Below are 72,089 nucleotides of genomic sequence, written 5' to 3'. Positions count from 1 at the left end.
TGAGCTGAGCCCCAGGCCAGCTGCTGCTGAACTGTTCCCACCCTTCCCAGGTAAAACACCTGAATATGTACAAGGGCTTGAAAGCCTAGAGGAAGGGCCGTGGAGCCACACCAGCGACAGCACGCAGGCCAACTTGGTGCCTGCAGGCCAGCCAGGATGGTCCTGGCCCCGGGCGCTCTTCTGGAAGCTTTCGATTGCCCTGCCTGAGATAGCCCTCCTGTCCCGGCCCCCACTGCTTTTTTCCTTCCTCACCTCTGTCCGGAGAGAAATTCCAGCGGAAGGTATGGGTGACACATCCTCTTCTTTACAGGTGGCAGCCTGGCAACTCCTGCAGAAAGGCCAGCAGAGCCCCACTCACACCGGGCCACCAACAAAGCCTTGGCCCCTCACTCCCTCCCACCAGCACAGCCCCGAGACTGCTGACGGGGCAGAGAATATGGAGTCAGGCACAATTTCAGGGGCTATTGCTGCCTGGAGCGCTGTTTATATTGACCTCAACCAGGCACACCTGGGGAGGGCCGGCCGGCAGGGTAAGGCTGCCCAGGTCAGCTAATCCACAACCCTCAGGGAATCGCATTTTTGAAAATGGACCTCGCTAAGGCAGAATAGAAGCCAAGGAAAAAAAGGACACAATGCCATTTGCAGCCCCGTAGATGAGTCTAGAGGTAATCACGTGACTTGGAGTAAGTCAGAAAGTGAAAGACACATATCGTATCATATCACTTATAGGTGTTACCTAAAAATGGATACCAGGGCCGTTATTTCCACGGAGAAGGGCAATCACAGATTCATTAAACAAACTTATGGTTCACCAATGGAAAGGTGTGAGGATTGGTTTCATTACGATATCGGGGTTAACAGACATAATCAAACACAGGTGACATATATAATCACCAAAGACCTACGGAATACCAAGAGAAGACTACTCAACATTCTGTCCTAACGTACATGGGAAAAGGATCCCAGGAAGAACAGACATCTGTATATGTGTAAAAGAACCACATCTTCCACACCTACAACAAGCCAAACATTGTAATCAAACTTGCTGTAATAGAAAATAAAAAAAAATTAAAAACACGAACAAGAAGTAGTGATACAAACTTGAGGGGCTTTCTCCTGGCACATTCCATTCTAAATTCCAATCTAGAACACGACCTCCATTGAGGCTCTGTTGCTCTAGTAACCAGATTAGGTAAGGGAGAACTGCTGCCACCTTGTGGCCGTTTCACGCAACAGCAGCTTTAATCCCAGCGCTAATGGTCAGTTGATATTCAAAATCATTGCAGGCCTGTAAATGACACCTGCCCTGAAAAGAAATCCTGGGGTCACATATCGACCAAAAAATTCAAAGGACGTAAATATTTCAAAACGACCATTTCAAAAGGCATATTTTACCCACATTAGTGTTCTGCTTCTTTTTCTTTCTTTCCTTTTTTGTTAAAAAAACGGGAATGGAAAAAGGCATCCCTCAGAATGGGCGAAAATCGTTGCAAACGAATCAATGGACAAAGGTTTAATCTCCAATATATATATAAACAGCTCATGCAGCTTAATATTAAAAAAAACAAACAACCCAATACAAAAATGGGCAGAAGATCTAAAGAGACGTTTCTTCAAAGAAGACACAGAGATGGCCAAGACGCACATGAAAAGCTGCTCAACAGCACTAAGTATTAGAGAAATGCAAATCAAAACTACAATGAGGTATCACCTCACACCTGTTAGAATCGGCATCCTCAGAAAATCTACAAACAACAAATTCTGGGGAGGGTGTGGACAAAAGGAGCCCTCTTCCACTATTGGTGGGGATGTAAATTGATACAGTCACTATGGAGAACTGTATGGAGTTTCCTTAAAAAAACTAGAAATAGAATTACCATCTGATCCAGCAATCCCACTTCTGGGCATATACCCAGAGAAAACCATAAATCAAAAAGGCACATTCACCACAATGTTCATTGCAGCACTATTTACAATAGCCAGGTAATGCAAGCAACCTAAATGCCCACAGACAGATGAATGGATAAAGATGTGGTACATATATAAAATGCAATATTACTCAGCCATAAAAAGGAATGAAACTGGGTCATTTGTAGAGACATCGATGGATCTAGAGACTGTCATACAGAATGAAGTCAGTCAGAAAGAGGAAAACAAATATTGTATATTAATGCATATATGTGGAACCTAAAAAATGGTACAGATGAACTGGTTTGCAGGGAAGAAATAGAGACACAGAGGTAGAGAACAAACGTATGGACACCAAGTGTGGGAAGCCGTGGGGTGGTGGTGGTGGGATGAGTTGGGAGATTGGGATTGACCTGTATACATGTATATGCATAAAATACATAACTAATAATAACCTGCTGTATAAAAAAATAAATAAAATTAAATTTCAAAATTTTAAAAAATAAAATTTTAAAATAAAACAGAAAAAAGTTATTCCCTTCACACAGATGTATTTATAGGAATGAATTATTTCCATGCTGATATCTATAAATACATAAAAGAGGAATCAAATCTAACTTGAACCATAAAAGAAAAAAAAACCTGAACCCACCAGTTATACAGAGGGAAACCCTATCAGGGCACTTGCTCCAGCGATAAACAATTCTGAAATTGGTCAGAGGTGGGGAATCACCTCCCATACAGCCAGCAACCCACCCCCCATGCAAGGAGCGACCTCATTGCAAAGCTGGGGGACCGTGCTGAGGCATCTGTGAGTAAACGTGAGCTGAGCCCCAGGCCAGCTGCTGCTGAACTGTTCCCACCCTTCCCAGGTAAAACACCTGAATATGTACAAGGGCTTGAAAGCCTAGAGGAAGGGCCGTGGAGCCACACCAGCGACAGCACGCAGGCCAACTTGGTGCCTGCAGGCCAGCCAGGATGGTCCTGGCCCCGGGCGCTCTTCTGGAAGCTTTCTATTGCCCTGCCTGAGATAGCCCTCCTGTCCCGGCCCCCACTGCTTTTTTCCTTCCTCACCTCTGTCCGGAGAGAAATTCCAGCGGAAGGTATGGGTGACACATCCTCTTCTTTACAGGTGGCAGCCTGGCAACTCCTGCAGAAAGGCCAGCAGAGCCCCACTCACACCGGGCCACCAACAAAGCCTTGGCCCCTCACTCCCTCCCACCAGCACAGCCCCGAGACTGCTGATGGGGCAGAGAATATGGAGTCAGGCACAACTTCAGGGGCTATTGCTGCCTGGAGCGCTGTTTATATTGACCTCAACCAGGCACACCTGGGGAGGGCCGGCCGGCAGGGTAAGGCTGCCCAGGTCAGCTAATCCACAACCCTCAGGGAATCGCATTTTTGAAAATGGACCTCGCTAAGGCAGAATAGAAGCCAAGGAAAAAAAGGACACAATGCCATTTGCAGCCCCGTAGATGAGTCTAGAGGTAATCACGTGACTTGGAGTAAGTCAGAAAGTGAAAGACACATATCGTATCATATCACTTATAGGTGTTACCTAAAAATGGATACCAGGGCAGTTATTTCCACGGAGAAGGGCAATCACAGATTCATTAAACAAACTTATGGTTCACCAATGGAAAGGTGTGAGGATTGGTTTCATTACGATATCGGGGTTAACAGACATAATCAAACACAGGTGACATATATAATCACCAAAGACCTACGGAATACCAAGAGAAGACTACTCAACATTCTGTCCTAACGTACATGGGAAAAGGATCCCAGGAAGAACAGACATTTGTATATGTGTAAAAGAACCACATCTTCCACACCTACAACAAGCCAAACATTGTAATCAAACTTGCTGTAATAGAAAATAAAAAAAAAAAAAATTAAAAACACGAACAAGAAGTAGTGATACAAACTTGAGGGGCTTTCTCCTGGCACATTCCATTCTAAATTCCAATCTAGAACACGACTTCCATTGAGGCTCTGTTGCTCTAGTAACCAGATTAGGTAAGGGAGAACTGCTGCCACCTTGTGGCCGTTTCACGCAACAGCAGCTTTAATCCCAGCGCTAATGGTCAGTTGATATTCAAAATCATTGCAGGCCTGTAAATGACACCTGCCCTGAAAAGAAATCCTGGGGTCACATATCGACCAAAAAATTCAAAGGACGTCCATATTTCAAAACGACCATTTCAAAAGGCATATTTTACCCACATTAGTGTTCTGCTTCTTTTTCTTTCTTTCCTTTTTTGTTAAAAAAACGGGAATGGAAAAAGGCATCCCTCAGAATGGGCGAAAATCGTTGCAAACGAATCAATGGACAAAGGTTTAATCTCCAATATATATATAAACAGCCCATGCAGCTTAATATTAAAAAAAACAAACAACCCAATACAAAAATGGGCAGAAGATCTAAAGAGACGTTTCTTCAAAGAAGACACAGAGATGGCCAAGACGCACATGAAAAGCTGCTCAACAGCACTAAGTATTAGAGAAATGCAAATCAAAACTACAATGAGGTATCACCTCACACCTGTTAGAATCGGCATCCTCAGAAAATCTACAAACAACAAATTCTGGGGAGGGTGTGGACAAAAGGAGCCCTCTTCCACTATTGGTGGGGATGTAAATTGATACAGTCACTATGGAGAACTGTATGGAGTTTCCTTAAAAAAACTAGAAATAGAATTACCATCTGATCCAGCAATCCCACTTCTGGGCATATACCCAGAGAAAACCATAAATCAAAAAGGCACATTCACCACAATGTTCATTGCAGCACTATTTACAATAGCCAGGTAATGCAAGCAACCTAAATGCCCACAGACAGATGAATGGATAAAGATGTGGTACATATATAAAAGACAATATTACTCAGCCATAAAAAGGAATGAAACTGGGTCATTTGTAGAGACATCGATGGATCTAGAGACTGTCATACAGAATGAAGTCAGTCAGAAAGAGGAAAACAAATATTGTATATTAATGCATATATGTGGAACCTAAAAAATGGTACAGATGAACTGGTTTGCAGGGAAGAAATAGAGACACAGAGGTAGAGAACAAACGTATGGACACCAAGTGTGGGAAGCCATGGGGTGGTGGTGGTGGGATGAGTTGGGAGATTGGGATTGACCTGTATACATGTATATGCATAAAATACATAACTAATAATAACCTGCTGTATAAAAAAATAAATAAAATTAAATTTCAAAATTTTAAAAAATAAAATTTTAAAATAAAACAGAAAAAAGTTATTCCCTTCACACAGATGTATTTATAGGAATGAATTATTTCCATGCTGATATCTATAAATACATAAAAGAGGAATCAAATCTAACTTGAACCATAAAAGAAAAAAAAACCTGAACCCACCAGTTATACAGAGGGAAACCCTATCAGGACACTTGCTCCAGCGGTAAACAATTCTGAAATTGGTCAGAGGTGGGGAATCACCTCCCATACAGTCAGCAACCCACCCCCCATGCAAGGAGCGTCCTCATTGCAAAGCTGGGGGACCGTGCTGAGGCATCTGTGAGTAAACGTGAGCTGAGCCCCAGGCCAGCTGCTGCTGAACTGTTCCCACCCTTCCCAGGTAAAACACCTGAATATGTACAAGGGCTTGAAAGCCTAGAGGAAGGGCCGTGGAGCCACACCAGCGACAGCACGCAGGCCAACTTGGTGCCTGCAGGCCAGCCAGGATGGTCCTGGCCCCGGGCGCTCTTCTGGAAGCTTTCGATTGCCCTGCCTGAGATAGCCCTCCTGTCCCGGCCCCCACTGCTTTTTTCCTTCCTCACCTCTGTCCGGAGAGAAATTCCAGCGGAAGGTATGGGTGACACATCCTCTTCTTTACAGGTGGCAGCCTGGCAACTCCTGCAGAAAGGCCAGCAGAGCCCCACTCACACCGGGCCACCAACAAAGCCTTGGCCCCTCACTCCCTCCCACCAGCACAGCCCCGAGACTGCTGACGGGGCAGAGAATATGGAGTCAGGCACAATTTCAGGGGCTATTGCTGCCTGGAGCGCTGTTTATATTGACCTCAACCAGGCACACCTGGGGAGGGCCGGCCGGCAGGGTAAGGCTGCCCAGGTCAGCTAATCCACAACCCTCAGGGAATCGCATTTTTGAAAATGGACCTCGCTAAGGCAGAATAGAAGCCAAGGAAAAAAAGGACACAATGCCATTTGCAGCCCCGTAGATGAGTCTAGAGGTAATCACGTGACTTGGAGTAAGTCAGAAAGTGAAAGACACATATTGTATCATATCACTTATAGGTGTTACCTAAAAATGGATACCAGGGCCGTTATTTCCACGGAGAAGGGCAATCACAGATTCATTAAACAAACTTATGGTTCACCAATGGAAAGGTGTGAGGATTGGTTTCATTACGATATCGGGGTTAACAGACATAATCAAACACAGGTGACATATATAATCACCAAAGACCTACGGAATACCAAGAGAAGACTACTCAACATTCTGTCCTAACGTACATGGGAAAAGGATCCCAGGAAGAACAGACATCTGTATATGTGTAAAAGAACCACATCTTCCACACCTACAACAAGCCAAACATTGTAATCAAACTTGCTGTAATAGAAAATAAAAAAAAATTAAAAACACGAACAAGAAGTAGTGATACAAACTTGAGGGGCTTTCTCCTGGCACATTCCATTCTAAATTCCAATCTAGAACACGACCTCCATTGAGGCTCTGTTGCTCTAGTAACCAGATTAGGTAAGGGAGAACTGCTGCCACCTTGTGGCCGTTTCACGCAACAGCAGCTTTAATCCCAGCGCTAATGGTCAGTTGATATTCAAAATCATTGCAGGCCTGTAAATGACACCTGCCCTGAAAAGAAATCCTGGGGTCACATATCGACCAAAAAATTCAAAGGACGTAAATATTTCAAAACGACCATTTCAAAAGGCATATTTTACCCACATTAGTGTTCTGCTTCTTTTTCTTTCTTTCCTTTTTTGTTAAAAAAACGGGAATGGAAAAAGGCATCCCTCAGAATGGGCGAAAATCGTTGCAAACGAATCAATGGACAAAGGTTTAATCTCCAATATATATATAAACAGCTCATGCAGCTTAATATTAAAAAAAACAAACAACCCAATACAAAAATGGGCAGAAGATCTAAAGAGACGTTTCTTCAAAGAAGACACAGAGATGGCCAAGACGCACATGAAAAGCTGCTCAACAGCACTAAGTATTAGAGAAATGCAAATCAAAACTACAATGAGGTATCACCTCACACCTGTTAGAATCGGCATCCTCAGAAAATCTACAAACAACAAATTCTGGGGAGGGTGTGGACAAAAGGAGCCCTCTTCCACTATTGGTGGGGATGTAAATTGATACAGTCACTATGGAGAACAGTATGGAGTTTCCTTAAAAAAACTAGAAATAGAATTACCATCTGATCCAGCAATCCCACTTCTGGGCATATACCCAGAGAAAACCATAAATCAAAAAGGCACATTCACCACAATGTTCATTGCAGCACTATTTACAATAGCCAGGTAATGCAAGCAACCTAAATGCCCACAGACAGATGAATGGATAAAGATGTGGTACATATATAAAAGGCAATATTACTCAGCCATAAAAAGGAATGAAATTGGGTCATTTGTAGAGACATCGATGGATCTAGAGACTGTCATACAGAATGAAGTCAGTCAGAAAGAGGAAAACAAATATTGTATATTAATGCATATATGTGGAACCTAAAAAATGGTAAAGATGAACTGGTTTGCAGGGAAGAAATAGAGACACAGAGGTAGAGAACAAACGTATGGACACCAAGTGTGGGAAGCCGTGGGGTGGTGGTGGTGGGATGAGTTGGGAGATTGGGATTGACCTGTATACATGTATATGCATAAAATACATAACTAATAATAACCTGCTATATAAAAAAATAAATAAAATTAAATTTCAAAATTTTAAAAAATAAAATTTTAAAATAAAACAGAAAAAAGTTATTCCCTTCACACAGATGTATTTATAGGAATGAATTATTTCCATGCTGATATCTATAAATACATAAAAGAGGAATCAAATCTAACTTGAACCATAAAAGAAAAAAAAAACCTGAACCCACCAGTTATACAGAGGGAAACCCTATCAGGACACTTGCTCCAGCGGTAAACAATTCTGAAATTGGTCAGAGGTGGGGAATCACCTCCCATACAGCCAGCAACCCACCCCCCATGCAAGGAGCGTCCTCATTGCAAAGCTGGGGGACCGTGCTGAGGCATCTGTGAGTAAACGTGAGCTGAGCCCCAGGCCAGCTGCTGCTGAACTGTTCCCACCCTTCCCAGGTAAAACACCTGAATATGTACAAGGGCTTGAAAGCCTAGAGGAAGGGCCGTGGAGCCACACCAGCGACAGCACGCAGGCCAACTTGGTGCCTGCAGGCCAGCCAGGATGGTCCTGGCCCCGGGCGCTCTTCTGGAAGCTTTCTATTGCCCTGCCTGAGATAGCCCTCCTGTCCCGGCCCCCACTGCTTTTTTCCTTCCTCACCTCTGTCCGGAGAGAAATTCCAGCGGAAGGTATGGGTGACACATCCTCTTCTTTACAGGTGGCAGCCTGGCAACTCCTGCAGAAAGGCCAGCAGAGCCCCACTCACACCGGGCCACCAACAAAGCCTTGGCCCCTCACTCCCTCCCACCAGCACAGCCCCGAGACTGCTGACGGGGCAGAGAATATGGAGTCAGGCACAACTTCAGGGGCTATTGCTGCCTGGAGCGCTGTTTATATTGACCTCAACCAGGCACACCTGGGGAGGGCCGGCCGGCAGGGTAAGGCTGCCCAGGTCAGCTAATCCACAACCCTCAGGGAATCGCATTGTTGAAAATGGACCTCGCTAAGGCAGAATAGAAGCCAAGGAAAAAAAGGACACAATGCCATTTGCAGCCCCGTAGATGAGTCTAGAGGTAATCACGTGACTTGGAGTAAGTCAGAAAGTGAAAGACACATATCGTATCATATCACTTATCGGTGTTACCTAAAAATGGATACCAGGGCAGTTATTTCCACGGAGAAGGGCAATCACAGATTCATTAAACAAACTTATGGTTCACCAATGGAAAGGTGTGAGGATTGGTTTCATTACGATATCGGGGTTAACAGACATAATCAAACACAGGTGACATATATAATCACCAAAGACCTACGGAATACCAAGAGAAGACTACTCAACATTCTGTCCTAACGTATATGGGAAAAGGATCCCAGGAAGAACAGACATCTGTATATGTGTAAAAGAACCACATCTTCCACACCTACAACAAGCCAAACATTGTAATCAAACTTGCTGTAATAGAAAATAAAAAAAAAATTAAAAACACGAACAAGAAGTAGTGAGACAAACTTGAGGGGCTTTCTCCTGGCACATTCCATTCTAAATTCCAATCTAGAACACGACCTCCATTGAGGCTCTGTTGCTCTAGTAACCAGATTAGGTAAGGGAGAACTGCTGCCACCTTGTGGCCGTTTCACGCAACAGCAGCTTTAATCCCAGCGCTAATGGTCAGTTGATATTCAAAATCATTGCAGGCCTGTAAATGACACCTGCCCTGAAAAGGAATCCTGGAGTCACATATCGACCAAAAAATTCAAAGGACGTCCATATTTCAAAACGACCATTTCAAAAGGCATATTTTACCCACATTAGTGTTCTGCTTCTTTTTCTTTCTTTCCTTTTTGTTAAAAAAACGGGAATGGAAAAAGGCATCCCTCAGAATGGGCGAAAATCGTTGCAAACGAATCAATGGACAAAGGTTTAATCTCCAATATATATATAAACAGCTCATGCAGCTTAATATTAAAAAAACAAACAACCCAATGCAAAAATGGGCAGAAGATCTAAAGAGACGTTTCTTCAAAGAAGACACAGAGATGGCCAAGACGCACATGAAAAGCTGCTCAACAGCACTAAGTATTAGAGAAATGCAAATCAAAACTACAATGAGGTATCACCTCACACCTGTTAGAATCGGCATCCTCAGAAAATCTACAAACAACAAATTCTGGGGAGGGTGTGGACAAAAGGAGCCCTCTTCCACTATTGGTGGGGATGTAAATTGATACAGTCACTATGGAGAACAGTATGGAGTTTCCTTAAAAAAACTAGAAATAGAATTACCATCTGATCCAGCAATCCCACTTCTGGGCATATACCCAGAGAAAACCATAAATCAAAAAGGCACATTCACCACAATGTTCATTGCAGCACTATTTACAATAGCCAGGTAATGCAAGCAACCTAAATGCCCACAGACAGATGAATGGATAAAGATGTGGTACATATATAAAATGCAATATTACTCAGCCATAAAAAGGAATGAAACTGGGTCATTTGTAGAGACATCGATGGATCTAGAGACTGTCATACCGAATGAAGTCAGTCAGAAAGAGGAAAACAAATATTGTATATTAATGCATATATGTGGAACCTAAAAAATGGTACAGATGAACTGGTTTGCAGGGAAGAAATAGAGACACAGAGGTAGAGAACACACGTATGGACACCAAGTGTGGGAATCCATGGGGTGGTGGTGGTGGGATGAGTTGGGAGATTGGGATTGACCTGTATACATGTATATGCATAAAATACATAACTAATAATAACCTGCTGTATAAAAAAATAAATAAAATTAAATTTCAAAATTTTAAAAAATAAAATTTTAAAATAAAAGAGAAAAAAGTTATTCCCTTCACACAGATGTATTTAGAGGAATGAATTATTTCCATGCTGATATCTATAAATACATAAAAGAGGAATCAAATCTAACTTGAACCATAAAAGAAAAAAAAACCTGAACCCACCAGTTATACAGAGGGAAACCCTATCAGGGCACTTGCTCCAGCGGTAAACAATTCTGAAATTGGTCAGAGGTGGGGAATCACCTCCCATACAGCCAGCAACCCACACCCCATGCAAGGAGCGTCCTCATTGCAAAGCTGGGGGACCGTGCTGAGACATCTGTGAGTAAACGTGAGCTGAGCCCCAGGCCAGCTGCTGCTGAACTGTTCCCACCCTTCCCAGGTAAAACACCTGAATATGTACAAAGGCTTGAAAGCCTAGAGGAAGGGCCGTGGAGCCACACCAGCGACAGCACGCAGGCCCACTTGGTGCCTGCAGGCCAGCCAGGATGGTCCTGGCCCCAGGCGCTCTTCTGGAAGCTTTCTATTGCCCTGCCTGAGATACCCCTCCTGTCCCGGCCCCCACTGCTTTTTTCCTTCCTCACCTCTGTCCGGAGAGAAATTCCATCGGAAGGTATGGGTGACACATCCTCTTCTTTACAGGTGGCAGCCTGGCAACTCCTGCAGAATGGCCAGCAGAGCCCCACTCACACCGGGCCACCAACAAAGCCTTGGCCCCTCACTCCCTCCCACCAGTACAGCCCCGAGACTGCTGACGGGGCAGAGAATATGGAGTCAGGCACAATTTCAGGGGCTATTGCTGCCTGGAGCGCTGTTTATATTGACCTCAAACAGGCACACCTGGGGAGGGCTGGCCGGCAGGGTAAGGCTGCCCAGGTCAGCTAATCCACAACCCTCAGGGAATCACATTGTTGAAAATGGACCTCGCTAAAGCAGAATAGAAGCCAAGGAAAAAAGGACACAATGCCATTGCAGCCCCGTAGATGTGTCTAGAGGTAATCACGTGACTTGGAGTAAGTCAGAAAGTGAAAGACACATATCGTATCATATCACTTATAGGTGTTACCTAAAAATGGATACCAGGGCAGATATTTCCACGGAGAAGGGCAATCACAGATTCATTAAACAAACTTATGGTTCACCAATGGAAAGGTGTGAGGATTGGTTTCATTACGATATCGGGGTTAACAGACATAATCAAACACAGGTGACATATATAATCACCAAAGACCTACGGAATACCAAGAGAAGACTACTCAACATTCTGTCCTAACGTACATGGGAAAAGGATCCCAGGAAGAACAGACATCTGTATATGTGTAAAAGCACCACATCTTCCACACCTACAACAAGCCAAACATTGTAATCAAACTTGCTGTAATAGAAAATAAAAAAAAAATTAAAAACACGAACAAGAAGTAGTGAGACAAACTTGAGGGGCTTTCTCCTGGCACATTCCATTCTAAATTCCAATCTAGAACACGACCTCCATTGAGGCTCTGTTGTTCTAGAAACCAGATTAGGTAAGGGAGAACTGCTGCCACCTTGTGGCCGTTTCACGCAACAGCAACTTTAATCCCAGCGCTAAGGGTCAGTTGATATTCAAAATCATTGCAGGCCTGTAAATGACACCTGCCCTGAAAAGAAATCCTGGGGTCACATATCGACCAAAAAATTCAAAGGACGTCCATATTTCAAAACGACCATTTCAAAAGGCATATTTTACCCACATTAGTGTTCTGCTTCTTTTTCTTCCTTTCCTTTTTTGTTAAAAAAACGGGAATGGAAAAAGGCATCCCTCAGAATGGGCGAAAATCGTTGCAAACGAATCAATGGACAAAGGTTTAATCTCCAATATATATATAAACAGCTCATGCAGCTTAATATTAAAAAAACAAACAACCCAATACAAAAATGGGCAGAAGATCTAAAGAGACGTTTCTTCAAAGAAGACACAGAGATGGCCAAGACGCACATGAAAAGCTGCTCAACAGCACTAAGTATTAGAGAAATGCAAATCAAAACTACAATGAGGTATCACCTCACACCTGTTAGAATCGGCATCCTCAGAAAATCTACAAACAACAAATTCTGGGGAGGGTGTGGACAAAAGGAGCCCTCTTCCACTATTGGTGGGGATGTAAATTGATACAGTCACTATGGAGAACAGTATGGAGTTTCCTTAAAAAAACTAGAAATAGAATTACCATCTGATCCAGCAATCCCACTTCTGGGCATATACCCAGAGAAAACCATAAATCAAAAAGGCACATTCACCACAATGTTCATTGCAGCACTATTTACAATAGCCAGGTAATGCAAGCAACCTAAATGCCCACAGACAGATGAATGGATAAAGATGTGGTACATATATAAAATGCAATATTACTCAGCCATAAAAAGGAATGAAACTGGGTCATTTGTAGAGACATCGATGGATCTAGAGACTGTCATACCGAATGAAGTCAGTCAGAAAGAGGAAAACAAATATTGTATATTAATGCATATATGTGGAACCTAAAAAATGGTACAGATGAACTGGTTTGCAGGGAAGAAATAGAGACACAGAGGTAGAGAACAAACGTATGGACACCAAGTGTGGGAATCCATGGGGTGGTGGTGGTGGGATGAGTTGGGAGATTGGGATTGACCTGTATACATGTATATGCATAAAATACATAACTAATAATAACCTGCTGTATAAAAAAATAAATAAAATTAAATTTCAAAATTTTAAAAAATAAAATTTTAAAATAAAACAGAAAAGTTATTCCCTTCACACAGATGTATTTATAGGAATGAATTATTTCCATGCTGATATCTATAAATACATAAAAGAGGAATCAAATCTAACTTGAACCATAAAAGAAAAAAAAACCTGAACCCACCAGTTATACAGAGGGAAACCCTAGCAGGGCACTTGCTCCAGTGGTAAACAATTCTGAAATTGGTCAGAGGTGGGGAATCACCTCCCATACAGCCAGCAACCCACCCCCCATGCAAGGAGCGTCCTCATTGCAAAGCTGGGGGACCGTGCTGAGGCATCTGTGAGTAAACGTGAGCTGAGCCCCAGGCCAGCTGCTGCTGAACTGTTCCCACCCTTCCCAGGTAAAACACCTGAATATGTACAAGGGCTTGAAAGCCTAGAGGAAGGGCCGAGGAGCCACACCAGCGACAGCGTGCAGGCGAACTTGGTGCCTGCAGGCCAGCCAGGATGGTCCTGACCCCGGGCACTCTTCTGGAAGCTTTCTATTGCCCTGCCTGAGATACTCCTCCTGTCCCGGCCCCCACTGCTTTTTTCCTTCCTCTCTTCTATCCGGAGAGAAATGCCAGCGGAAGGTATGGGTGACACATCCTCTTCTTTACAGGTGGTAGACTGGCAACTCATGCAGAAAGGCCAGCAGAGCCCCACTCACACCGGGCCACCAACAAAGCCTTGGCCCCTCACTCCCTCCCACCAGCACAGCCCCGAGACTGCTGACGGGGCAGAGAATATGGAGTCAGGCACAACTTCAGGGGCTATTGCTGCCTGGAGCGCTGTTTATATTGACCTCAACCAGGCACACCTGTGGAGGGCCGGCCGGCAGGGTAAGGCTGCCCAGGTCAGCTAATCCACAACCCTCAGGGAATCACATTGTTGAAAATGGACCTCGCTAAGGCAGAATAGAAGCCAAGGAAAAAAAGGACACAATGCCATTTGCAGCCCCGTAGATGAGTCTAGAGGTAATCACGTGACTTGGAGTAAGTCAGAAAGTGAAAGACACATATCGTATCATATCACTTATAGCTGTTACCTAAAAATGGATACCAGGGCAGATATTTCCACGGAGAAGGGCAATCACACATTCATTAAACAAACTTATGGTTCACCAATGGAAAGGTGTGAGGATTGGTTTCATTACGATATCGGGGTTAACAGACATAATCAAACACAGGTGACATATATAATCACCAAAGACCTACGGAATACCAAGAGAAGACTACTCAACATTCTGTCCTAACGTACACGGGAAAAGGATCCCAGGAAGAACAGACATCTGTATATGTGTAAAAGAACCACATCTTCCACACCTACAACAAGCCAAACATTGTAATCAAACTTGCTGTAATAGAAAATAAAAAAAAATTAAAAACACGAACAAGAAGTAGTGAGACAAACTTGAGGGGCTTTCTCCTGGCACATTCCATTCTAAATTCCAATCTAGAACACGACCTCCATTGAGGCTCTGTTGCTCTAGTAACCAGATTAGGTAAGGGAGAACTGCTGCCACCTTGTGGCCGTTTCACGCAACAGCAGCTTTAATCCCAGCGCTAATGGTCAGTTGATATTCAAAATCATTGCAGGCCTGTAAATGACACCTGCCCTGAAAACAAATCCTGGGGTCACATATCGACCAAAAAATTCAAAGGACGTCCATATTTCAAAACGACCCTTTCAAAAGGCATATTTTACCCACATTAGTGTTCTGCTCCTTTTTCTTTCTTTCCATTTTTGTTAAAAAAACGGGAATGGAAAAAGGCATCCCTCAGAATGGGCGAAAATCGTTGCAAACGAATCAATGGACAAAGGTTTAATCTCCAATATATATATAAACAGCTCATGCAGCTTAATATTAAAAAAACAAACAACCCAATACAAAAATGGGCAGAAGATCTAAAGAGACGTTTCTTCAAAGAAGACACAGAGATGGCCAAGACGCACATGAAAAGCTGCTCAACAGCACTAAGTATTAGAGAAATGCAAATCAAAACTACAATGAGGTATCACCTCACACCTGTTAGAATCGGCATCCTCAGAAAATCTACAAACAACAAATTCTGGGGAGGGTGTGGACAAAAGGAGCCCTCTTCCACTATTGGTGGGGATGTAAATTGATACAGTCACTATGGAGAACAGTATGGAGTTTCCTTAAAAAAACTAGAAATAGAATTACCATCTGATCCAGCAATCCCACTTCTGGGCATATACCCAGAGAAAACCATAAATCAAAAAGGCACATTCACCACAATGTTCATTGCAGCACTATTTACAATAGCCAGGTAATGCAAGCAACCTAAATGCCCACAGACAGATGAATGGATAGAGATGTGGTACATATATAAAATGCAATATTACTCAGCCATAAAAAGGAATGAAACTGGGTCATTTGTAGAGACATCGATGGATCTAGAGACTGTCATACAGAATGAAGTCAGTCAGAAAGAGGAAAACAAATATTGTATATTAATGCATATATGTGGAACCTAAAAAATGGTACAGATGAACTGGTTTGCAGGGAAGAAATAGAGACACAGAGGTAGAGAACAAACGTATGGACACCAAGTGTGGGAAGCCATGGGGTGGTGGTGGTGGGATGAGTTGGGAGATTGGGATTGACCTGTATACATGTATATGCATAAAATACATAACTAATAATAACCTGCTGTATAAAAAAATAAATAAAATTAAATTTCAAAATTTTAAAAAATAAAATTTTAAAATAAAACAGAAAAAAGTTATTCCCTTCACACAGATGTATTTATAGGAATGAATTATTTCCATGCTGATATCTATAAATACATAAAAGAGGAATCAAATCTAACTTGAACCATAAAAGAAAAAAAAACCTGAACCCACCAGTTATACAGAGGGAAACCCTATCAGGGCACTTGCTCCAGCGGTAAACAATTCTGAAATTGGTCAGAGGTGGGGAATCACCTCGCATACAGCCAGCAACCCACCCCCCATGCAAGGAGCGTCCTCATTGCAAAGCTGGGGGACCGTGCTGAGGCATCTGTGAGGAAACGTGAGCTGAGCCCCAGGCCAGCTGCTGCTGAACTGTTCCCACCCTTCCCAGGTAAAACACCTGAATATGTACAAGGGCTTGAAAGCCTAGAGGAAGGGCCGTGGAGCCACACCAGCGACAGCACGCAGGCCCACTTGGTGCCTGCAGGGCAGCCAGGATGGTCCTGGCCCCGGGCGCTCTTCTGGAAGCTTTCTATTGCCCTGCCTGAGATACCCCTCCTGTCCCGGCCCCCACTGCTTTTTTCCTTCCTCACCTCTGTCCGGAGAGAAATTCCAGCGGAAGGCATGGGTGACACATCCTCTTCTTTAAAGGTGGCAGCCTGGCAACTCCTGCAGAAAGGCCAGCAGAGCCCCACTCACACCGGGCCACCAACAAAGCCTTGGCCCCTCACTCCCTCCCACCAGCACAGCCCCGAGACTGCTGACGGGGCAGAGAATATGGAGTCAGGCACAACTTCAGGGGCTATTGCTGCCTGGAGCGCTGTTTATATTGACCTCAACCAGGCACACCTGGGGAGGGCCGGCCGGCAGGGTAAGGCTGCCCAGGTCAGCTAATCCACAACCCTCAGGGAATCGCATTTTTGAAAATGGACCTCGCTAAGGCAGAATAGAAGCCAAGGAAAAAAAGGACACAATGCCATTTGCAGCCCCGTAGATGAGTCTAGAGGTAATCACGTGACTTGGAGTAAGTCAGAAAGTGAAAGACACATATCGTATCATATCACTTATAGCTGTTACCTAAAAATGGATACCAGGGCAGATATTTCCACGGAGAAGGGCAATCACAGATTCATTAAACAAACTTATGGTTCACCAATGGAAAGGTGTGAGGATTGGTTTCATTACGATATCGGGGTTAACAGACATAATCAAACACAGGTGACATATATAATCACCAAAGACCTACGGAATACCAAGAGAAGACTACTCAACATTCTGTCCTAACGTACACGGGAAATGGATCCCAGGAAGAACAGACATCTGTATATGTGTAAAAGAACCACATCTTGCACACCTACAACAAGCCAAACGTTGTCATCAAACTTGCTGTAATAAAAAATTAAAACTTAAATTAAAAACACGAACAAGAAGTAGTGAGACAAACTTGAGAGGCTTTCTCCTGGAACATTCCTTTCTAAATTCCAATCTAGAACACGACTTCTATTGAGGCTCTGTTGCCTTAGTAACTAGATTTGCGAAGGGAGAACTGCTGCCACCTTGTGGCCGTTTCACACAACAGCAGCTTTAATCCCAGCGCTAATGGTCAGTGGATATTCCAAATCATTGCAGGCCTGTAAATGACACCTGCCCTGAAAACAAATCCTGGGGTCATATATCGACCAAAAAGTTCAAAAGACGTCCATATTTCAAAACGACAGTTTCAAGAGGCATATTTCACGCACATTAGTGTTCTGCTGCTTTTGCTTTCTTTCTTTTTTGGTTAAAAAAAAACGGGAATGGAAAAAGGAAACCCTCAGAATGGGCGAAAACGTTCGCAAACGAATCAATGGACAAAGGTTTAATCTCCAATATATATAAACAGCTCACGCAGCTTAATATTAATAAAACAAACAACCCAATACAAAAATGGGCAGAAGATCTAAATAGACGTTTCTTCAAAGAAGTCACAGAGACTGCCAAGACGCACATGAAAAGCTGCTCAACACCACTAATTATTAGAGAAATGCAAATCAAAACGACAATGAGGTATCACCTCACACCTGTTAGAATCGGCGTCATCAGAAAATCTACAAACAACAAATTCTGGGGAGGGTGTGGACAAAAGGAACCCTCTTCCACTATTGGTGGGAAGGTAAATTGATACAGTCACTATGGAGAACAGTATGGAGTTTCCTTAAAGAAACTAGAAATAGAATTACCATAGGATCCAGCAATCCCACTTCTGGGCATATACCCAGAGAAAACCATAAATCAAAAAGGCACATTCACCACAATGTTCATTGCAGCACTATTTACAATAGCCAGGTAATGCAAGCAACCTAAATGCCCACAGACAGATGAATGGAGAGATGTGGTACATATATAAAATGCAATATTACTCAGCCGTAAAAAAGGAATGAAACTGGGTCATTTGTAGAGACATCGATGGATCTAGAGACTGTCATACCGAATGAAGTCAGTCAGAAAGAGGAAAACAAATATTGTATATTAATGCATATATGTGGAACCTAAAAAGTGGTACAGATGAACTGCTTTGCAGGGAAGAAATAGAGACACAGAGGTAGAGAACAAACGTATGGATACCAAGTGTGGGAAGCCATGGGGTGGTGGTGGTGGGATGAGTTGGGAGATTGGGATTGACCTGTATACATGTATATGCATAAAATACATAACTAATAATAACCTGCTGTATAAAAAAATAAATAAAATTAAATTTCAAAATTTTAAAAAATAAAATTTTAAAATAAAACAGAAAAAAGTTATTCCCTTCACACAGATGTATTTATAGGAATGAATTATTTCCATGCTGATATCTATAAATACATAAAAGAGGAATCAAATCTAACTTGAACCATAAAAGAAAAAAAAACCTGAACCCACCAGTTATACAGAGGGAAACCCTATCAGGGCACTTGCTCCAGCAGTAAACAATTCTGAAATTGGTCAGAGGTGGGGAATCACCTCCCATACAGCCAGCAACCCACCCCCCATGCAAGGAGCGTCCTCATTGCAAAGCTGGGGGACCGTGCTGAGGCATCTGTGAGTAAACGTGAGCTGAGCCCCAGGCCAGCTGCTGCTGAACTGTTCCCACCCTTCCCAGGTAAAACACCTGAATATGTACAAGGGCTTGAAAGCCTAGAGGAAGGGCCATGGAGCCACACCAGTGACAGCACGCAGGCCAACTTAGTGCCTGCAGGCCAGCCAGGATGGTCCTGGCCCCGGGCGCTGTTCTGGAAGCTTTCTATTGCCCTGCCTGAGATACCCCTACTGTCCCGGCCCCCACTTCTTTTTTCCTTCCTCACCTCTGTCCGGAGAGAAATTCCATCAGAAGGTATGGGTGACACATCCCCTTCTTTACAGGTGGCAGCCTGGCAACTCCTGCAGAAAGGCCAGCAGAGCCCCACTCACACCGGGCCACCAACAAAGCCTTGGCCCCTCACTCCCTCCCACCAGCACAGCCCCGAGACTGCTGACGGGGCAGAGAATATGGAGTCAGGCACAACTTCAGGGGCTATTGTTGCCTGGAGCGCTGTTTATATTGACCTCAACCAGGCACATCTGGGGAGGGCCGGCCGGCAGGGTAAAGCTGCCCCGGTCAGCTAATCCACAACCCTCAGGGAATCGCATTTTTGAAAATGGACCTCGCTAAGGGAGAATAGAAGCCAAGGAAAAAAAGGACACAATGCCATTTGCAGCCCCGTAGATGAGTCTAGAGGTAATCACGTGACTTGGAGTAAGTCAGAAAGTGAAAGACACATATCGTATCATATCACTTATAGGTGTTACCTAAAAATGGATACCAGGGAAGATATTTCCACGGAGAAGGGCAATCACAGATTCATTAAACAAACTTATGGTTCACCAATGGAAAGGTGTGAGGATTGGTTTCATTACGATATCGGGGTTAACAGACATAATCAAACACAGGTGACATATATAATCACCAAAGACCTACGGAATACCAAGAGAAGACTACTCAACATTCTGTCCTAACGTACATGGGAAAAGGATCCCAGGAAGAACAGACATCTGTATATGTGTAAAAGAACCACATCTTCCACACCTACAACAAGCCAAACATTGTAATCAAACTTGCTGTAATAGAAAATAAAAAAAAAAATTAAAAACACGAACAAGAAGTAGTGATACAAACTTGAGGGGCTTTCCCCTGGCACATTCCATTCTAAATTCCAATCTAGAACACGACCTCCATTGAGGCTCTGTTGCTCTAGTAACCAGATTAGGTAAGGGAGACCTGCTGCCACCTTGTGGCCGTTTCACGCAACAGCAGCTTTAATCCCAGCGCTAATGGTCAGTTGATATTCAAAATCATTGCAGGCCTGTAAATGACACCTGCCCTGAAAACAAATCCTGGGGTCACATATCGACCAAAAAATTCAAAGGACGTCCATATTTCAAAACGACCATTTCAAAAGGCATATTTTACCCACATTAGTGTTCTGCTTCTTTTTCTTTCTTTCCTTTTTTGTTAAAAAAACGGGAATGGAAAAAGGCATCCCTCAGAATGGGCGAAAATCGTTGCAAATGAATCAATGGACAAAGGTTTAATCTCCAATATATATATAAACAGCTCATGCAGCTTAATATTAAAAAAACAAACAACCCAATACAAAAATGGGCAGAAGATCTAAAGAGACGTTTCTTCAAAGAAGACACAGAGATGGCCAAGACGCACATGAAAAGCTGCTCAACAGCACTAAGTATTAGAGAAATGCAAATCAAAACTACAATGAGGTATCACCTCACACCTGTTAGAATCGGCATCCTCAGAAAATCTACAAACAACAAATTCTGGGGAGGGTGTGGACAAAAGGAGCCCTCTTCCACTATTGGTGGGGATGTAAATTGATACAGTCACTATGGAGAACAGTATGGAGTTTCCTTAAAAAAACTAGAAATAGAATTACCATCTGATCCAGCAATCCCACTTCTGGGCATATACCCAGAGAAAACCATAAATCAAAAAGGCACATTCACCACAATGTTCATTGTAGCACTATTTACAATAGCCAGGTAATGCAAGCAACCTAAATGCCCACAGACAGATGAATGGATAAAGATGTGGTACATATATAAAATGCAATATTACTCAGCCATAAAAAGGAATGAAACTGGGTCATTTGTAGAGACATCGATGGATCTAGAGACTGTCATACCGAATGAAGTCAGTCAGAAAGAGGAAAACAAATATTGTATATTAATGCATATATGTGGAACCTAAAAAATGGTACAGATGAACTGGTTTGCAGGGAAGAAATAGAGACACAGAGGTAGAGAACAAACGTATGGACACCAAGTGTGGGAAGCCATGGGGTGGTGGTGGTGGGATGAGTTGGGAGATTGGGATTGACCTGTATACATGTATATGCATAAAATACATAACTAATAATAACCTGCTGTATAAAAAAATAAATAAAATTAAATTTCAAAATTTTAAAAAATAAAATTTTAAAATAAAACAGAAAAAAGTTATTCCCTTCACACAGATGTATTTATAGGAATGAATTATTTCCATGCTGATATCTATAAATACATAAAAGAGGAATCAAATCTAACTTGAACCATAAAAGAAAAAAAAACCTGAACCCACCAGTTATACAGAGGGAAACCCTATCAGGGCACTTGCTCCAGCGATAAACAATTCTGAAATTGGTCAGAGGTGGGGAATCACCTCCCATACAGCCAGCAACCTAACCCCCATGCAAGGAGCATCCTCATTGCAAAGCTGGGGGACCGTGCTGAGGCATCTGTGAGTAAACGTGAGCTGAGCCCCAGGCCAGCTGCTGCTGAACTGTTCCCACCCTTCCCAGGTAAAACACCTGAATATGTACAAGGGCTTGAAAGCCTAGAGGAAGGGCCGTGGAGCCACACCAGCGACAGCACGCAGGCCAACTTGGTGCCTGCAGGCCAGCCAGGATGGTCCTGGCCCCGGGCGCTCTTCTGGAAGCTTTCTATTGCCCTGCCTGAGATAGCCCTCCTGTCCCGGCCCCCACTGCTTTTTTCCTTCCTCACCTCTGTCCGGAGAGAAATTCCAGCGGAAGGTATGGGTGACACATCCTCTTCTTTACAGGTGGCAGCCTGGCAACTCCTGCAGAAAGGCCAGCAGAGCCCCACTCACACCGGGCCACCAACAAAGCCTTGGCCCCTCACTCCCTCCCACCAGCACAGCCCCGAGACTGCTGACGGGGCAGAGAATATGGAGTCAGGCACAACTTCAGGGGCTATTGCTGCCTGGAGCGCTGTTTATATTGACCTCAACCAGGCACACCTGGGGAGGGCCGGCCGGCAGGGTAAGGCTGCCCAGGTCAGCTAATCCACAACCCTCAGGGAATCGCATTGTTGAAAATGGACCTCGCTAAGGCAGAATAGAAGCCAAGGAAAAAAAGGACACAATGCCATTTGCAGCCCCGTAGATGAGTCTAGAGGTAATCACGTGACTTGGAGTAAGTCAGAAAGTGAAAGACACATATCGTATCATATCACTTATAGGTGTTACCTAAAAATGGATACCAGGGAAGATATTTCCACGGAGAAGGGCAATCACAGATTCATTAAACAAACTTATGGTTCACCAATGGAAAGGTGTGAGGATTGGTTTCATTACGATATCGAGGTTAACAGACATAATCAAACACAGGTGACATATATAATCACCAAAGACCTACGGAATACCAAGAGAAGACTACTCAACATTCTGTCCTAACGTACATGGGAAAAGGATCCCAGGAAGAACAGACATCTGTATATGTGTAAAAGAACCACATCTTCCACACCTACAACAAGCCAAACATTGTAATCAAACTTGCTGTAATAGAAAATAAAAAAAAAATTAAAAACACGAACAAGAAGTAGTGATACAAACTTGAGGGGCTTTCCCCTGGCACATTCCATTCTAAATTCCAATCTAGAACACGACCTCCATTGAGGCTCTGTTGCTCTAGTAACCAGATTAGGTAAGGGAGACCTGCTGCCACCTTGTGGCCGTTTCACGCAACAGCAGCTTTAATCCCAGCGCTAATGGTCAGTTGATATTCAAAATCATTGCAGGCCTGTAAATGACACCTGTGCCCTGAAAAGAAATCCTGGGGTCACATATCGACCAAAAAATTCAAAGGACGTCCATATTTCAAAACGACATTTCAAAAGGCATATTTTACCCACATTAGTGTTCTGCTTCTTTTTCTTTCTTTCCTTTTTTGTTAAAAAAACGGGAATGGAAAAAGGCATCCCTCAGAATGGGCGAAAATCGTTGCAAATGAATCAATGTACAAAGGTTTAATCTCCAATATATATAAAACAGCTCATGCAGCTTAATATTAAAAAAACAAACAACCCAATACAAAAATGGGCAGAAGATCTAAAGAGACGTTTCTTCAAAGAAGACACAGAGATGGCCAAGACGCACATGAAAAGCTGCTCAACAGCACTAAGTATTAGAGAAATGCAAATCAAAACTACAATGAGGTATCACCTCACACCTGTTAGAATCGGCATCCTCAGAAAATCTACAAACAACAAATTCTGGGGAGGGTGTGGACAAAAGGAGCCCTCTTCCACTATTGGTGGGGATGTAAATTGATACAGTCACTATGGAGAACAGTATGGAGTTTCCTTAAAAAAACTAGAAATAGAATTACCATCTGATCCAGCAATCCCACTTCTGGGCATATACCCAGAGAAAACCATAAATCAAAAAGGCACATTCACCACAATGTTCATTGTAGCACTATTTACAATAGCCAGGTAATGCAAGCAACCTAAATGCCCACAGACAGATGAATGGATAAAGATGTGGTACATATATAAAATGCAATATTACTCAGCCATAAAAAGGAATGAAACTGGGTCATTTGTAGAGACATCGATGGATCTAGAGACTGTCATACAGAATGAAGTCAGTCAGAAAGAGGAAAACAAATATTGTATATTAATGCATATATGTGGAACCTAAAAAATGGTACAGATGAACTGGTTTGCAGGGAAGAAATAGAGACACAGAGGTAGAGAACAAACGTATGGACACCAAGTGTGGGAAGCCATGGGGTGGTGGTGGTGGGATGAGTTGGGAGATTGGGATTGACCTGTATACATGTATATGCATAAAATACATAACTAATAATAACCTGCTGTATAAAAAAATAAATAAAATTAAATTTCAAAATTTTAAAAAATAAAATTTTAAAATAAAACAGAAAAAAGTTATTCACTTCACACAGATGTATTTATAGGAATGAATTATTTCCATGCTGATATCTATAAATACATAAAAGAGGAATCAAATCTAACTTGAACCATAAAAGAAAAAAAAACCTGAACCCACCAGTTATACAGAGGGAAACCCTATCAGGGCACTTGCTCCAGCAATAAACAATTCTGAAATTGGTCAGAGGTGGGGAATCCCCTCCCATACAGCCAGCAACCTAACCCCCATGCAAGGAGCATCCTCATTGCAAAGCTGGGGGACCGTGCTGAGGCATCTGTGAGTAAACGTGAGCTGAGCCCCAGGCCAGCTGCTGCTGAACTGTTCCCACCCTTCCCAGGTAAAACACCTGAATATGTACAAGGGCTTGAAAGCCTAGAGGAAGGGCCGTGGAGCCACACCAGCGACAGCACGCAGGCCAACTTGGTGCCTGCAGGCCAGCCAGGATGGTCCTGGCCCCGGGCGCTCTTCTGGAAGCTTTCTATTGCCCTGCCTGAGATAGCCCTCCTGTCCCGGCCCCCACTGCTTTTTTCCTTCCTCACCTCTGTCCGGAGAGAAATTCCAGTGGAAGGTATGGGTGACACATCCTCTTCTTTACAGGTGGCAGCCTGGCAACTCCTGCAGAAAGGCCAGCAGAGCCCCACTCACACCGGGCCACCAACAAAGCCTTGGCCCCTCACTCCCTCCCACCAGCACAGCCCCGAGACTGCTGACGGGGCAGAGAATATGGAGTCAGGCACAACTTCAGGGGCTATTGCTGCCTGGAGCGCTGTTTATATTGACCTCAACCAGGCACACCTGGGGAGGGCCGGCCGGCAGGGTAAGGCTGCCCAGGTCAGCTAATCCACAACCCTCAGGGAATCGCATTGTTGAAAATGGACCTCGCTAAGGCAGAATAGAAGCCAAGGAAAAAAAGGACACAATGCCATCTGCAGCCCTGTAGATGAGTCTAGAGGTAATCACGTGACTTGGAGTAAGTCAGAAAGTGAAAGACACATATCGTATCATATCACTTATAGGTGTTACCTAAAAATGGATACCAGGGCAGTTATTTCCACGGAGAAGGGCAATCACAGATTCATTAAACAAACTTATGGTTCACCAATGGAAAGGTGTGAGGATTGGTTTCATTACGATATCGAGGTTAACAGACATAATCAAACACAGGTGACATATATAATCACCAAAGACCTACGGAATACCAAGAGAAGACTACTCAACATTCTGTCCTAACGTACATGGGAAAAGGATCCCAGGAAGAACAGACATCTGTATATGTGTAAAAGAACCACATCTTCCACACCTACAACAAGCCAAACATTGTAATCAAACTTGCTGTAATAGAAAATAAAAAAAAAAATTAAAAACACGAACAAGAAGTAGTGAGACAAACTTGAGGGGCTTTCCCCTGGCACATTCCATTCTAAATTCCAATCTAGAACACGACCTCCATTGAGGCTCTGTTGCTCTAGTAACCAGATTAGGTAAGGGAGAACTGCTGCCACCTTGTGGCCGTTTCACGCAACAGCAGCTTTAATCCCAGCGCTAATGGTCAGTTGATATTCAAAATCATTGCAGGCCTGTAAATGACACCTGCCCTGAAAAGAAATCCTGGGGTCACATATCGACCAAAAAATTCAAAGGACGTCCATATTTCAAAACGACCATTTCAAAAGGCATATTTTACCCACATTAGTGTTCTGCTTCTTTTTCTTTCTTTCCTTTTTTGTTAAAAAAACGGGAATGGAAAAAGGCATCCCTCAGAATGGGCGAAAATCGTTGCAAATGAATCAATGGACAAAGGTTTAATCTCCAATATATATATAAACAGCTCATGCAGCTTAATATTAAAAAAACAAACAACCCAATACAAAAATGGGCAGAAGATCTAAAGAGACGTTTCTTCAAAGAAGACACAGAGATGGCCAAGACGCACATGATAAGCTGCTCAACAGCACTAAGTATTAGAGAAATGCAAATCAAAACTACAATGAGGTATCACCTCACACCTGTTAGAATCGGCATCCTCAGAAAATCTACAAACAACAAATTCTGGGGAGGGTGTGGACAAAAGGAGCCCTCTTCCACTATTGGTGGGGATGTAAATTGATACAGTCACTATGGAGAACAGTATGGAGTTTCCTTAAAAAAACTAGAAATAGAATTACCATCTGATCCAGCAATCCCACTTCTGGGCATATACCCAGAGAAAACCATAAATCAAAAAGGCACATTCACCACAATGTTCATTGTAGCACTATTTACAATAGCCAGGTAATGCAAGCAACCTAAATGCCCACAGACAGATGAATGGATAAAGATGTGGTACATATATAAAATGCAATATTACTCAGCCATAAAAAGGAATGAAACTGGGTCATTTGTAGAGACATCGATGGATCTAGAGACTGTCATACAGAATGAAGTCAGTCAGAAAGAGGAAAACAAATATTGTATATTAATGCATATATGTGGAACCTAAAAAATGGTACAGATGAACTGGTTTGCAGGGAAGAAATAGAGACACAGAGGTAGAGAACAAACGTATGGACACCAAGTGTGGGAAGCCATGGGGTGGTGGTGGTGGGATGAGTTGGGAGATTGGGATTGACCTGTATACATGTATATGCATAAAATACATAACTAATAATAACCTGCTGTATAAAAAAATAAATAAAATTAAATTTCAAAATTTTAAAAAATAAAATTTTAAAATAAAACAGAAAAAAGTTATTCCCTTCACACAGATGTATTTATAGGAATGAATTATTTCCATGCTGATATCTATAAATACATAAAAGAGGAATCAAATCTAACTTGAACCATAAAAGAAAAAAAAACCTGAACCCACCAGTTATACAGAGGGAAACCCTATCAGGGCACTTGCTCCAGCGATAAACAATTCTGAAATTGGTCAGAGGTGGGGAATCACCTCCCATACAGCCAGCAACCTAACCCCCATGCAAGGAGCATCCTCATTGCAAAGCTGGGGGACCGTGCTGAGGCATCTGTGAGTAAACGTGAGCTGAGCCCCAGGCCAGCTGCTGCTGAACTGTTCCCACCCTTCCCAGGTAAAACACCTGAATATGTACAAGGGCTTGAAAGCCTAGAGGAAGGGCCGTGGAGCCACACCAGCGACAGCACGCAGGCCAACTTGGTGCCTGCAGGCCAGCCAGGATGGTCCTGGCCCCGGGCGCTCTTCTGGAAGCTTTCTATTGCCCTGCCTGAGATAGCCCTCCTGTCCCGGCCCCCACTGCTTTTTTCCTTCCTCACCTCTGTCCGGAGAGAAATTCCAGCGGAAGGTATGGGTGACACATCCTCTTCTTTACAGGTGGCAGCCTGGCAACTCCTGCAGAAAGGCCAGCAGAGCCCCACTCACACCGGGCCACCAACAAAGCCTTGGCCCCTCACTCCCTCCCACCAGCACAGCCCCGAGACTGCTGACGGGGCAGAGAATATGGAGTCAGGCACAACTTCAGGGGCTATTGCTGCCTGGAGCGCTGTTTATATTGACCTCAACCAGGCACACCTGGGGAGGGCCGGCCGGCAGGGTAAGGCTGCCCAGGTCAGCTAATCCACAACCCTCAGGGAATCGCATTGTTGAAAATGGACCTCGCTAAGGCAGAATAGAAGCCAAGGAAAAAAAGGACACAATGCCATTTGCAGCCCCGTAGATGAGTCTAGAGGTAATCACGTGACTTGGAGTAAGTCAGAAAGTGAAAGACACATATCGTATCATATCACTTATAGGTGTTACCTAAAAATGGATACCAGGGCAGTTATTTCCACGGAGAAGGGCAATCACAGATTCATTAAACAAACTTATGGTTCACCAATGGAAAGGTGTGAGGATTGGTTTCATTACGATATCGAGGTTAACAGACATAATCAAACACAGGTGACATATATAATCACCAAAGACCTACGGAATACCAAGAGAAGACTACTCAACATTCTGTCCTAACGTACATGGGAAAAGGATCCCAGGAAGAACAGACATCTGTATATGTGTAAAAGAACCACATCTTCCACACCTACAACAAGCCAAACATTGTAATCAAACTTGCTGTAATAGAAAATAAAAAAAAAAATTAAAAACACGAACAAGAAGTAGTGAGACAAACTTGAGGGGCTTTCCCCTGGCACATTCCATTCTAAATTCCAATCTAGAACACGACCTCCATTGAGGCTCTGTTGCTCTAGTAACCAGATTAGGTAAGGGAGAACTGCTGCCACCTTGTGGCCGTTTCACGCAACAGCAGCTTTAATCCCAGCGCTAATGGTCAGTTGATATTCAAAATCATTGCAGGCCTGTAAATGACACCTGCCCTGAAAAGAAATCCTGGGGTCACATATCGACCAAAAAATTCAAAGGACGTCCATATTTCAAAACGACCATTTCAAAAGGCATATTTTACCCACATTAGTGTTCTGCTTCTTTTTCTTTCTTTCCTTTTTTGTTAAAAAAACGGGAATGGAAAAAGGCATCCCTCAGAATGGGCGAAAATCGTTGCAAATGAATCAATGGACAAAGGTTTAATCTCCAATATATATATAAACAGCTCATGCAGCTTAATATTAAAAAAACAAACAACCCAATACAAAAATGGGCAGAAGATCTAAAGAGACGTTTCTTCAAAGAAGACACAGAGATGGCCAAGACGCACATGAAAAGCTGCTCAACAGCACTAAGTATTAGAGAAATGCAAATCAAAACTACAATGAGGTATCACCTCACACCTGTTAGAATCGGCATCCTCAGAAAATCTACAAACAACAAATTCTGGGGAGGGTGTGGACAAAAGGAGCCCTCTTCCACTATTGGTGGGGATGTAAATTGATACAGTCACTATGGAGAACAGTATGGAGTTTCCTTAAAAAAACTAGAAATAGAATTACCATCTGATCCAGCAATCCCACTTCTGGGCATATACCCAGAGAAAACCATAAATCAAAAAGGCACATTCACCACAATGTTCATTGTAGCACTATTTACAATAGCCAGGTAATGCAAGCAACCTAAATGCCCACAGACAGATGAATGGATAAAGATGTGGTACATATATAAAATGCAATATTACTCAGCCATAAAAAGGAATGAAACTGGGTCATTTGTAGAGACATCGATGGATCTAGAGACTGTCATACAGAATGAAGTCAGTCAGAAAGAGGAAAACAAATATTGTATATTAATGCATATATGTGGAACCTAAAAAATGGTACAGATGAACTGGTTTGCAGGGAAGAAATAGAGACACAGAGGTAGAGAACAAACGTATGGACACCAAGTGTGGGAAGCCATGGGGTGGTGGTGGTGGGATGAGTTGGGAGATTGGGATTGACCTGTATACATGTATATGCATAAAATACATAACTAATAATAACCTGCTGTATAAAAAAATAAATAAAATTAAATTTCAAAATTTTAAAAAATAAAATTTTAAAATAAAACAGAAAAAAGTTATTCCCTTCACACAGATGTATTTATAGGAATGAATTATTTCCATGCTGATATCTATAAATACATAAAAGAGGAATCAAATCTAACTTGAACCATAAAAGAAAAAAAAACCTGAACCCACCAGTTATACAGAGGGAAACCCTATCAGGGCACTTGCTCCAGCGATAAACAATTCTGAAATTGGTCAGAGGTGGGGAATCACCTCCCATACAGCCAGCAACCTAACCCCCATGCAAGGAGCATCCTCATTGCAAAGCTGGGGGACCGTGCTGAGGCATCTGTGAGTAAACGTGAGCTGAGCCCCAGGCCAGCTGCTGCTGAACTGTTCCCACCCTTCCCAGGTAAAACACCTGAATATGTACAAGGGCTTGAAAGCCTAGAGGAAGGGCCGTGGAGCCACACCAGCGACAGCACGCAGGCCAACTTGGTGCCTGCAGGCCAGCCAGGATGGTCCTGGCCCCGGGCGCTCTTCTGGAAGCTTTCTATTGCCCTGCCTGAGATAGCCCTCCTGTCCCGGCCCCCACTGCTTTTTTCCTTCCTCACCTCTGTCCGGAGAGAAATTCCAGCGGAAGGTATGGGTGACACATCCTCTTCTTTACAGGTGGCAGCCTGGCAACTCCTGCAGAAAGGCCAGCAGAGCCCCACTCACACCGGGCCACCAACAAAGCCTTGGCCCCTCACTCCCTCCCACCAGCACAGCCCCGAGACTGCTGACGGGGCAGAGAATATGGAGTCAGGCACAACTTCAGGGGCTATTGCTGCCTGGAGCGCTGTTTATATTGACCTCAACCAGGCACACCTGGGGAGGGCCGGCCGGCAGGGTAAGGCTGCCCAGGTAAGCTAATCCACAACCCTCAGGGAATCGCATTTTTGAAAATGGACCTCGCTAAGGCAGAATAGAAGCCAAGGAAAAAAAGGACACAATGCCATTTGCAGCCCCGTAGATGAGTCTAGAGGTAATCACGTGACTTGGAGTAAGTCAGAAAGTGAAAGACACATATTGTATCATATCACTTATAGGTGTTACCTAAAAATGGATACCAGGGCAGTTATTTCCACGGAGAAGGGCAATCACAGATTCATTAAACAAACTTATGGTTCACCAATGGAAAGGTGTGAGGATTGGTTTCATTACGATATCGAGGTTAACAGACATAATCAAACACAGGTGACATATATAATCACCAAAGACCTACGGAATACCAAGAGAAGACTACTCAACATTCTGTCCTAACGTACATGGGAAAAGGATCCCAGGAAGAACAGACATCTGTATATGTGTAAAAGAACCACATCTTCCACACCTACAACAAGCCAAACATTGTAATCAAACTTGCTGTAATAGAAAATAAAAAAAAAAAATTAAAAACACGAACAAGAAGTAGTGAGACAAACTTGAGGGGCTTTCCCCTGGCACATTCCATTCTAAATTCCAATCTAGAACACGACCTCCATTGAGGCTCTGTTGCTCTAGTAACCAGATTAGGTAAGGGAGAACTGCTGCCACCTTGTGGCCGTTTCACGCAACAGCAGCTTTAATCCCAGCGCTAATGGTCAGTTGATATTCAAAATCATTGCAGGCCTGTAAATGACACCTGCCCTGAAAACAAATCCTGGGGTCACATATCGACCAAAAAATTCAAAGGACGTCCATATTTCAAAACGACCATTTCAAAAGGCATATTTTACCCACATTAGTGTTCTGCTTCTTTTTCTTTCTTTCCTTTTTTGTTAAAAAAACGGGAATGGAAAAAGGCATCCCTCAGAATGGGCGAAAATCGTTGCAAATGAATCAATGGACAAAGGTTTAATCTCCAATATATATATAAACAGCTCATGCAGCTTAATATTAAAAAAACAAACAACCCAATACAAAAATGGGCAGAAGATCTAAAGAGACGTTTCTTCAAAGAAGACACAGAGATGGCCAAGACGCACATGAAAAGCTGCTCAACAGCACTAAGTATTAGAGAAATGCAAATCAAAACTACAATGAGGTATCACCTCACACCTGTTAGAATCGGCATCCTCAGAAAATCTACAAACAACAAATTCTGGGGAGGGTGTGGACAAAAGGAGCCCTCTTCCACTATTGGTGGGGATGTAAATTGATACAGTCACTATGGAGAACAGTATGGAGTTTCCTTAAAAAAACTAGAAATAGAATTACCATCTGATCCAGCAATCCCACTTCTGGGCATATACCCAGAGAAAACCATAAATCAAAAAGGCACATTCACCACAATGTTCATTGTAGCACTATTTACAATAGCCAGGTAATGCAAGCAACCTAAATGCCCACAGACAGATGAATGGATAAAGATGTGGTACATATATAAAATGCAATATTACTCAGCCATAAAAAGGAATGAAACTGGGTCATTTGTAGAGACATCGATGGATCTAGAGACTGTCATACAGAATGAAGTCAGTCAGAAAGAGGAAAACAAATATTGTATATTAATGCATATATGTGGAACCTAAAAAATGGTACAGATGAACTGGTTTGCAGGGAAGAAATAGAGACACAGAGGTAGAGAACAAACGTATGGACACCAAGTGTGGGAAGCCATGGGGTGGTGGTGGTGGGATGAGTTGGGAGATTGGGATTGACCTGTATACATGTATATGCATAAAATACATAACTAATAATAACCTGCTGTATAAAAAAATAAATTAAATTAAATTTCAAAATTTTAAAAAATAAAATTTTAAAATAAAACAGAAAAAAGTTATTCCCTTCACACAGATGTATTTATAGGAATGAATTATTTCCATGCTGATATCTATAAATACATAAAAGAGGAATCAAATCTAACTTGAACCATAAAAGAAAAAAAAACCTGAACCCACCAGTTATACAGAGGGAAACCCTATCAGGGCACTTGCTCCAGCGATAAACAATTCTGAAATTGGTCAGAGGTGGGGAATCACCTCCCATACAGCCAGCAACCTAACCCCCATGCAAGGAGCATCCTCATTGCAAAGCTGGGGGACCGTGCTGAGGCATCTGTGAGTAAACGTGAGCTGAGCCCCAGGCCAGCTGCTGCTGAACTGTTCCCACCCTTCCCAGGTAAAACACCTGAATATGTACAAGGGCTTGAAAGCCTAGAGGAAAGGCCCTGGAGCCACACCAGCGACAGCACGCAGGCCAACTTGGTGCCTGCAGGCCAGCCAGGATGGTCCTGGCCCCGGGCGCTCTTCTGGAAGCTTTCTATTGCCCTGCCTGAGATAGCCCTCCTGTCCCGGCCCCCACTGCTTTTTTCCTTCCTCACCTCTGTCCGGAGAGAAATTCCAGCGGAAGGTATGGGTGACACATCCTCTTCTTTACAGGTGGCAGCCTGGCAACTCCTGCAGAAAGGCCAGCAGAGCCCCACTCACACCGGGCCACCAACAAAGCCTTGGCCCCTCACTCCCTCCCACCAGCACAGCCCCGAGACTGCTGACGGGGCAGAGAATATGGAGTCAGGCACAATTTCAGGGGCTATTGCTGCCTGGAGCGCTGTTTATATTGACCTCAACCAGGCACACCTGGGGAGGGCCGGCCGGCAGGGTAAGGCTGCCCAGGTCAGCTAATCCACAACCCTCAGGGAATCGCATTTTTGAAAATGGACCTCGCTAAGGCAGAATAGAAGCCAAGGAAAAAAAGGACACAATGCCATTTGCAGCCCCGTAGATGAGTCTAGAGGTAATCACGTGACTTGGAGTAAGTCAGAAAGTGAAAGACACATATTGTATCATATCACTTATAGGTGTTACCTAAAAATGGATACCAGGGCCGTTATTTCCACGGAGAAGGGCAATCACAGATTCATTAAACAAACTTATGGTTCACCAATGGAAAGGTGTGAGGATTGGTTTCATTACGATATCGGGGTTAACAGACATAATCAAACACAGGTGACATATATAATCACCAAAGACCTACGGAATACCAAGAGAAGACTACTCAACATTCTGTCCTAACGTACATGGGAAAAGGATCCCAGGAAGAACAGACATCTGTATATGTGTAAAAGAACCACATCTTCCACACCTACAACAAGCCAAACATTGTAATCAAACTTGCTGTAATAGAAAATAAAAAAAAATTAAAAACACGAACAAGAAGTAGTGATACAAACTTGAGGGGCTTTCTCCTGGCACATTCCATTCTAAATTCCAATCTAGAACACGACCTCCATTGAGGCTCTGTTGCTCTAGTAACCAGATTAGGTAAGGGAGAACTGCTGCCACCTTGTGGCCGTTTCACGCAACAGCAGCTTTAATCCCAGCGCTAATGGTCAGTTGATATTCAAAATCATTGCAGGCCTGTAAATGACACCTGCCCTGAAAAGAAATCCTGGGGTCACATATCGACCAAAAAATTCAAAGGACGTAAATATTTCAAAACGACCATTTCAAAAGGCATATTTTACCCACATTAGTGTTCTGCTTCTTTTTCTTTCTTTCCTTTTTTGTTAAAAAAACGGGAATGGAAAAAGGCATCCCTCAGAATGGGCGAAAATCGTTGCAAACGAATCAATGGACAAAGGTTTAATCTCCAAAATATATATAAACAGCTCATGCAGCTTAATATTAAAAAAAACAAACAACCCAATACAAAAATGGGCAGAAGATCTAAAGAGACGTTTCTTCAAAGAAGACACAGAGATGGCCAAGACGCACATGAAAAGCTGCTCAACAGCACTAAGTATTAGAGAAATGCAAATCAAAACTACAATGAGGTATCACCTCACACCTGTTAGAATCGGCATCCTCAGAAAATCTACAAACAACAAATTCTGGGGAGGGTGTGGACAAAAGGAGCCCTCTTCCACTATTGGTGGGGATGTAAATTGATACAGTCACTATGGAGAACTGTATGGAGTTTCCTTAAAAAAACTAGAAATAGAATTACCATCTGATCCAGCAATCCCACTTCTGGGCATATACCCAGAGAAAACCATAAATCAAAAAGGCACATTCACCACAATGTTCATTGCAGCACTATTTACAATAGCCAGGTAATGCAAGCAACCTAAATGCCCACAGACAGATGAATGGATAAAGATGTGGTACATATATAAAAGGCAATATTACTCAGCCATAAAAAGGAATGAAATTGGGTCATTTGTAGAGACATCGATGGATCTAGAGACTGTCATACAGAATGAAGTCAGTCAGAAAGAGGAAAACAAATATTGTATATTAATGCATATATGTGGAACCTAAAAAATGGTAAAGATGAACTGGTTTGCAGGGAAGAAATAGAGACACAGAGGTAGAGAACAAACGTATGGACACCAAGTGTGGGAAGCCGTGGGGTGGTGGTGGTGGGATGAGTTGGGAGATTGGGATTGACCTGTATACATGTATATGCATAAAATACATAACTAATAATAACCTGCTATATAAAAAAATAAATAAAATTAAATTTCAAAATTTTAAAAAATAAAATTTTAAAATAAAACAGAAAAAAGTTATTCCCTTCACACAGATGTATTTATAGGAATGAATTATTTCCATGCTGATATCTATAAATACATAAAAGAGGAATCAAATCTAACTTGAACCATAAAAGAAAAAAAAAACCTGAACCCACCAGTTATACAGAGGGAAACCCTATCAGGACACTTGCTCCAGCGGTAAACAATTCTGAAATTGGTCAGAGGTGGGGAATCACCTCCCATACAGCCAGCAACCCACCCCCCATGCAAGGAGCGTCCTCATTGCAAAGCTGGGGGACCGTGCTGAGGCATCTGTGAGTAAACGTGAGCTGAGCCCCAGGCCAGCTGCTGCTGAACTGTTCCCACCCTTCCCAGGTAAAACACCTGAATATGTACAAGGGCTTGAAAGCCTAGAGGAAGGGCCGAGGAGCCACACCAGCGACAGCGTGCAGGCGAACTTGGTGCCTGCAGGCCAGCCAGGATGGTCCTGGCCCCGGGCACTCTTCTGGAAGCTTTCTATTTCCCTGCCTGAGATACTCCTCCTGTCCCGGCCCCCACTGCTTTTTTCCTTCCTCTCTTCTATCCGGAGAGAAATGCCAGCGGAAGGTATGGGTGACACATCCTCTTCTTTACAGGTGGTAGACTGGCAACTCATGCAGAAAGGCCAGCAGAGCCCCACTCACACCGGGCCACCAACAAAGCCTTGGCCCCTCACTCCCTCCCACCAGCACAGCCCCGAGACTGCTGACGGGGCAGAGAATATGGAGTCAGGCACAACTTCAGGGGCTATTGCTGCCTGGAGCGCTGTTTATATTGACCTCAACCAGGCACACCTGGGGAGGGCCGGCCGGCAGGGTAAGGCTGCCCAGGTCAGCTAATCCACAACCCTCAGGGAATCACATTGTTGAAAATGGACCTCGCTAAGGCAGAATAGAAGCCAAGGAAAAAAAGGACACAATGCCATTTGCAGCCCCGTAGATGAGTCTAGAGGTAATCACGTGACTTGGAGTAAGTCAGAAAGTGAAAGACACATATCGTATCATATCACTTATAGCTGTTACCTAAAAATGGATACCAGGGCAGATATTTCCACGGAGAAGGGCAATCACACATTCATTAAACAAACTTATGGTTCACCAATGGAAAGGTGTGAGGATTGGTTTCATTACGATATCGGGGTTAACAGACATAATCAAACACAGGTGACATATATAATCACCAAAGACCTACGGAATACCAAGAGAAGACTACTCAACATTCTGTCCTAACGTACACGGGAAAAGGATCCCAGGAAGAACAGACATCTGTATATGTGTAAAAGAACCACATCTTCCACACCTACAACAAGCCAAACATTGTAATCAAACTTGCTGTAATAGAAAATAAAAAAAAATTAAAAACACGAACAAGAAGTAGTGAGACAAACTTGAGGGGCTTTCTCCTGGCACATTCCATTCTAAATTCCAATCTAGAACACGACCTCCATTGAGGCTCTGTTGCTCTAGTAACCAGATTAGGTAAGGGAGAACTGCTGCCACCTTGTGGCCGTTTCACGCAACAGCAGCTTTAATCCCAGCGCTAATGGTCAGTTGATATTCAAAATCATTGCAGGCCTGTAAATGACACCTGCCCTGAAAACAAATCCTGGGGTCACATATCGACCAAAAAATTCAAAGGACGTCCATATTTCAAAACGACCATTTCAAAAGGCATATTTTACCCACATTAGTGTTCTGCTCCTTTTTCTTTCTTTCCATTTTTGTTAAAAAAACGGGAATGGAAAAAGGCATCCCTCAGAATGGGCGAAAATCGTTGCAAACGAATCAATGGACAAAGGTTTAATCTCCAATATATATATAAACAGCTCATGCAGCTTAATATTAAAAAAACAAACAACCCAATACAAAAATGGGCAGAAGATCTAAAGAGACGTTTCTTCAAAGAAGACACAGAGATGGCCAAGACGCACATGAAAAGCTGCTCAACAGCACTAAGTATTAGAGAAATGCAAATCAAAACTACAATGAGGTATCACCTCACACCTGTTAGAATCGGCATCCTCAGAAAATCTACAAACAACAAATTCTGGGGAGGGTGTGGACAAAAGGAGCCCTCTTCCACTATTGGTGGGGATGTAAATTGATACAGTCACTATGGAGAACAGTATGGAGTTTCCTTAAAAAAACTAGAAATAGAATTACCATCTGATCCAGCAATCCCACTTCTGGGCATATACCCAGAGAAAACCATAAATCAAAAAGGCACATTCACCACAATGTTCATTGCAGCACTATTTACAATAGCCAGGTAATGCAAGCAACCTAAATGCCCACAGACAGATGAATGGATAGAGATGTGGTACATATATAAAATGCAATATTACTCAGCCATAAAAAGGAATGAAACTGGGTCATTTGTAGAGACATCGATGGATCTAGAGACTGTCATACAGAATGAAGTCAGTCAGAAAGAGGAAAACAAATATTGTATATTAATGCATATATGTGGAACCTAAAAAATGGTACAGATGAACTGGTTTGCAGGGAAGAAATAGAGACACAGAGGTAGAGAACAAACGTATGGACACCAAGTGTGGGAAGCCATGGGGTGGTGGTGGTGGGATGAGTTGGGAGATTGGGATTGACCTGTATACATGTATATGCATAAAATACATAACTAATAATAACCTGCTGTATAAAAAAATAAATAAAATTAAATTTCAAAATTTTAAAAAATAAAATTTTAAAATAAAACAGAAAAAAGTTATTCCCTTCACACAGCTGTATTTATAGGAATGAATTATTTCCATGCTGATATCTATAAATACATAAAAGAGGAATCAAATCTAACTTGAACCATAAAAGAAAAAAAAACCTGAACCCACCAGTTATACAGAGGGAAACCCTATCAGGGCACTTGCTCCAGCGGTAAACAATTCTGAAATTGGTCAGAGGTGGGGAATCACCTCGCATACAGCCAGCAACCCACCCCCCATGCAAGGAGCGTCCTCATTGCAAAGCTGGGGGACCGTGCTGAGGCATCTGTGAGGAAACGTGAGCTGAGCCCCAGGCCAGCTGCTGCTGAACTGTTCCCACCCTTCCCAGGTAAAACACCTGAATATGTACAAGGGCTTGAAAGCCTAGAGGAAGGGCCGTGGAGCCACACCAGCGACAGCACGCAGGCCCACTTGGTGCCTGCAGGGCAGCCAGGATGGTCCTGGCCCCGGGCGCTCTTCTGGAAGCTTTCTATTGCCCTGCCTGAGATACCCCTCCTGTCCCGGCCCCCACTGCTTTTTTCCTTCCTCACCTCTGTCCGGAGAGAAATTCCAGCGGAAGGCATGGGTGACACATCCTCTTCTTTAAAGGTGGCAGCCTGGCAACTCCTGCAGAAAGGCCAGCAGAGCCCCACTCACACCGGGCCACCAACAAAGCCTTGGCCCCTCACTCCCTCCCACCAGCACAGCCCCGAGACTGCTGACGGGGCAGAGAATATGGAGTCAGGCACAACTTCAGGGGCTATTGCTGCCTGGAGCGCTGTTTATATTGACCTCAACCAGGCACACCTGGGGAGGGCCGGCCGGCAGGGTAAGGCTGCCCAGGTCAGCTAATCCACAACCCTCAGGGAATCGCATTTTTGAAAATGGACCTCGCTAAGGCAGAATAGAAGCCAAGGAAAAAAAGGACACAATGCCATTTGCAGCCCCGTAGATGAGTCTAGAGGTAATCACGTGACTTGGAGTAAGTCAGAAAGTGAAAGACACATATCGTATCATATCACTTATAGCTGTTACCTAAAAATGGATACCAGGGCAGATATTTCCACGGAGAAGGGCAATCACAGATTCATTAAACAAACTTATGGTTCACCAATGGAAAGGTGTGAGGATTGGTTTCATTACGATATCGGGGTTAACAGACATAATCAAACACAGGTGACATATATAATCACCAAAGACCTACGGAATACCAAGAGAAGACTACTCAACATTCTGTCCTAACGTACACGGGAAAAGGATCCCAGGAAGAACAGACATCTGTATATGTGTAAAAGAACCACATCTTGCACACCTACAACAAGCCAAACGTTGTCATCAAACTTGCTGTAATAAAAAATTAAAACTTAAATTAAAAACACGAACAAGAAGTAGTGAGACAAACTTGAGAGGCTTTCTCCTGGAACATTCCTTTCTAAATTCCAATCTAGAACACGACTTCTATTGAGGCTCTGTTGCCTTAGTAACTAGATTTGCGAAGGGAGAACTGCTGCCACCTTGTGGCCGTTTCACACAACAGCAGCTTTAATCCCAGCGCTAATGGTCAGTGGATATTCCAAATCATTGCAGGCCTGTAAATGACACCTGCCCTGAAAACAAATCCTGGGGTCATATATCGACCAAAAAGTTCAAAAGACGTCCATATTTCAAAACGACAGTTTCAAGAGGCATATTTCACGCACATTAGTGTTCTGCTGCTTTTGCTTTCTTTCTTTTTTGGTTAAAAAAAAACGGGAATGGAAAAAGGAAACCCTCAGAATGGGCGAAAACGTTCGCAAACGAATCAATGGACAAAGGTTTAATCTCCAATATATATAAACAGCTCACGCAGCTTAATATTAATAAAACAAACAACCCAATACAAAAATGGGCAGAAGATCTAAATAGACGTTTCTTCAAAGAAGTCACAGAGACTGCCAAGACGCACATGAAAAGCTGCTCAACACCACTAATTATTAGAGAAATGCAAATCAAAACGACAATGAGGTATCACCTCACACCTGTTAGAATCGGCGTCATCAGAAAATCTACAAACAACAAATTCTGGGGAGGGTGTGGACAAAAGGAACCCTCTTCCACTATTGGTGGGAAGGTAAATTGATACAGTCACTATGGAGAACAGTATGGAGTTTCCTTAAAGAAACTAGAAATAGAATTACCATAGGATCCAGCAATCCCACTTCTGGGCATATACCCAGAGAAAACCATAAATCAAAAAGGCACATTCACCACAATGTTCATTGCAGCACTATTTACAATAGCCAGGTAATGCAAGCAACCTAAATGCCCACAGACAGATGAATGGAGAGATGTGGTACATATATAAAATGCAATATTACTCAGCCGTAAAAAAGGAATGAAACTGGGTCATTTGTAGAGACATCGATGGATCTAGAGACTGTCATACCGAATGAAGTCAGTCAGAAAGAGGAAAACAAATATTGTATATTAATGCATATATGTGGAACCTAAAAAGTGGTACAGATGAACTTCTTTGCAGGGAAGAAATAGAGACACAGAGGTAGAGAACAAACGTATGGATACCAAGTGTGGGAAGCCATGGGGTGGTGGTGGTGGGATGAGTTGGGAGATTGGGATTGACCTGTATACATGTATATGCATAAAATACATAACTAATAATAACCTGCTGTATAAAAAAATAAATAAAATTAAATTTCAAAATTTTAAAAAATAAAATTTTAAAATAAAACAGAAAAAAGTTATTCCCTTCACACAGATGTATTTATAGGAATGAATTATTTCCATGCTGATATCTATAAATACATAAAAGAGGAATCAAATCTAACTTGAACCATAAAAGAAAAAAAAACCTGAACCCACCAGTTATACAGAGGGAAACCCTATCAGGGCACTTGCTCCAGCAGTAAACAATTCTGAAATTGGTCAGAGGTGGGGAATCACCTCCCATACAGCCAGCAACCCACCCCCCATGCAAGGAGCGTCCTCATTGCAAAGCTGGGGGACCGTGCTGAGGCATCTGTGAGTAAACGTGAGCTGAGCCCCAGGCCAGCTGCTGCTGAACTGTTCCCACCCTTCCCAGGTAAAACACCTGAATATGTACAAGGGCTTGAAAGCCTAGAGGAAGGGCCATGGAGCCACACCAGTGACAGCACGCAGGCCAACTTAGTGCCTGCAGGCCAGCCAGGATGGTCCTGGCCCCGGGCGCTGTTCTGGAAGCTTTCTATTGCCCTGCCTGAGATACCCCTACTGTCCCGGCCCCCACTTCTTTTTTCCTTCCTCACCTCTGTCCGGAGAGAAATTCCATCAGAAGGTATGGGTGACACATCCCCTTCTTTACAGGTGGCAGCCTGGCAACTCCTGCAGAAAGGCCAGCAGAGCCCCACTCACACCGGGCCACCAACAAAGCCTTGGCCCCTCACTCCCTCCCACCAGCACAGCCCCGAGACTGCTGACGGGGCAGAGAATATGGAGTCAGGCACAACTTCAGGGGCTATTGTTGCCTGGAGCGCTGTTTATATTGACCTCAACCAGGCACATCTGGGGAGGGCCGGCCGGCAGGGTAAAGCTGCCCCGGTCAGCTAATCCACAACCCTCAGGGAATCGCATTTTTGAAAATGGACCTCGCTAAGGGAGAATAGAAGCCAAGGAAAAAAAGGACACAATGCCATTTGCAGCCCCGTAGATGAGTCTAGAGGTAATCACGTGACTTGGAGTAAGTCAGAAAGTGAAAGACACATATCGTATCATATCACTTATAGGTGTTACCTAAAAATGGATACCAGGGAAGATATTTCCACGGAGAAGGGCAATCACAGATTCATTAAACAAACTTATGGTTCACCAATGGAAAGGTGTGAGGATTGGTTTCATTACGATATCGGGGTTAACAGACATAATCAAACACAGGTGACATATATAATCACCAAAGACCTACGGAATACCAAGAGAAGACTACTCAACATTCTGTCCTAACGTACATGGGAAAAGGATCCCAGGAAGAACAGACATCTGTATATGTGTAAAAGAACCACATCTTCCACACCTACAACAAGCCAAACATTGTAATCAAACTTGCTGTAATAGAAAATAAAAAAAAAAATTAAAAACACGAACAAGAAGTAGTGATACAAACTTGAGGGGCTTTCCCCTGGCACATTCCATTCTAAATTCCAATCTAGAACACGACCTCCATTGAGGCTCTGTTGCTCTAGTAACCAGATTAGGTAAGGGAGACCTGCTGCCACCTTGTGGCCGTTTCACGCAACAGCAGCTTTAATCCCAGCGCTAATGGTCAGTTGATATTCAAAATCATTGCAGGCCTGTAAATGACACCTGCCCTGAAAACAAATCCTGGGGTCACATATCGACCAAAAAATTCAAAGGACGTCCATATTTCAAAACGACCATTTCAAAAGGCATATTTTACCCACATTAGTGTTCTGCTTCTTTTTCTTTCTTTCCTTTTTTGTTAAAAAAACGGGAATGGAAAAAGGCATCCCTCAGAATGGGCGAAAATCGTTGCAAATGAATCAATGGACAAAGGTTTAATCTCCAATATATATATAAACAGCTCATGCAGCTTAATATTAAAAAAACAAACAACCCAATACAAAAATGGGCAGAAGATCTAAAGAGACGTTTCTTCAAAGAAGACACAGAGATGGCCAAGACGCACATGATAAGCTGCTCAACAGCACTAAGTATTAGAGAAATGCAAATCAAAACTACAATGAGGTATCACCTCACACCTGTTAGAATCGGCATCCTCAGAAAATCTACAAACAACAAATTCTGGGGAGGGTGTGGACAAAAGGAGCCCTCTTCCACTATTGGTGGGGATGTAAATTGATACAGTCACTATGGAGAACAGTATGGAGTTTCCTTAAAAAAACTAGAAATAGAATTACCATCTGATCCAGCAATCCCACTTCTGGGCATATACCCAGAGAAAACCATAAATCAAAAAGGCACATTCACCACAATGTTCATTGTAGCACTATTTACAATAGCCAGGTAATGCAAGCAACCTAAATGCCCACAGACAGATGAATGGATAAAGATGTGGTACATATATAAAATGCAATATTACTCAGCCATAAAAAGGAATGAAACTGGGTCATTTGTAGAGACATCGATGGATCTAGAGACTGTCATACCGAATGAAGTCAGTCAGAAAGAGGAAAACAAATATTGTATATTAATGCATATATGTGGAACCTAAAAAATGGTACAGATGAACTGGTTTGCAGGGAAGAAATAGAGACACAGAGGTAGAGAACAAACGTATGGACACCAAGTGTGGGAAGCCATGGGGTGGTGGTGGTGGGATGAGTTGGGAGATTGGGATTGACCTGTATACATGTATATGCATAAAATACATAACTAATAATAACCTGCTGTATAAAAAAATAAATAAAATTAAATTTCAAAATTTTAAAAAATAAAATTTTAAAATAAAACAGAAAAAAGTTATTCCCTTCACACAGATGTATTTATAGGAATGAATTATTTCCATGCTGATATCTATAAATACATAAAAGAGGAATCAAATCTAACTTGAACCATAAAAGAAAAAAAAACCTGAACCCACCAGTTATACAGAGGGAAACCCTATCAGGGCACTTGCTCCAGCGATAAACAATTCTGAAATTGGTCAGAGGTGGGGAATCACCTCCCATACAGCCAGCAACCTAACCCCCATGCAAGGAGCATCCTCATTGCAAAGCTGGGGGACCGTGCTGAGGCATCTGTGAGTAAACGTGAGCTGAGCCCCAGGCCAGCTGCTGCTGAACTGTTCCCACCCTTCCCAGGTAAAACACCTGAATATGTACAAGGGCTTGAAAGCCTAGAGGAAGGGCCGTGGAGCCACACCAGCGACAGCACGCAGGCCAACTTGGTGCCTGCAGGCCAGCCAGGATGGTCCTGGCCCCGGGCGCTCTTCTGGAAGCTTTCTATTGCCCTGCCTGAGATAGCCCTCCTGTCCCGGCCCCCACTGCTTTTTTCCTTCCTCACCTCTGTCCGGAGAGAAATTCCAGCGGAAGGTATGGGTGACACATCCTCTTCTTTACAGGTGGCAGCCTGGCAACTCCTGCAGAAAGGCCAGCAGAGCCCCACTCACACCGGGCCACCAACAAAGCCTTGGCCCCTCACTCCCTCCCACCAGCACAGCCCCGAGACTGCTGACGGGGCAGAGAATATGGAGTCAGGCACAACTTCAGGGGCTATTGCTGCCTGGAGCGCTGTTTATATTGACCTCAACCAGGCACACCTGGGGAGGGCCGGCCGGCAGGGTAAGGCTGCCCAGGTCAGCTAATCCACAACCCTCAGGGAATCGCATTGTTGAAAATGGACCTCGCTAAGGCAGAATAGAAGCCAAGGAAAAAAAGGACACAATGCCATTTGCAGCCCCGTAGATGAGTCTAGAGGTAATCACGTGACTTGGAGTAAGTCAGAAAGTGAAAGACACATATCGTATCATATCACTTATAGGTGTTACCTAAAAATGGATACCAGGGAAGATATTTCCACGGAGAAGGGCAATCACAGATTCATTAAACAAACTTATGGTTCACCAATGGAAAGGTGTGAGGATTGGTTTCATTACGATATCGAGGTTAACAGACATAATCAAACACAGGTGACATATATAATCACCAAAGACCTACGGAATACCAAGAGAAGACTACTCAACATTCTGTCCTAACGTACATGGGAAAAGGATCCCAGGAAGAACAGACATCTGTATATGTGTAAAAGAACCACATCTTCCACACCTACAACAAGCCAAACATTGTAATCAAACTTGCTGTAATAGAAAATAAAAAAAAAATTAAAAACACGAACAAGAAGTAGTGATACAAACTTGAGGGGCTTTCCCCTGGCACATTCCATTCTAAATTCCAATCTAGAACACGACCTCCATTGAGGCTCTGTTGCTCTAGTAACCAGATTAGGTAAGGGAGACCTGCTGCCACCTTGTGGCCGTTTCACGCAACAGCAGCTTTAATCCCAGCGCTAATGGTCAGTTGATATTCAAAATCATTGCAGGCCTGTAAATGACACCTGCCCTGAAAAGAAATCCTGGGGTCACATATCGACCAAAAAATTCAAAGGACGTCCATATTTCAAAACGACCATTTCAAAAGGCATATTTTACCCACATTAGTGTTCTGCTTCTTTTTCTTTCTTTCCTTTTTTGTTAAAAAAACGGGAATGGAAAAAGGCATCCCTCAGAATGGGCGAAAATCGTTGCAAATGAATCAATGTACAAAGGTTTAATCTCCAATATATATATAAACAGCTCATGCAGCTTAATATTAAAAAAACAAACAACCCAATACAAAAATGGGCAGAAGATCTAAAGAGACGTTTCTTCAAAGAAGACACAGAGATGGCCAAGACGCACATGAAAAGCTGCTCAACAGCACTAAGTATTAGAGAAATGCAAATCAAAACTACAATGAGGTATCACCTCACACCTGTTAGAATCGGCATCCTCAGAAAATCTACAAACAACAAATTCTGGGGAGGGTGTGGACAAAAGGAGCCCTCTTCCACTATTGGTGGGGATGTAAATTGATACAGTCACTATGGAGAACAGTATGGAGTTTCCTTAAAAAAACTAGAAATAGAATTACCATCTGATCCAGCAATCCCACTTCTGGGCATATACCCAGAGAAAACCATAAATCAAAAAGGCACATTCACCACAATGTTCATTGTAGCACTATTTACAATAGCCAGGTAATGCAAGCAACCTAAATGCCCACAGACAGATGAATGGATAAAGATGTGGTACATATATAAAATGCAATATTACTCAGCCATAAAAAGGAATGAAACTGGGTCATTTGTAGAGACATCGATGGATCTAGAGACTGTCATACAGAATGAAGTCAGTCAGAAAGAGGAAAACAAATATTGTATATTAATGCATATATGTGGAACCTAAAAAATGGTACAGATGAACTGGTTTGCAGGGAAGAAATAGAGACACAGAGGTAGAGAACAAACGTATGGACACCAAGTGTGGGAAGCCATGGGGTGGTGGTGGTGGGATGAGTTGGGAGATTGGGATTGACCTGTATACATGTATATGCATAAAATACATAACTAATAATAACCTGCTGTATAAAAAAATAAATAAAATTAAATTTCAAAATTTTAAAAAATAAAATTTTAAAATAAAACAGAAAAAAGTTATTCACTTCACACAGATGTATTTATAGGAATGAATTATTTCCATGCTGATATCTATAAATACATAAAAGAGGAATCAAATCTAACTTGAACCATAAAAGAAAAAAAAACCTGAACCCACCAGTTATACAGAGGGAAACCCTATCAGGGCACTTGCTCCAGCAATAAACAATTCTGAAATTGGTCAGAGGTGGGGAATCACCTCCCATACAGCCAGCAACCTAACCCCCATGCAAGGAGCATCCTCATTGCAAAGCTGGGGGACCGTGCTGAGGCATCTGTGAGTAAACGTGAGCTGAGCCCCAGGCCAGCTGCTGCTGAACTGTTCCCACCCTTCCCAGGTAAAACACCTGAATATGTACAAGGGCTTGAAAGCCTAGAGGAAGGGCCGTGGAGCCACACCAGCGACAGCACGCAGGCCAACTTGGTGCCTGCAGGCCAGCCAGGATGGTCCTGGCCCCGGGCGCTCTTCTGGAAGCTTTCTATTGCCCTGCCTGAGATAGCCCTCCTGTCCCGGCCCCCACTGCTTTTTTCCTTCCTCACCTCTGTCCGGAGAGAAATTCCAGCGGAAGGTATGGGTGACACATCCTCTTCTTTACAGGTGGCAGCCTGGCAACTCCTGCAGAAAGGCCAGCAGAGCCCCACTCACACCGGGCCACCAACAAAGCCTTGGCCCCTCACTCCCTCCCACCAGCACAGCCCCGAGACTGCTGACGGGGCAGAGAATATGGAGTCAGGCACAACTTCAGGGGCTATTGCTGCCTGGAGCGCTGTTTATATTGACCTCAACCAGGCACACCTGGGGAGGGCCGGCCGGCAGGGTAAGGCTGCCCAGGTCAGCTAATCCACAACCCTCAGGGAATCGCATTGTTGAAAATGGACCTCGCTAAGGCAGAATAGAAGCCAAGGAAAAAAAGGACACAATGCCATCTGCAGCCCCGTAGATGAGTCTAGAGGTAATCACGTGACTTGGAGTAAGTCAGAAAGTGAAAGACACATATCGTATCATATCACTTATCGGTGTTACCTAAAAATGGATACCAGGGCAGTTATTTCCACGGAGAAGGGCAATCACAGATTCATTAAACAAACTTATGGTTCACCAATGGAAAGGTGTGAGGATTGGTTTCATTACGATATCGAGGTTAACAGACATAATCAAACACAGGTGACATATATAATCACCAAAGACCTACGGAATACCAAGAGAAGACTACTCAACATTCTGTCCTAACGTACATGGGAAAAGGATCCCAGGAAGAACAGACATCTGTATATGTGTAAAAGAACCACATCTTCCACACCTACAACAAGCCAAACATTGTAATCAAACTTGCTGTAATAGAAAATAAAAAAAAAAATTAAAAACACGAACAAGAAGTAGTGAGACAAACTTGAGGGGCTTTCCCCTGGCACATTCCATTCTAAATTCCAATCTAGAACACGACCTCCATTGAGGCTCTGTTGCTCTAGTAACCAGATTAGGTAAGGGAGAACTGCTGCCACCTTGTGGCCGTTTCACGCAACAGCAGCTTTAATCCCAGCGCTAATGGTCAGTTGATATTCAAAATCATTGCAGGCCTGTAAATGACACCTGCCCTGAAAAGAAATCCTGGGGTCACATATCGACCAAAAAATTCAAAGGACGTCCATATTTCAAAACGACCATTTCAAAAGGCATATTTTACCCACATTAGTGTTCTGCTTCTTTTTCTTTCTTTCCTTTTTTGTTAAAAAAACGGGAATGGAAAAAGGCATCCCTCAGAATGGGCGAAAATCGTTGCAAATGAATCAATGGACAAAGGTTTAATCTCCAATATATATATAAACAGCTCATGCAGCTTAATATTAAAAAAACAAACAACCCAATACAAAAATGGGCAGAAGATCTAAAGAGACGTTTCTTCAAAGAAGACACAGAGATGGCCAAGACGCACATGATAAGCTGCTCAACAGCACTAAGTATTAGAGAAATGCAAATCAAAACTACAATGAGGTATCACCTCACACCTGTTAGAATCGGCATCCTCAGAAAATCTACAAACAACAAATTCTGGGGAGGGTGTGGACAAAAGGAGCCCTCTTCCACTATTGGTGGGGATGTAAATTGATACAGTCACTATGGAGAACAGTATGGAGTTTCCTTAAAAAAACTAGAAATAGAATTACCATCTGATCCAGCAATCCCACTTCTGGGCATATACCCAGAGAAAACCATAAATCAAAAAGGCACATTCACCACAATGTTCATTGTAGCACTATTTACAATAGCCAGGTAATGCAAGCAACCTAAATGCCCACAGACAGATGAATGGATAAAGATGTGGTACATATATAAAATGCAATATTACTCAGCCATAAAAAGGAATGAAACTGGGTCATTTGTAGAGACATCGATGGATCTAGAGACTGTCATACAGAATGAAGTCAGTCAGAAAGAGGAAAACAAATATTGTATATTAATGCATATATGTGGAACCTAAAAAATGGTACAGATGAACTGGTTTGCAGGGAAGAAATAGAGACACAGAGGTAGAGAACAAACGTATGGACACCAAGTGTGGGAAGCCATGGGGTGGTGGTGGTGGGATGAGTTGGGAGATTGGGATTGACCTGTATACATGTATATGCATAAAATACATAACTAATAATAACCTGCTGTATAAAAAAATAAATAAAATTAAATTTCAAAATTTTAAAAAATAAAATTTTAAAATAAAACAGAAAAAAGTTATTCCCTTCACACAGATGTATTTATAGGAATGAATTATTTCCATGCTGATATCTATAAATACATAAAAGAGGAATCAAATCTAACTTGAACCATAAAAGAAAAAAAAACCTGAACCCACCAGTTATACAGAGGGAAACCCTATCAGGGCACTTGCTCCAGCGATAAACAATTCTGAAATTGGTCAGAGGTGGGGAATCACCTCCCATACAGCCAGCAACCTAACCCCCATGCAAGGAGCATCCTCATTGCAAAGCTGGGGGACCGTGCTGAGGCATCTGTGAGTAAACGTGAGCTGAGCCCCAGGCCAGCTGCTGCTGAACTGTTCCCACCCTTCCCAGGTAAAACACCTGAATATGTACAAGGGCTTGAAAGCCTAGAGGAAGGGCCGTGGAGCCACACCAGCGACAGCACGCAGGCCAACTTGGTGCCTGCAGGCCAGCCAGGATGGTCCTGGCCCCGGGCGCTCTTCTGGAAGCTTTCTATTGCCCTGCCTGAGATAGCCCTCCTGTCCCGGCCCCCACTGCTTTTTTCCTTCCTCACCTCTGTCCGGAGAGAAATTCCAGCGGAAGGTATGGGTGACACATCCTCTTCTTTACAGGTGGCAGCCTGGCAACTCCTGCAGAAAGGCCAGCAGAGCCCCACTCACACCGGGCCACCAACAAAGCCTTGGCCCCTCACTCCCTCCCACCAGCACAGCCCCGAGACTGCTGACGGGGCAGAGAATATGGAGTCAGGCACAACTTCAGGGGCTATTGCTGCCTGGAGCGCTGTTTATATTGACCTCAACCAGGCACACCTGGGGAGGGCCGGCCGGCAGGGTAAGGCTGCCCAGGTCAGCTAATCCACAACCCTCAGGGAATCGCATTGTTGAAAATGGACCTCGCTAAGGCAGAATAGAAGCCAAGGAAAAAAAGGACACAATGCCATTTGCAGCCCCGTAGATGAGTCTAGAGGTAATCACGTGACTTGGAGTAAGTCAGAAAGTGAAAGACACATATCGTATCATATCACTTATAGGTGTTACCTAAAAATGGATACCAGGGCAGTTATTTCCACGGAGAAGGGCAATCACAGATTCATTAAACAAACTTATGGTTCACCAATGGAAAGGTGTGAGGATTGGTTTCATTACGATATCGAGGTTAACAGACATAATCAAACACAGGTGACATATATAATCACCAAAGACCTACGGAATACCAAGAGAAGACTACTCAACATTCTGTCCTAACGTACATGGGAAAAGGATCCCAGGAAGAACAGACATCTGTATATGTGTAAAAGAACCACATCTTCCACACCTACAACAAGCCAAACATTGTAATCAAACTTGCTGTAATAGAAAATAAAAAAAAAAAATTAAAAACACGAACAAGAAGTAGTGAGACAAACTTGAGGGGCTTTCCCCTGGCACATTCCATTCTAAATTCCAATCTAGAACACGACCTCCATTGAGGCTCTGTTGCTCTAGTAACCAGATTAGGTAAGGGAGAACTGCTGCCACCTTGTGGCCGTTTCACGCAACAGCAGCTTTAATCCCAGCGCTAATGGTCAGTTGATATTCAAAATCATTGCAGGCCTGTAAATGACACCTGCCCTGAAAACAAATCCTGGGGTCACATATCGACCAAAAAATTCAAAGGACGTCCATATTTCAAAACGACCATTTCAAAAGGCATATTTTACCCACATTAGTGTTCTGCTTCTTTTTCTTTCTTTCCTTTTTTGTTAAAAAAACGGGAATGGAAAAAGGCATCCCTCAGAATGGGCGAAAATCGTTGCAAATGAATCAATGGACAAAGGTTTAATCTCCAATATATATATAAACAGCTCATGCAGCTTAATATTAAAAAAACAAACAACCCAATACAAAAATGGGCAGAAGATCTAAAGAGACGTTTCTTCAAAGAAGACACAGAGATGGCCAAGACGCACATGAAAAGCTGCTCAACAGCACTAAGTATTAGAGAAATGCAAATCAAAACTACAATGAGGTATCACCTCACACCTGTTAGAATCGGCATCCTCAGAAAATCTACAAACAACAAATTCTGGGGAGGGTGTGGACAAAAGGAGCCCTCTTCCACTATTGGTGGGGATGTAAATTGATACAGTCACTATGGAGAACAGTATGGAGTTTCCTTAAAAAAACTAGAAATAGAATTACCATCTGATCCAGCAATCCCACTTCTGGGCATATACCCAGAGAAAACCATAAATCAAAAAGGCACATTCACCACAATGTTCATTGTAGCACTATTTACAATAGCCAGGTAATGCAAGCAACCTAAATGCCCACAGACAGATGAATGGATAAAGATGTGGTACATATATAAAATGCAATATTACTCAGCCATAAAAAGGAATGAAACTGGGTCATTTGTAGAGACATCGATGGATCTAGAGACTGTCATACAGAATGAAGTCAGTCAGAAAGAGGAAAACAAATATTGTATATTAATGCATATATGTGGAACCTAAAAAATGGTACAGATGAACTGGTTTGCAGGGAAGAAATAGAGACACAGAGGTAGAGAACAAACGTATGGACACCAAGTGTGGGAAGCCATGGGGTGGTGGTGGTGGGATGAGTTGGGAGATTGGGATTGACCTGTATACATGTATATGCATAAAATACATAACTAATAATAACCTGCTGTATAAAAAAATAAATAAAATTAAATTTCAAAATTTTAAAAAATAAAATTTTAAAATAAAACAGAAAAAAGTTATTCCCTTCACACAGATGTATTTATAGGAATGAATTATTTCCATGCTGATATCTATAAATACATAAAAGAGGAATCAAATCTAACTTGAACCATAAAAGAAAAAAAAACCTGAACCCACCAGTTATACAGAGGGAAACCCTATCAGGGCACTTGCTCCAGCGATAAACAATTCTGAAATTGGTCAGAGGTGGGGAATCACCTCCCATACAGCCAGCAACCTAACCCCCATGCAAGGAGCATCCTCATTGCAAAGCTGGGGGACCGTGCTGAGGCATCTGTGAGTAAACGTGAGCTGAGCCCCAGGCCAGCTGCTGCTGAACTGTTCCCACCCTTCCCAGGTAAAACACCTGAATATGTACAAGGGCTTGAAAGCCTAGAGGAAGGGCCGTGGAGCCACACCAGCGACAGCACGCAGGCCAACTTGGTGCCTGCAGGCCAGCCAGGATGGTCCTGGCCCCGGGCGCTCTTCTGGAAGCTTTCTATTGCCCTGCCTGAGATAGCCCTCCTGTCCCGGCCCCCACTGCTTTTTTCCTTCCTCACCTCTGTCCGGAGAGAAATTCCAGCGGAAGGTATGGGTGACACATCCTCTTCTTTACAGGTGGCAGCCTGGCAACTCCTGCAGAAAGGCCAGCAGAGCCCCACTCACACCGGGCCACCAACAAAGCCTTGGCCCCTCACTCCCTCCCACCAGCACAGCCCCGAGACTGCTGACGGGGCAGAGAATATGGAGTCAGGCACAACTTCAGGGGCTATTGCTGCCTGGAGCGCTGTTTATATTGACCTCAACCAGGCACACCTGGGGAGGGCCGGCCGGCAGGGTAAGGCTGCCCAGGTAAGCTAATCCACAACCCTCAGGGAATCGCATTTTTGAAAATGGACCTCGCTAAGGCAGAATAGAAGCCAAGGAAAAAAAGGACACAATGCCATTTGCAGCCCCGTAGATGAGTCTAGAGGTAATCACGTGACTTGGAGTAAGTCAGAAAGTGAAAGACACATATTGTATCATATCACTTATAGGTGTTACCTAAAAATGGATACCAGGGCAGTTATTTCCACGGAGAAGGGCAATCACAGATTCATTAAACAAACTTATGGTTCACCAATGGAAAGGTGTGAGGATTGGTTTCATTACGATATCGAGGTTAACAGACATAATCAAACACAGGTGACATATATAATCACCAAAGACCTACGGAATACCAAGAGAAGACTACTCAACATTCTGTCCTAACGTACATGGGAAAAGGATCCCAGGAAGAACAGACATCTGTATATGTGTAAAAGAACCACATCTTCCACACCTACAACAAGCCAAACATTGTAATCAAACTTGCTGTAATAGAAAATAAAAAAAAAATTAAAAACACGAACAAGAAGTAGTGAGACAAACTTGAGGGGCTTTCCCCTGGCACATTCCATTCTAAATTCCAATCTAGAACACGACCTCCATTGAGGCTCTGTTGCTCTAGTAACCAGATTAGGTAAGGGAGAACTGCTGCCACCTTGTGGCCGTTTCACGCAACAGCAGCTTTAATCCCAGCGCTAATGGTCAGTTGATATTCAAAATCATTGCAGGCCTGTAAATGACACCTGCCCTGAAAACAAATCCTGGGGTCACATATCGACCAAAAAATTCAAAGGACGTCCATATTTCAAAACGACCATTTCAAAAGGCATATTTTACCCACATTAGTGTTCTGCTTCTTTTTCTTTCTTTCCTTTTTTGTTAAAAAAACGGGAATGGAAAAAGGCATCCCTCAGAATGGGCGAAAATCGTTGCAAATGAATCAATGGACAAAGGTTTAATCTCCAATATATATATAAACAGCTCATGCAGCTTAATATTAAAAAAACAAACAACCCAATACAAAAATGGGCAGAAGATCTAAAGAGACGTTTCTTCAAAGAAGACACAGAGATGGCCAAGACGCACATGAAAAGCTGCTCAACAGCACTAAGTATTAGAGAAATGCAAATCAAAACTACAATGAGGTATCACCTCACACCTGTTAGAATCGGCATCCTCAGAAAATCTACAAACAACAAATTCTGGGGAGGGTGTGGACAAAAGGAGCCCTCTTCCACTATTGGTGGGGATGTAAATTGATACAGTCACTATGGAGAACAGTATGGAGTTTCCTTAAAAAAACTAGAAATAGAATTACCATCTGATCCAGCAATCCCACTTCTGGGCATATACCCAGAGAAAACCATAAATCAAAAAGGCACATTCACCACAATGTTCATTGTAGCACTATTTACAATAGCCAGGTAATGCAAGCAACCTAAATGCCCACAGACAGATGAATGGATAAAGATGTGGTACATATATAAAATGCAATATTACTCAGCCATAAAAAGGAATGAAACTGGGTCATTTGTAGAGACATCGATGGATCTAGAGACTGTCATACAGAATGAAGTCAGTCAGAAAGAGGAAAACAAATATTGTATATTAATGCATATATGTGGAACCTAAAAAATGGTACAGATGAACTGGTTTGCAGGGAAGAAATAGAGACACAGAGGTAGAGAACAAACGTATGGACACCAAGTGTGGGAAGCCATGGGGTGGTGGTGGTGGGATGAGTTGGGAGATTGGGATTGACCTGTATACATGTATATGCATAAAATACATAACTAATAATAACCTGCTGTATAAAAAAATAAATTAAATTAAATTTCAAAATTTTAAAAAATAAAATTTTAAAATAAAACAGAAAAAAGTTATTCCCTTCACACAGATGTATTTATAGGAATGAATTATTTCCATGCTGATATCTATAAATACATAAAAGAGGAATCAAATCTAACTTGAACCATAAAAGAAAAAAAAACCTGAACCCACCAGTTATACAGAGGGAAACCCTATCAGGGCACTTGCTCCAGCGATAAACAATTCTGAAATTGGTCAGAGGTGGGGAATCACCTCCCATACAGCCAGCAACCTAACCCCCATGCAAGGAGCATCCTCATTGCAAAGCTGGGGGACCGTGCTGAGGCATCTGTGAGTAAACGTGAGCTGAGCCCCAGGCCAGCTGCTGCTGAACTGTTCCCACCCTTCCCAGGTAAAACACCTGAATATGTACAAGGGCTTGAAAGCCTAGAGGAAAGGCCCTGGAGCCACACCAGCGACAGCACGCAGGCCAACTTGGTGCCTGCAGGCCAGCCAGGATGGTCCTGGCCCCGGGCACTCTTCTGGAAGCTTTCTATTGCCCTGCCTGAGATAGCCCTCCTGTCCCGGCCCCCACTGCTTTTTTCCTTCCTCACCTCTGTCCGGAGAGAAATTCCAGCGGAAGGTATGGGTGACACATCCTCTTCTTTACAGGTGGCAGCCTGGCAACTCCTGCAGAAAGGCCAGCAGAGCCCCACTCACACCGGGCCACCAACAAAGCCTTGGCCCCTCACTCCCTCCCACCAGCACAGCCCCGAGACTGCTGACGGGGCAGAGAATATGGAGTCAGGCACAACTTCAGGGGCTATTGCTGCCTGGAGCGCTGTTTATATTGACCTCAACCAGGCACACCTGGGGAGGGCCGGCCGGCAGGGTAAGGCTGCCCAGGTCAGCTAATTCACAACCCTCAGGGAATCGCATTTTTGAAAATGGACCTCGCTAAGGCAGAATAGAAGCCAAGGAAAAAAAGGACACAATGCCATTTGCAGCCCCGTAGATGAGTCTAGAGGTAATCACGTGACTTGGAGTAAGTCAGAAAGTGAAAGACACATATCGTATCATATCACTTATAGGTGTTACCTAAAAATGGATACCAGGGCAGTTATTTCCACGGAGAAGGGCAATCACAGATTCATTAAACAAACTTATGGTTCACCAATGGAAAGGTGTGAGGATTGGTTTCATTACGATATCGGGGTTAACAGACATAATCAAACACAGGTGACATATATAATCACCAAAGACCTACGGAATACCAAGAGAAGACTACTCAACATTCTGTCCTAACGTACATGGGAAAAGGATCCCAGGAAGAACAGACATCTGTATATGTGTAAAAGAACCACATCTTCCACACCTACAACAAGCCAAACATTGTAATCAAACTTGCTGTAATAGAAAATAAAAAAAAATTAAAAACTCGAACAAGAAGTAGTGATACAAACTTGAGGGGCTTTCTCCTGGCACATTCCATTCTAAATTCCAATCTAGAACACGACCTCCATTGAGGCTCTGTTGCTCTAGTAACCAGATTAGGTAAGGGAGAACTGCTGCCAACTTGTGGCCGTTTCACGCAACAGCAGCTTTAATCCCAGCGCTAATGGTCAGTTGATATTCAAAATCATTGCAGGCCTGTAAATGACACCTGCCCTGAAAAGAAATCCTGGGGTCACATATCGACCAAAAAATTCAAAGGACGTCCATATTTCAAAACGACCATTTCAAAAGGCATATTTTACCCACATTAGTGTTCTGCTTCTTTTTCTTTCTTTCCTTTTTTGTTAAAAAAACGGGAATGGAAAAAGTCATCCCTCAGAATGGGCGAAAATCGTTGCAAACGAATCAATGGACAAAGGTTTAATCTCCAATATATATATAAACAGCTCATGCAGCTTAATATTAAAAAAACAAACAACCCAATACAAAAATGGGCAGAAGATCTAAAGAGACGTTTCTTCAAAGAAGACACAGAGATGGCCAAGACGCACATGAAAAGCTGCTCAACAGCACTAAGTATTAGAGAAATGCAAATCAAAACTACAATGAGGTATCACCTCACACCTGTTAGAATCGGCATCCTCAGAAAATCTACAAACAACAAATTCTGGGGAGGGTGTGGACAAAAGGAGCCCTCTTCCACTATTGGTGGGGATGTAAATTGATACAGTCACTATGGAGAACAGTATGGAGTTTCCTTAAAAAAACTAGAAATAGAATTACCATCTGATCCAGCAATCCCACTTCTGGGCATATACCCAGAGAAAACCATAAATCAAAAAGGCACATTCACCACAATGTTCATTGCAGCACTATTTACAATAGCCAGGTAATGCAAGCAACCTAAATGCCCACAGACAGATGAATGGATAAAGATGTGGTACATATATAAAATGCAATATTACTCAGCCATAAAAAGGAATGAAACTGGGTCATTTGTAGAGACATCGATGGATCTAGAGACTGTCATACAGAATGAAGTCAGTCAGAAAGAGGAAAACAAATATTGTATATTAATGCATATATGTGGAACCTAAAAAATGGTACAGATGAACTGGTTTGCAGGGAAGAAATAGAGACACAGAGGTAGAGAACAAACGTATGGACACCAAGTGTGGGAAGCCATGGGGTGGTGGTGGTGGGATGAGTTGGGAGATTGGGATTGACCTGTATACATGTATATGCATAAAATACATAACTAATAATAACCTGCTGTATAAAAAAATAAATAAAATTAAATTTCAAAATTTTAAAAAATAAAATTTTAAAATAAAACAAAAAAGTTATTCCCTTCACACAGATGTATTTATAGGAATGAATTATTTCCATGCTGATATCTATAAATACATAAAAGAGGAATCAAATCTAACTTGAACCATAAAAGAAAAAAAAACCTGAACCCACCAGTTATACAGAGGGAAACCCTATCAGGGCACTTGCTCCAGCGATAAACAATTCTGAAATTGGTCAGAGGTGGGGAATCACCTCCCATACAGCCAGCAACCCACCCCCCATGCAAGGAGCGTCCTCATTGCAAAGCTGGGGGACCGTGCTGAGGCATCTGTGAGTAAACGTGAGCTGAGCCCCAGGCCAGCTGCTGCTGAACTGTTCCCACCCTTCCCAGGTAAAACACCTGAATATGTACAAGGGCTTGAAAGCCTAGAGGAAGGGCCGTGGAGCCACACCAGCGACAGCACGCAGGCCAACTTGGTGCCTGCAGGCCAGCCAGGATGGTCCTGGCCCCGGGCGCTCTTCTGGAAGCTTTCTATTGCCCTGCCTGAGATAGCCCTCCTGTCCCGGCCCCCACTGCTTTTTTCCTTCCTCACCTCTGTCCGGAGAGAAATTCCAGCGGAAGGTATGGGTGACACATCCTCTTCTTTACAGGTGGCAGCCTGGCAACTCCTGCAGAAAGGCCAGCAGAGCCCCACTCACACCGGGCCACCAACAAAGCCTTGGCCCCTCACTCCCTCCCACCAGCACAGCCCCGAGACTGCTGATGGGGCAGAGAATATGGAGTCAGGCACAACTTCAGGGGCTATTGCTGCCTGGAGCGCTGTTTATATTGACCTCAACCAGGCACACCTGGGGAGGGCCGGCCGGCAGGGTAAGGCTGCCCAGGTCAGCTAATCCACAACCCTCAGGGAATCGCATTTTTGAAAATGGACCTCGCTAAGGCAGAATAGAAGCCAAGGAAAAAAAGGACACAATGCCATTTGCAGCCCCGTAGATGAGTCTAGAGGTAATCACGTGACTTGGAGTAAGTCAGAAAGTGAAAGACACATATCGTATCATATCACTTATAGGTGTTACCTAAAAATGGATACCAGGGCAGTTATTTCCACGGAGAAGGGCAATCACAGATTCATTAAACAAACTTATGGTTCACCAATGGAAAGGTGTGAGGATTGGTTTCATTACGATATCGGGGTTAACAGACATAATCAAACACAGGTGACATATATAATCACCAAAGACCTACGGAATACCAAGAGAAGACTACTCAACATTCTGTCCTAACGTACATGGGAAAAGGATCCCAGGAAGAACAGACATTTGTATATGTGTAAAAGAACCACATCTTCCACACCTACAACAAGCCAAACATTGTAATCAAACTTGCTGTAATAGAAAATAAAAAAAAAAAAAATTAAAAACACGAACAAGAAGTAGTGATACAAACTTGAGGGGCTTTCTCCTGGCACATTCCATTCTAAATTCCAATCTAGAACACGACTTCCATTGAGGCTCTGTTGCTCTAGTAACCAGATTAGGTAAGGGAGAACTGCTGCCACCTTGTGGCCGTTTCACGCAACAGCAGCTTTAATCCCAGCGCTAATGGTCAGTTGATATTCAAAATCATTGCAGGCCTGTAAATGACACCTGCCCTGAAAAGAAATCCTGGGGTCACATATCGACCAAAAAATTCAAAGGACGTCCATATTTCAAAACGACCATTTCAAAAGGCATATTTTACCCACATTAGTGTTCTGCTTCTTTTTCTTTCTTTCCTTTTTTGTTAAAAAAACGGGAATGGAAAAAGGCATCCCTCAGAATGGGCGAAAATCGTTGCAAACGAATCAATGGACAAAGGTTTAATCTCCAATATATATATAAACAGCCCATGCAGCTTAATATTAAAAAAAACAAACAACCCAATACAAAAATGGGCAGAAGATCTAAAGAGACGTTTCTTCAAAGAAGACACAGAGATGGCCAAGACGCACATGAAAAGCTGCTCAACAGCACTAAGTATTAGAGAAATGCAAATCAAAACTACAATGAGGTATCACCTCACACCTGTTAGAATCGGCATCCTCAGAAAATCTACAAACAACAAATTCTGGGGAGGGTGTGGACAAAAGGAGCCCTCTTCCACTATTGGTGGGGATGTAAATTGATACAGTCACTATGGAGAACTGTATGGAGTTTCCTTAAAAAAACTAGAAATAGAATTACCATCTGATCCAGCAATCCCACTTCTGGGCATATACCCAGAGAAAACCATAAATCAAAAAGGCACATTCACCACAATGTTCATTGCAGCACTATTTACAATAGCCAGGTAATGCAAGCAACCTAAATGCCCACAGACAGATGAATGGATAAAGATGTGGTACATATATAAAAGACAATATTACTCAGCCATAAAAAGGAATGAAACTGGGTCATTTGTAGAGACATCGATGGATCTAGAGACTGTCATACAGAATGAAGTCAGTCAGAAAGAGGAAAACAAATATTGTATATTAATGCATATATGTGGAACCTAAAAAATGGTACAGATGAACTGGTTTGCAGGGAAGAAATAGAGACACAGAGGTAGAGAACAAACGTATGGACACCAAGTGTGGGAAGCCATGGGGTGGTGGTGGTGGGATGAGTTGGGAGATTGGGATTGACCTGTATACATGTATATGCATAAAATACATAACTAATAATAACCTGCTGTATAAAAAAATAAATAAAATTAAATTTCAAAATTTTAAAAAATAAAATTTTAAAATAAAACAGAAAAAAGTTATTCCCTTCACACAGATGTATTTATAGGAATGAATTATTTCCATGCTGATATCTATAAATACATAAAAGAGGAATCAAATCTAACTTGAACCATAAAAGAAAAAAAAACCTGAACCCACCAGTTATACAGAGGGAAACCCTATCAGGACACTTGCTCCAGCGGTAAACAATTCTGAAATTGGTCAGAGGTGGGGAATCACCTCCCATACAGTCAGCAACCCACCCCCCATGCAAGGAGCGTCCTCATTGCAAAGCTGGGGGACCGTGCTGAGGCATCTGTGAGTAAACGTGAGCTGAGCCCCAGGCCAGCTGCTGCTGAACTGTTCCCACCCTTCCCAGGTAAAACACCTGAATATGTACAAGGGCTTGAAAGCCTAGAGGAAGGGCCGTGGAGCCACACCAGCGACAGCACGCAGGCCAACTTGGTGCCTGCAGGCCAGCCAGGATGGTCCTGGCCCCGGGCGCTCTTCTGGAAGCTTTCTATTGCCCTGCCTGAGATAGCCCTCCTGTCCCGGCCCCCACTGCTTTTTTCCTTCCTCACCTCTGTCCGGAGAGAAATTCCAGCGGAAGGTATGGGTGACACATCCTCTTCTTTACAGGTGGCAGCCTGGCAACTCCTGCAGAAAGGCCAGCAGAGCCCCACTCACACCGGGCCACCAACAAAGCCTTGGCCCCTCACTCCCTCCCACCAGCACAGCCCCGAGACTGCTGACGGGGCAGAGAATATGGAGTCAGGCACAATTTCAGGGGCTATTGCTGCCTGGAGCGCTGTTTATATTGACCTCAACCAGGCACACCTGGGGAGGGCCGGCCGGCAGGGTAAGGCTGCCCAGGTCAGCTAATCCACAACCCTCAGGGAATCGCATTTTTGAAAATGGACCTCGCTAAGGCAGAATAGAAGCCAAGGAAAAAAAGGACACAATGCCATTTGCAGCCCCGTAGATGAGTCTAGAGGTAATCACGTGACTTGGAGTAAGTCAGAAAGTGAAAGACACATATTGTATCATATCACTTATAGGTGTTACCTAAAAATGGATACCAGGGCCGTTATTTCCACGGAGAAGGGCAATCACAGATTCATTAAACAAACTTATGGTTCACCAATGGAAAGGTGTGAGGATTGGTTTCATTACGATATCGGGGTTAACAGACATAATCAAACACAGGTGACATATATAATCACCAAAGACCTACGGAATACCAAGAGAAGACTACTCAACATTCTGTCCTAACGTACATGGGAAAAGGATCCCAGGAAGAACAGACATCTGTATATGTGTAAAAGAACCACATCTTCCACACCTACAACAAGCCAAACATTGTAATCAAACTTGCTGTAATAGAAAATAAAAAAAAATTAAAAACACGAACAAGAAGTAGTGATACAAACTTGAGGGGCTTTCTCCTGGCACATTCCATTCTAAATTCCAATCTAGAACACGACCTCCATTGAGGCTCTGTTGCTCTAGTAACCAGATTAGGTAAGGGAGAACTGCTGCCACCTTGTGGCCGTTTCACGCAACAGCAGCTTTAATCCCAGCGCTAATGGTCAGTTGATATTCAAAATCATTGCAGGCCTGTAAATGACACCTGCCCTGAAAAGAAATCCTGGGGTCACATATCGACCAAAAAATTCAAAGGACGTAAATATTTCAAAACGACCATTTCAAAAGGCATATTTTACCCACATTAGTGTTCTGCTTCTTTTTCTTTCTTTCCTTTTTTGTTAAAAAAACGGGAATGGAAAAAGGCATCCCTCAGAATGGGCGAAAATCGTTGCAAACGAATCAATGGACAAAGGTTTAATCTCCAATATATATATAAACAGCTCATGCAGCTTAATATTAAAAAAAACAAACAACCCAATACAAAAATGGGCAGAAGATCTAAAGAGACGTTTCTTCAAAGAAGACACAGAGATGGCCAAGACGCACATGAAAAGCTGCTCAACAGCACTAAGTATTAGAGAAATGCAAATCAAAACTACAATGAGGTATCACCTCACACCTGTTAGAATCGGCATCCTCAGAAAATCTACAAACAACAAATTCTGGGGAGGGTGTGGACAAAAGGAGCCCTCTTCCACTATTGGTGGGGATGTAAATTGATACAGTCACTATGGAGAACTGTATGGAGTTTCCTTAAAAAAACTAGAAATAGAATTACCATCTGATCCAGCAATCCCACTTCTGGGCATATACCCAGAGAAAACCATAAATCAAAAAGGCACATTCACCACAATGTTCATTGCAGCACTATTTACAATAGCCAGGTAATGCAAGCAACCTAAATGCCCACAGACAGATGAATGGATAAAGATGTGGTACATATATAAAAGGCAATATTACTCAGCCATAAAAAGGAATGAAATTGGGTCATTTGTAGAGACATCGATGGATCTAGAGACTGTCATACAGAATGAAGTCAGTCAGAAAGAGGAAAACAAATATTGTATATTAATGCATATATGTGGAACCTAAAAAATGGTAAAGATGAACTGGTTTGCAGGGAAGAAATAGAGACACAGAGGTAGAGAACAAACGTATGGACACCAAGTGTGGGAAGCCGTGGGGTGGTGGTGGTGGGATGAGTTGGGAGATTGGGATTGACCTGTATACATGTATATGCATAAAATACATAACTAATAATAACCTGCTATATAAAAAAATAAATAAAATTAAATTTCAAAATTTTAAAAAATAAAATTTTAAAATAAAACAGAAAAAAGTTATTCCCTTCACACAGATGTATTTATAGGAATGAATTATTTCCATGCTGATATCTATAAATACATAAAAGAGGAATCAAATCTAACTTGAACCATAAAAGAAAAAAAAAACCTGAACCCACCAGTTATACAGAGGGAAACCCTATCAGGACACTTGCTCCAGCGGTAAACAATTCTGAAATTGGTCAGAGGTGGGGAATCACCTCCCATACAGCCAGCAACCCACCCCCCATGCAAGGAGCGTCCTCATTGCAAAGCTGGGGGACCGTGCTGAGGCATCTGTGAGTAAACGTGAGCTGAGCCCCAGGCCAGCTGCTGCTGAACTGTTCCCACCCTTCCCAGGTAAAACACCTGAATATGTACAAGGGCTTGAAAGCCTAGAGGAAGGGCCGTGGAGCCACACCAGCGACAGCACGCAGGCCAACTTGGTGCCTGCAGGCCAGCCAGGATGGTCCTGGCCCCGGGCGCTCTTCTGGAAGCTTTCTATTGCCCTGCCTGAGATAGCCCTCCTGTCCCGGCCCCCACTGCTTTTTTCCTTCCTCACCTCTGTCCGGAGAGAAATTCCAGCGGAAGGTATGGGTGACACATCCTCTTCTTTACAGGTGGCAGCCTGGCAACTCCTGCAGAAAGGCCAGCAGAGCCCCACTCACACCGGGCCACCAACAAAGCCTTGGCCCCTCACTCCCTCCCACCAGCACAGCCCCGAGACTGCTGACGGGGCAGAGAATATGGAGTCAGGCACAACTTCAGGGGCTATTGCTGCCTGGAGCGCTGTTTATATTGACCTCAACCAGGCACACCTGGGGAGGGCCGGCCGGCAGGGTAAGGCTGCCCAGGTCAGCTAATCCACAACCCTCAGGGAATCGCATTGTTGAAAATGGACCTCGCTAAGGCAGAATAGAAGCCAAGGAAAAAAAGGACACAATGCCATTTGCAGCCCCGTAGATGAGTCTAGAGGTAATCACGTGACTTGGAGTAAGTCAGAAAGTGAAAGACACATATCGTATCATATCACTTATCGGTGTTACCTAAAAATGGATACCAGGGCAGTTATTTCCACGGAGAAGGGCAATCACAGATTCATTAAACAAACTTATGGTTCACCAATGGAAAGGTGTGAGGATTGGTTTCATTACGATATCGGGGTTAACAGACATAATCAAACACAGGTGACATATATAATCACCAAAGACCTACGGAATACCAAGAGAAGACTACTCAACATTCTGTCCTAACGTATATGGGAAAAGGATCCCAGGAAGAACAGACATCTGTATATGTGTAAAAGAACCACATCTTCCACACCTACAACAAGCCAAACATTGTAATCAAACTTGCTGTAATAGAAAATAAAAAAAAATTAAAAACACGAACAAGAAGTAGTGATACAAACTTGAGGGGCTTTCTCCTGGCACATTCCATTCTAAATTCCAATCTAGAACACGACCTCCATTGAGGCTCTGTTGCTCTAGTAACCAGATTAGGTAAGGGAGAACTGCTGCCACCTTGTGGCCGTTTCACGCAACAGCAGCTTTAATCCCAGCGCTAATGGTCCGTGGATATTCCAAATCATTGCAGGCCTGTAAATGACACCTGCCCTGAAAACAAATCCTGGGGTCATATATCGACCAAAAAGTTCAAAAGACGTCCATATTTCAAAACGACAGTTTCAAGAGGCATATTTCACGCACATTAGTGTTCTGCTGCTTTTGCTTCCTTTCTTTTTTGGTTAAAAAAAACGGGAATGGAAAAAGGCAACCCTCAGAATGGGCGAAAACGTTCGCAAATGAATCAATGGACAAAGGTTTAATCTCCAATATATATAAACAGCTCACGCAGCTTAATATTAATAAAACAAACAACCCAATACAAAAATGCGCAGAAGATCTAAATAGATGTTTCTTCAAAGAAGTCACAGAGACGGCCAAGACGCACATGAAAAGCTGCTCAACACCACTAATTATTAGAGAAATGCAAATCACAATGACAATGAAGTATCACCTCACACCTGTTAGAATCGGCATCATCAGAAAATCTACAAACAACAAATTCTGGGGAGGGTGTGGACAAAAGGAACCCTCTTCCACTATTGGTGGGAAGGTAAATTGATACAGTCACTATGGAGAACAGTATGGAGTTTCCTTAAAGAAACTAGAAATAGAATTACCATAGGATCCAGCAATCCCACTTCTGGGCATATACCCAGAGAAAACCATAAATCAAAAACACACATTCACCACAATGTTCATTGCAGCACTATTTACAATAGCCAGGTAATGGAAGCAACCTAAATGCCCACAGACAGAAGAATGGATAAAGATGTGATACATATGTAAAATGGAATATGACTCAGCCATGAAAAGGAATGAAACTGGGTTATTTGTAGAGAAGTCGGTGGATCTAGAGACTGTCATACAGAATGAAGTAAGTCAGAAAGAGCAAAACAAATATTCTGTATTAATGCATGTATGTGGAACCTAGATATATGGTACAGATGAACAGGTTTGCAGGGCAGAAATAGAGAAACAGAGGTAGAGAACAAACGTATGGACACCAAGTCGGGGAAGCCATGGGGTGTTGGTGGTCAGGTGAGTTGGGAGATAGGTATTGACCTGTATATATGTATATGAATAAAATAGATAACTAATAATAACCTGCTGTATAGAAAAATAAATATAATTAAACTTCAAAATTTTTAGAAGTAAAATTTAAAAATAAAACACAAAAAAGTTCTTCCCTTCACACAGATGTATTTCTATGAATGAATTATTTCCATGCTTATATCAATAAATACATAAAAGATGAATAAATTCTAACTTCAACCAAAAAAAAAAAAACCTGAACCCAGCAGTTATACAGAGGAAAACCCTATCAGGGCACTTGCTCCAGCGGTAAACAATTCTGAAATTGGTCAGAGGTGGGGAATCATCTCCCATACAGCCAGCAGCCCGGCCCCCCCACGCAAGGAGCGTCCTCATTGCAAAGCTGGGGGACCGTGCCGAGGCCTCTGTGAGGAAACGTGAGCTGAGCCCCAGGCCAGCTGCTGCTGAACTGTTCCCACCCTTCCCAGGTAAAACACCTGAATATGTACAAGGGCTTGAAAGCCTAGAGGAAGGGCCGTGGAGCCACACCAGCGACAGCACGCAGGCCAACTTGGTGCCTGCAGGCCAGCCAGGATGGTCCTGGCCCCGGGCGCTCCTCTGGAAGCTTTCCATTTCCCTGCCTGAGATACCCCTCCTGTCCCGGCCCCCACTCCTTTTTTTCCTTCCTCACCTCAGCCCGGAGAGAAATTCCAGCGGAAGTTATGGGTGACACATCCTCTTCTTTACAGGTGGCAGCCTGGCAACTCCTGCAGAAAGTCCAGCAGAGCCCCACTCACACCGGGCCACCAACAAAGCCGTGGACCCTCACACCCTCCCACCAGCACAGCCCCGAGACTGCTGACGGGGCAGAGAATATGGAGTCAGGCACAGCTGCAGGGGCTATTGCTGCCTGGAGGGCTGTTTCTATTGACCTCAACCCAGGCACACCTGGGGAGGGCTTGCCGGCAGGGTCAGGCTGCCCAGGTCAGCTAATCCTCAGCCCTCAGGGAATCACATTGCAGAAAATGGACCTCGCTAAGACAGAATATTAGCCAAGGAAAAAAAGGGCACAATGCCATTTGCAGCACCGTAGATGAGTCTACAGGTAATCACGTGACTTGTAGTAAGTCAGAAAGTGAAAGACACATATCGTAGGATATCACTTATAGGTGTTACCTAAAAACGGATACCAGGGCAGATATTTCCAAGGAGAAGGGCAATCACAGATTCATTAAACAAACTTATGGTTCACCAATGGAAGGGTGTGAGGATTGGATTCATTACGATATTGGGGTTAAGAGACATATACAAACACAGGTGAAATATATAATCACCAAAGACCTACGGAATGCCAAGAGAAGACTACTCAACATTTTGTCATAACGTCCATGGGAAAAGGGTACCAGGAAGAACAGACATATGTATATGTGTAAAAGAACCACATCTTGCACACCTACAACAAGCCAAACGTTGTCATCAAACTTGCTGTAATAAAAAATAAAAAATTAAATTAAAAACACGAACAAGAAGTATTGAGACAAACTTGAGTGGCTTTCTCCTGGCACATTCCATTCTAAATTCCAATCTAGAACACGACTTCTATTGAGGCTCTGTTGCCTTAGTAACTAGATTTGCGAAGGGAGAACTGCTGCCACCTTGTGGCCGTTTCACACAACAGCAGCTTTAATCCCAGCGCTAATGGTCAGTGGATATTCCAAATCATTGCAGGCCTGTAAATGACACCTGCCCTGAAAACAAATCCTGGGGTCATATATCGACCAAAAAGTTCAAAAGACGTCCATATTTCAAAACGACAGTTTCAAGAGGCATATTTCACGCACATTAGTGTTCTGCTGCTTTTGCTTTCTTTCTTTTTTGGTTAAAAAAAACGGGAATGGAAAAAGGCAACCCTCAGAATGGGCGAAAACGTTCGCAAATGAATCAATGGACAAAGGTTTAATCTCCAATATATATAAACAGCTCACGCAGCTTAATATTAATAAAACAAACAACCCAATACAAAAATGGGCAGAAGATCTAAATAGACGTTTCTTCAAAGAAGTCACAGAGACGGCCAAGACGCACATGAAAAGCTGCTCAACACCACTAATTATTAGAGAAATGCAAATCAAAACGACAATGAGGTATCACCTCACACCTGTTAGAATCGGCGTCATCAGAAAATCTGCAAACAACAAATTCTGGGGAGGGTGTGGACAAAAGGAAGCCTCTTCCACTATTGGTGGGAAGGTAAATTGATACAGTCACTATGGAGAACAGTATGGAGTTTCCTTAAAGAAACTAGAGATAGAATTACCATAGGATCCAGCAATCCCACTTCTGGGCATATACCCAGAGAAATCCATAAATCAAAAACACACATTCACCACAATGTTCATTGCAGCACTATTTACAATAGCCAGGTAATGGAAGCAACCTAAATGCCCACAGACAGACGAATGGATAAAGATGTGGTACATATATAAAATGGGATATGACTCAGCCATGAAAAGGAAGGAAACTATGTTATTTGTAGAGAAGTCGGTGGATCTAGAGACTGTCATAAAGAATGAAGTAAGTCAGAATGAGCAAAACAAATATTCTGTCTTAATGCATGTATGTGGAACCTAGATATATGGTACAGATGAACAGGTTTGCAAGGCAGAAATAGAGAAACAGAGGTAGAGAACAAACGTATAGACACCAAGTCGGGGAAGCCATGGGGTGTTGGTGGTCAGATGAGTTGGGAGATAGGTATTGACTTGTATATATGTATATGAATAAAATAGATAACTAATAATAACCTGCTGTATAGAAAAATAAATATAATTAAACTTCAAAATTTTTAGAAATAAAATTTAAAAATAAAACAGAAAAAAGATCTTCCCTTCACACAGATGTATTTATATGAATGAATTATTTCCATGCTTATATCAATAAATACATAAAAGATGAATAAATTCTAACTTGAACCAAAAAAGAAAAAAAAAATCTGAACCCAGCAGTTATACAGAGGAAAACCCTATCAGGGCACTTGCTCCAGCGGTAAACAATTCTGATATTGGTCTGAGGTGGGAAATCAGCTCCCATACAGCCAGCAGCCCGGCCCCCCCACGCAAGGAGCGTCCACATTGCAAAGCTGGGGGACCGTGCCGAGGCCTATGTGAGTAAACGTGAGCTGAGCCCCAGGCCAGCTGCTGCTGAACTGTTCCCACCCTTCCCAGGTAAAACACCTGAATATGTACAAGGGCTTGAAAGCCTAGAGGAAAGGCCGTGGAGCCACACCAGTGACAGCACGGAGGCCAACTTGGTGCCTGCAGGCCAGCCAGGATGGTCCTGGCCCCGGTCGCTCTTCTGGAAGCTTTCCATTTCCCTGCCTGAGATACCCCTCCTGTCCCGGCCCCCACTCCTTTTTTTCCTTCCTCACCTCAGCCCGGAGAGAAAGTCCAGCGGAGGTTATGGGTGACACATCCTCTTCTTTACAGGTGGCAGCCTGGCAACTCCTGCAGAAAGTCCAGCAGAGCCCCACTCACACCGGGCCACCAACAAAGCCGTGGACCCTCACACCCTCCCACCAGCACAGCCCCGAGACTGCTGACGGGGCAGAGAATATGGAGTCAGGCACAGCTGCAGGGGCTATTGCTGCCTGGAGTGCTGTTTCTATTGACCTCAACCCAGGCACACCTGGGGAGGGCTTGCCAGCAGGGTCAGGCTGCCCAGGTCAGCTAATCCTCAGCCCTCAGGGAATCACATTGCAGAAAATGGACCTCGCTAAGACAGAATATTAGCCAAGGAAAAAAAGGGCACAATGCCATTTGCAGCACCGTAGATGAGTCTACAGGTAATCACGTGACTTGTAGTAAGTCAGGAAGTGAAAGACACATATCGTAGGATATCACTTATAGGTGTTACCTAAAAACGGATACCAGGGCAATATTTCCATGGAGAAGGGCAATCACAGATTCATTAAACAAACTTATGGTTCACCAATGGAAAGGTGTGAGGATTGGATCATTATGATATTGGGGTTAAGAGACCTATACAAACACAGGTGAAATATATAATCACCAAAGACCTACGGAATGCCAAGAGAAGACTACTCAACATTCTGTCATAACGTACATGGGAAAAGGGTCCCAGGAAGAACAGACATATGTATATGTTTAAAAGAACCAAATCTTGCACACCTACAACAAGCCAAACGTTGTAATCAAACTTGCTGTAATAAAAAATTAAAAATTAAATTGAAAACACGAACAAGAAGTAGTAAGACAAACTTGAGAGGCTTTCTCCTGGCACATTCCATTCTAAATTCCAATCTAGAACACGACTTCTATTGAGGCTCTGTTGCCTAAGTAACTAGATTTTCGAAGGGAGAACTGCTGCCACCTTGTGGCCGTTTCACACAACAGCAGCTTTAATCCCAGCGCTAATGGTCAGTGGATATTCCAAATCATTGCAGGCCTGTAAATGACACCTGCCCTGAAAACAAATCCTGGGGTCATATATCGACCAAAAAGTTCAAAAGACGTCCATATTTCAAAACGACAGTTTCAAGAGGCATATTTCACACACATTAGTGTTCTGCTGCTTTTGCTTTCTTTCTTTTTTGGTTAAAAAAAACGGGAATGGAAAAAGGCAACCCTCAGAATGGGCGAAAACGTTCGCAAACGAATCAATGGACAAAGGTTTAATCTCCAATATATATAAACAGCTCACGCTGCTTAATATTAATAAAACAAACAACCCAATACAAAAATGGGCAGAAGATCTAAATAGACGTTTCTTCAAAGAAGTCACAGAGACGGCCAAGACGCACATGAAAAGCTGCTCAACACCACTAATTATTAGAGAAATGCAAATCACAATGACAATGAGGTATCACCTCACACCTGTTAGAATCGGCATCATCAGAAAATCTACAAACAAAAAATTCTTGGGAGGGTGTGGACAAAAGGAACCCTCTTCCACTATTGGTGGGAAGGTAAATTGATACAGTCACTATGGAGAACAGTATGGAGTTTCCTTAAAGAAACTAGAAATAGAATTACCATAGGATCCAGCAATCCCACTTCTGGGCATATACCCAGAGAAAACCATAAATCAAAAACACACATTCACCACAATGTTCATTGCAGCACTATTTACAATAGCCAGGTAATGGAAGCAACCTAAATGCCCACAGACAGAAGAATGGATAAAGATGTGGTACATATATAAAATGGAATATGACTCAGCCATGAAAAGGAATGAAACTGGGTTATTTGTAGAGAAGTCGGTGGATCTAGAGACTGTCATACAGAATGAAGTAAGTCAGAATGAGCAAAACAAATATCCTTTATTAATGCATGTATGTGGAACCTAGATATATGGTATAGATGAACAGGTTTGCAGGGCAGAAATAGAGAGACAGAGGTAGAGAACAAACGTAAGGACACCAAGTGGGGGAAGCCATGGGGTGTTGGTGGTCAGATGAGTTGGGAGATAGGTATTGACCTGTATATATGTATATGAATAAAATAGATAACTAATAATAACCTGCTGTATAGAAAAATAAATATAATTAAACTTCAAAATTTTTAGAAGTAAAATTTAAAATAAAACAGAAAAAAGTTCTTCCCTTCACACAGATGTATTTCTATGAATGAATTATTTCCATGCTTATATCAATAAATACATAAAAGATGAATAAATTCTAACTTGAACCAAAAAAGAAAAAAAAAATCCTGAACCCAGCAGTTATACAGAGGAAAACCCTACCAGGGCACTTGCTCCAGCGGTAAACAATTCTGAAATTGGTCAGAGGTGGGGAATCATCTCCCATACAGCCAGCAGCCCGGCCCCCCCACGCAAGGAGCGTCCTCATTGCAAAGCTGGGGGACCGTGCCGAGGCCTCTGTGAGGAAACGTGAGCTGAGCCCCAGGCCAGCTGCTGCTGAACTGTTCCCACCCTTCCCAGGTAAAACACCTGAATATGTACAAGGGCTTGAAAGCCTAGAGGAAGGGCCGTGGAGCCACACCAGCGACAGCACGCAGGCCAACTTGGTGCCTGCAGGCCAGCCAGGATGGTCCTGGCCCCGGGCGCTCCTCTGGAAGCTTTCCATTTCCCTGCCTGAGATACCCCTCCTGTCCCGGCCCCCACTCCTTTTTTTCCTTCCTCACCTCAGCCCGGAGAGAAATTCCAGCGGAAGTTATGGGTGACACATCCTCTTCTTTACAGGTGGCAGCCTGGCAACTCCTGCAGAAAGTCCAGCAGAGCCCCACTCACACCGGGCCACCAACAAAGCCGTGGACCCTCACACCCTCCCACCAGCACAGCCCCGAGACTGCTGACGGGGCAGAGAATATGGAGTCAGGCACAGCTGCAGGGGCTATTGCTGCCTGGAGGGCTGTTTCTATTGACCTCAACCCAGGCACACCTGGGGAGGGCTTGCCGACAGGGTCAGGCTGCCCAGGTCAGCTAATCCTCAGCCCTCAGGGAATCACATTGCAGAAAATGGACCTCGCTAAGACAGAATATTAGCCAAGGAAAAAAAGGGCACAATGCCATTTGCAGCACCGTAGATGAGTCTACAGGTAATCACGTGACTTGTAGTAAGTCAGAAAGTGAAAGACACATATCGTAGGATATCACTTATAGGTGTTACCTAAAAACGGATACCAGGGCAGATATTTCCAAGGAGAAGGGCAATCACAGATTCATTAAACAAACTTATGGTTCACCAATGGAAGGGTGTGAGGATTGGATTCATTACGATATTGGGGTTAAGAGACATATACAAACACAGGTGAAATATATAATCACCAAAGACCTACGGAATGCCAAGAGAAGACTACTCAACATTTTGTCATAACGTCCATGGGAAAAGGGTACCAGGAAGAACAGACATATGTATATGTGTAAAAGAACCACATCTTGCACACCTACAACAAGCCAAACGTTGTCATCAAACTTGCTGTAATAAAAAATAAAAAATTAAATTAAAAACACGAACAAG

Source organism: Mesoplodon densirostris, chromosome 10 (genome assembly GCF_025265405.1).
Source record: "Mesoplodon densirostris isolate mMesDen1 chromosome 10, mMesDen1 primary haplotype, whole genome shotgun sequence".
In the NCBI taxonomy this organism is placed as follows: domain Eukaryota; kingdom Metazoa; phylum Chordata; class Mammalia; order Artiodactyla; family Ziphiidae; genus Mesoplodon; species Mesoplodon densirostris.
Note: the sequence above shows the minus strand (reverse complement) of the source record.